Here is a 61,065-nt window from a genome sequence, read left to right on the forward strand (position 1 = left end):
CTCAGACAGTGTCTGACTATTCGATTACGTGAGTGGTGGGGGGGCAAGCAAGGGGGCATCGCAGAACCCGGTGTAGGGAAAATGTTGTGCAATGCCTTACGGATACCTTCTTTCATGACACATTAATTAAATTCCGAATTCAATTTCATCGTAATGCGAAATACCTGAAGGCGTGTAGCGCCCAACCGATTCCATTTTCGCAATCGCAGCTCGAAATGTTTCCACACTTGTGAATGTTACTGAAATAGCCGTGCCTAAACGATTCCTTCAGCCCTATTGAAGGGAATCGAAGGAAATGGTATTCGTAGGCAGTGAAGCATAAAGGCTTAAAGTCTTATGAGCAGATGGGTTCAACACGAAACTATTGCTAGTTTTAGTGCCATGAAATACAGCAGCTAGAAAAGCTTTAGAGCTGAGTGAAAATAAAGTGCAACAATAGACCATTCCTACTGTATTCTGGGAAAATACTTCCAGTGTCAAATATTCACACATTAAGCTATTCCATCAGCTTTTCTGCTTTGTGGCATGCAATCTGCGAGAGCCAGCATCGATCATTTTACAGATCATTAGTGGAAGAGCTGTTTTTATTAAATAAATTTAGCATGACCTATAAAACGTGCAGGCTGAACAGCCCACCCCGACCCGAACGTTTATAGTTCAAGGGGTGCAAGACCCGAACGGTAACCTCTCTGCGGGCGACGAGCGAACCATATCGATGGAAGCTCTTCTACCGGCGTGGCCTGTGCAGGCGAAGCGAAAAAGAAGGATAAAAATAATAAACCATCCAGAGAAACAAACAACCGTTACTAAAGCTCGGTAAGGGAACGCTTACGGAACAGGGTGAGACTCTGTTTGGTTTTCTTTTCATCCTGGGCAAGCAATTTCAAGCGGTTTTGCTCTCGAGCACATTCGACGACGTCGACAACAACAACAACAACAATATCGACAAGGGTGGCGATGCGAGCACTCGCGCTAGAAAAAAACCCTCCTCTTGCCCGTGCCGTACTGCGCCTAGGTGGCGAGGAAATTAATTAACGATTCAATTTTCTTCGAGCCCTGCAGGAAAAAAACCCGTGGCCCTCAGCCGTCGATGGTGTTTGGGTGTATATGGTAGATCTAGGCATGTTGCACGTGTACAGAGATAGTTATGCGCCATCCGTCCTTCGTGCGGTGCGGGTACGATCCCTCAACGACGACGACAGGTTGATCAGGGATTACTGCAGCAGTTGGGCGAAATTGGCAAAGCTCAGGCAAGGCAGGAATTTGCACATTTGTGCTACCATTTTTCACGTTTTAGCTAACTGACAGTTGTTGTATAGAGTTACTTATTTCAGGCGTTCTTTATGTGTGCTGTCGTTAATTTCCTAACAACATCAATCAAGCGATGTTTAATTTATTTTCGAAAAGGTCTAATCATTATTTTCACGAAACATGCGGTACGTTTTAATCATACTATCTTTCATAAAAATCTAATTCTAAAAAGGTATTTAATTTTTACATCGAATGTGTGGCTCATTCATGCAGTACTGTTATATGAAAGTATGTTTTTATTTGTGAATTCGTTTTTAAACAATTCTTTTAACGTCCTACACAAACAACATTATTTTTACGCTTTACGATACCTGTGAAAAAGTCCTCCTTGCTGACTCATTCACATCAATCGAATCGTTCGAAATTGGCAAGAAACTGCTGGTTTTAAATTGCAAATGAACTAATTGCTATCGAATGATGCTGAATTACTGGACCACCCTCAGCGTTCAGGTATCATTTTTCTCGTGGACTGTAATCGGGAATGAGTCAGTTTACATCAGCGAGACAAAGCACCGGGCGCACGTTTGGCGCAAACCACTTCGGAATACCGTTAGCTGCTGTACGGTGTGTGATGGTGGCACAAAATGGTTGGCCCCGCTGTAGGCTCAAATTACAGCTATTTTGCATTCTTTTTGCATACTTAATGTTTTTATTTCTGCACTGTTTATTCCCAACGGTTGAGCCAATTCAATTAAAAGATCAAATTTCTTCAAGGGAGGAATATTTAATTGGCTAGAAATCTTTCTGTTTAATTAACACAAGTCTCATTACTTTCGCACCGGTATGCAAGTGGGCTGGAACGCTCACGATCGTACGGTTTGAGTGAAATGAAAAGCGTGAGAAGAAATTGCACATTTTAATGTGCGCATAAAGCAATCTAGTTTTATAATTTTTAAATTAAATTAAACTTCGTTACAAAATGCACAACATTAAATTTTCGTAATAGGCACTTTTTTGAAGAAACTCCTTTAGTTTACAAACTGTTGTGCATTTTTAAAGGCCACGAATGAAACGTAAGGCTTGAAACAGTTGCACTGACGCTTTTTATTACGCAAGCGGGTTTACTTTTAACACACAGCGCTTATCCCATGCCTATAACGGTCAAACCGATCCGCTGCATGGAGCCGCCTGGTGATGGAGCCGCCCAGTACTTCACTTCAAACGGTCAGCGGATTGAACCATTTTTCCTTGTACAAAATTCATGAAGTCCATCCACGTCTAATGTGAAACGCCAGCTACGCCAAACGGTACAGAGCAGCTAGCCAGTATCATGCAGAGCACGGTAAGCAGTAAGCTACAAATCAGGTGCCGAGTTTCGCGAGCATCGCAAAGCCATTAATGGTGAAGTTTGTAGCTCGACCTCCGGCTCCACTCCGCGTAATGACCTTACCGGTTACTCTGTACGTCGTTTCATCCACAACTTCTGCCTTCCCGCACCATATCATTAGGGTGTACGGTTCAACGGAGCAAGCGCACCCGACCTACCGGTGCTACCGTTTGGAGAAACTCAATCTCGCAAATGCGTATGCTTTATGCTACTGGTTAATGGGCGGAATGTGTTTCTTATGTTTACATCCTCATTGCGTGGGCGCCAAACGGTCGAGGGAAGGAAATGGGAGGGTTATCTGCGAGACGCGTAACAAAATGCAATAAAAACGGTGAAAAATAAAGCTCGACACGAGCGAGAGCTTACCAATCCAGGGGGCTCCTTCTTAAGCCTGTGTACATGCGAAAGGCGTCGGCTAGCTACTTTCGCCACCCTTGGCGCACCCACACACACACACACTCAACTCAGATCCCAGGGCTCGAAGGTGAGGAGGGCTTATTTCATTCACATAGGAGGTTTTCCCTCGCTCGCGGTTGGGAGAATCACCTTTGCCGTCAGTTTTCAGCTGCCGTTTGTACAATATTCGTGTTATGCAGGATCAAAGCCCAACATTCGTGATGTGACAGTTGATCTATCCACACACTGATGTACGAAAGTAAGGCGGCACGAGGGAACACACTTTCTAGGCGAAACTTTTTCACACTTCACAAAGCCTAATGTGGTACCGATTGGCGTTTGTTTTGCACTGTTCATCCTTACTTATCACGACACCCTGTACGCCCGACATCGGTGGGCCCATCTATCTATGCCATCTTTTGCGATAAGCTTCACTCGTCACGATCACTCTTTTCTTTGGTTTGCGCACACTTTTGCACAAAAACACGCACTTCCTATGGTTTCACTGGCTGCCTTTGATGTCTTCATAGGACAGCATCGATCCGCCTGAAGGATGACAAATCTTTTTCACTTTCACTGTTTAGCCCTTTTGTTGTGCCATACTTGGTGGTGCCGTACTTGGCCGCTTGAATTTACCTGTGCCTGGGTTGGAAAATAAATAAAACAAAGCATCCAAAACCTTAAAGTTGGCGCACGATTCGCTAACTAAACTGTACAGCCTCACACACAGATGGATGCCATATGTCATGAAACCGCCGACATTCACACACACACACACACTTACACTGATAGTATCACCCGTCGTCACACACTGGCAACTGCGAAAGTAATTGCCATCAATGGAGGATTAAGCGTTCCATTTGATCCATCACAGAAGCCTAGAGCGATGAATGGCTTAGCTGTGTTTCTGTGTGTATTTGGACGAATGTGTTTATGCAGAATGTTGACTTAAGCCCATCAACAAATTCATCAGGCAATAGTAGCAGCAGCAGCATCACTCAGGATCAACCATTCCACTAAGCTTCATTTGCTCTTTCGGTGCGCTGTTAGTGCTGTGAGTATGTGCGTTTGGTTTTTTTTTTTTTTTTAACAAACATTCTAAGTCTACCATGTTACCAATCAGCTCCAAAGCCCGTCGGAACGGATGAAACAGAGATGTCGACTCGTCTACACACAGCACGACAATATTTTTTTGTTTGCAATTTTTTAGCTTTTTGCTCACTGCAAACCAGAGCTTTACCCGATCGGTGGGACACACCCAAAAACGTCACCGGCTGTCTGCGTCAGACTGACTCGTCAACGTGGATTAATTTTTCATTTCATCCATCACTGCAAGCCAACGCGAGCGCGTGCAATTTGGTTTAGCGCGCGTGCGACAATATTAACCGAACGTTCGTTTCGGATAAAAAAGCAAAGTCGCCAACAAATACGGCTCTGGCATAGTGATTTTTGTACACCCATATCAAATTGCGGGTCCCTTTTTTGCCGAGCCCGAGGGGGGTGTTGTTACTTGACACCTTCACGGCGCGAGGCACCCCGCCCTCCCCGAAAGAAAAACCCTTCACTAAACTGTTTATTTATGAGTGCGCTTAATCTTCTTCCCAAAGTTATGCGAATAATTGAGCAAACTTAATGCAGTGCGCACAGTTTAGGAAACAGCAGAAATGCATGGTAGGAGGATAATATCATTGCCAAGTTTCTTGGCCATTTTTTGTTTTGTTTTGTTGGACAACTTGAACGGTCCAAAACGGATTGAAAGGAAGAAAAAAAAAAAGATTCCCTCGGCTAACCTCATTGTTGCCAATTATGGGTAGGGTTTTTTCGCCTCTCCAGTGTTGGGTGTTATGTTTCATCCATTGTTTTCTTTTCTACGTGGCTGAATTGTTTCCCCAGACGCAGGGTTTTTTTTTCTCTTTTCACTCATTCTACTACTATCTGTAAGCCGGATTTCCCACGCATCGCACCATCGAGAGGGCTGAAGAAAATTTCGACAAGAATACAATTAAGTTTCACCACCGGCCAGGCTTCCCATGCCGGCCAGGTTGATCTGTTTTGGATGTAGTAGGAATTAATGGATTTCTTGCTTTGCGCAAGTTTTGTTGCTCTTCATTTTTTTCCCACTTTCTCAGGGGTATTTTTTTTTTGTATGTGTATGCGATTGCGCGCCGTCGGTGTATTTTGATCGCTAACGGGCACTTGATACCTTATCGTTTCACCCCGCAGGGCGAACGTGGTGCAAAGGAAGAGTGCCCTAGCCCAATTTCACGACCATGTCACAAACATGTCAAAGGCAAGGCCGTAATCTCTTGCCCATGTTTAGCACGAAGCAAAAGAAATCGCTGACTACGAACGATACAAAAAACCAAGAGACAAGTGCTTTCCCGTGGTGTCCTTTCTGTAGGGCACAAAAAAAAACCCTCCGGCCAGATGAACAGATGAATTGAGTCTCGAAGTTAAGGTGGCTTATGTTAAGCATGCCGGGAAAGCAAAAACCGAAGCAGAAAAACAAAGTTGACCATGGTGAGGTGATGATATCCTTTTTCGTAAAGGGAAGCGCCTAACACAACACAGGCCGAAGGGTTGTTTTGTTTTTCTCTTCTATTCGTTGTGTGTATGCTAGTTGTCCCGGGAATCGTTAGCGTTAACCCATCTAACACCTGCTTTTTTGTCGTACTCTCTGCCTCTTTGTATGGATTATAAAACAGCCATTGCGCCTCGAATCGATTATTCAATCAGCGAGTGTTTGGAAAAGAAAGATGAAAAAATAACATACGTGACATAACGTAATAACATAGGAAGAAAATAAAAAAATATATATAAAATCTTATTATGATCAGCTTCAATCACATTTTGTTTTTGACTTGGAATCCAAAGGGATAAAAAACCTGGTGATTGATAGACACAACAACAATTCTTAGTGGTTAGCATTCCCATTCCCTTATACCTTGATGGGTCATCGTCTATATAATTTTACACAAAAAACCCGTCGGCTCTTGTAAACATTGGTGGGCAAGAAAAACGAATTTCAATTTTACCTCCTGTGAAATGAACCTACGGGAAGTGTACAAGATTTAGCTAAGAAAACTGCTTATTTCACTTCTATATTTCAACTTGTATGTACAAAGAAACTTGGTTAGTAAAATTTGGCGCATCCCACTTACGCATCCCGCTCGCCTTTGTTATAAATGGAAAACAACGAAATCCTAACCTACGACCAAAAACAGCGCACTACCGGGCACGCAACGAACATAGCCAATGTGTCGTAGTGCATGTTTTTCTGTGTGTCCGTGTGTTCCCCCAAAGCTTCTTATGCTTGTCTGCGACATCTAGAATATGCCTTTGCCGCCGAAAGATGCTGACAAAATTTATTGTAATTTATTCAAAAGCATTTTCAACATAATTGAATCACTTTTCGGGATCGCAGTTGCTTTCCGGTGCGTCACAGTAGCGCCAGTTTTGCTGCGTTTGCTACGTTCGTCCGTAGCTAAAGATCAGTTTTGTGTTTTTGAGCTTTATGTTGTTTTTTTAAATCCTGCGTAGAGTTAAACATTTATTCAAGTGTGTTGGAAGCAGACAAAAAATATATTGGCGTGTAAAAATTTTCTATCAAATGAAATCTTGGAAAACTACGCGGAATAGAATGAATCCTACAAAAAAACCAGTTCAATTAATTTCCTTCATTCATAACTATGCTTCGTAAAGGCATCTGCGAAATCGCTCCAACACTCATCCGGGCAAAACGGCTTCGCTTGTCGCTTCTTTCTGCAACGCTTCACTCATCCGTTCATACGGGCCGAAAAGCCGAAGGCCACAGGGATCGAAGTCAATTCACATTTTGCTACGCGCGCATTCGTCCGACTGCACTCGGGCGGGCGTTCCAGCTGCATGCCCTGGCCACGCATAGGTGCGACGTGGGCATCCTTTTGCTTTTGGGTCAACTCTCCGCACAGCGGTCGCCGCTGCATGCATATCCTTTCGTTCTCGATCACCTTGCGCCGCTCTGTCTCGCTCGCACACTTGCACACAGGTTCGCACAGTTGCTCGGCCCGGACTCGTGCTCAAACTCTCACTAAGCCGCTCTCGAAGGGGGCAGAGCAGAAGCGCCAATCTCACCGTGACTTCTTTGAAATTACTAGAACACGACTCTTACATTTTGGATGCTTCAACTCGTCACCACTTCACCCACCGCGCACTGTTGTCACTGGTTCAGATGCCTTCCCCAGACCACCGGGGTTTTTCCACCCTTTACGCATGATACCATCTTTTCCATCCCGACAAGGGACGGGTGGAAAAGTACGGCTCCATTTCTTTCCGTCACACCTGCGAACGGGCGTTGGGCTGGAGCTACCTTCAGCCACACACCAGCTCGGCTGTACCCGGAGTGAATAGTTAATTATTCATTAGCATCGATTTTTCAACAACACTCACTCACAACACCCCTTGGTACGGGCTTTGCACGAGGACACACACATGTACGGTTTCGTTATTCATCGACACCTTTTGCAACTGCGCTCACCCAAGCCCGTCGGCAGGACTTGGAGAAGACTGGCGCCGGAAGAAGGTATTAAGGACATCCACGTGGGAGCACCGGAAGCCTTAGGCCTTACTTTCACCAATTCAATGAACCGTGTACCGTGTTGATTGAAAATAAACTAGTCCCCGGTGCTTTTCGAAGGCGACACTGGTGTATCCTTTGAAAGTGGGGATCTTCGCACCTTTTGACACAATGATACACCGCAGACACAGACTCGTGAAGTAATCTGCTGTGATTCAGCTAAAGAAGCTGCATAGTGGTCGAGGTCCTTTGCAGTTTGCTTTCCCATGTGTGTGTGTTGATCTATGTGTGTTGGTGTTTGTGCCCGTGTACGAGCGGTTTGTTGGTGTGAGTGTACTCCATTCTTCTCGAAAACGCTCAATCCAGCAAAACCATTTTCTGTGGACCACCGTAGTACAATCTCCTCATACACACATACACGCACTTTCACCTATCGAGTGGCATAAATATACACCGCAATTCACACGCCAAAAAAATAATTTTCCAACAGCGGCCACAAGCATCACACTATCGCGCACACCCATACACAGCATAATTACACAATTGGACGAGCTATCCTATCCCAAGAGGATTTTCATTGGGAGGCGCCCAGGTGTCTTCCCGTTTCCCCGGATAACACACACGGCATGTTCGATTTTTCCTTCCGTTTTGTTTTGCTCCTTTCGTTCCGTACGAAAAGAATTACCTTTTCACTAAGGAAGAGAGTGAGCGAGAGAGAGAGAGAGAGGGAAAGAACCAGAGCGCACAAGCAAGAACTCTCACTTCACATCGCCACCACACCGAAATTCCACTAACAACAGTGGCTAGTTCGTAGTTCTAAGCTACCGCGTTTGCGAATTTCCTTTTCTTGCGAAAACTTTATCTCCGAAAGCTGGTTAGAATATGCAAGAAAAACCTTCCTACATTTTGCTAAACTTTGGTTTGCCAAACTAAACTAAATTATAGATGAACTCCGTGCCGCAGTGCAGCAGTTTATGTGGGACCGTACGCCGTGGGCAGAGAGACGTGACACGGTGTAGCAGCGAGCCCAAAACGTCAAACGCTTACCCATAGCAGGCTGTGGAACCGGGCTACTACGTACGCACTGTACTAACGAACGCGACGGTTGTCAATTTCCAACTGATTCCCCAACCGATTGGACCGGTGAGCCAAACGGAAAATTCCGAACCCGAACCCGTGCGCCGGGAAATTGGGCCACAGTTTCGGCAACACCACTCAGCTGCCCATTTCCCGTTCGGTGTTCGGTTCGGTACGTATTCCAATGCACATGCGCATTTCCTGTCGAATCAACTGTCATTTTTGTCCAGCTGCTCTGAGAGTCTGCACGGCGGCACTCAACAACAGAGCGGTGATGATTGTTAGGTTTTGTTCGCAATCTTTGATTTCGTGCTGTTGGTGAGAGTGAAGTAAAACGGTGGATTTTTCGTACTTCGAAAGCAATAAAAGAAGAGTATATTCGCTTTGCATGTCCTGCGTTTGGGTAATGGATTTTTCCACCTTAGAACGATATATAAAGTCAACTTTTCTTTACAACTCTGGCAGAAGAATTGTACCTATCAAGCGATTCATTTCAACTCCCATAGCCAAAATAAACTCTTTAATGCTCTTCTTAACATGAAACCCCACCCTACGCTCAACAAACTATTAACCAGGATGCACAAAATCATCATCCAAGAAGTGTGGTTTGAACAAGTCCTGCTGGGTTCCCTGGGCGTCACTCACCGTCGATTGAGTGAAAGTCTCCACGGAGGAAAGTCTCTGGGCATACAGGAAAAGGTGACTAGGAGGCGGTTCATCTCCAACCAGCTGGAGCTGGAACTGACCACCGACCAACATGGTTGCATTAATCCTGGAACGTGCGTCTGGGAGAGTATGCTTTACGCTCCGGAACGCTCAATTCCTTCTACCGTTCTCACTGTTTCTCGAATGTGTGTGAAATTTTCCTGCCTGTTCCTCTGTTTTTCTCTCGTAATTCTCATTTCCCATTCAGTAGCTACCAACTTTACGGATTTGTTTGCAGCCGGTCTCTTACGTTACTTCTCTCTAAATCAGTTTCATATCGACCATACTAAAGCTAGCGGACAGCACCACCAGAAAACGGAACCTCCCGTGAGATACACATGGCATCTTGGAGAAAAGTCACTCACGCAACAACAGCAAGAAAAATTACCCCCCAAAAAACTTTGCGAGATTTTTCCCATTTTTGTGCCACATTTTTCCGGTGGGTGGGGTATGAAATTCCAAAACATGTACTCTCCGCTACCTCACGACGATGTTTCTAGCGGGAGCGACTGAGAAGAAGTAGAAAAAAAACACACACACATAGTGATCTGCTCTGTTTATCCGGCCGAGTCAACCGTCTGTGACGGCGATGTTACGACGGTGGCACGACACGCTCGGGATTTGTTTTGTACGTCCTTCGGAGTCTCGCGCTAACTGACAGATCTGGGATCCTCCCAGTGAGAAGAGCGCGGAGAGCACAAAAATCGATTGTTGGCTAGAGCACCAGCACCAGGAGCACCAGCCCATGCTTAGAACGTGGTGGCGTTTGTAGAGATTGGCAAACCGGACCGAGTGGAGAAAATGGACCCCCAGTTTTGGTGAATATTTTATGTCTAGGCTCACAGTGGCTGTCCGGTGGCACAGCATCGGCATTCTCCGTTCGTAGGTGGGCGATGACGCAAGCTGGCTGGTCGATTTACCGTGTTTGGATGTGTAACGTTAGCGTTATGAAATATAAATAAAAACAATGTGACAAAAGGAAAGATGCCAATCTGTAATCAATAAAACTTTTCTGTTCGCAATAAATGCCCATTCAGGAGAATTATTTTCCTAGGCGGCTTTTTTACATCATAAGAAACATTGTAAGGGTTATGAAATAGTTTTAAAAATTTTTGGAATTAGTTGCTGAACACAGCACATGATTATTCACTTATTTTTCTTATGACCGTTTGTGAATGCTTCATATGAATTTCAATTTTATGTCAGTTTTAATAATAAGACAGCTAAGGAGGCTGTCCGGTAATGGAGACGACAGTGGCGCCAGTCTTCACGCATCAAGACCGGAGTTCAAATCCCATTCGGACCGTTCCCCATGTAGTGAAGACTAACTGTCTACTTTGTAGCAGCAAGTCTGCCATAAGCCATTCTATGGTCGGCATCATGTGGTAGGTCGTTAAGATAGAAAGAAGATTAAAAAGAGAAGACATCTAAATGGGAAGAAAATCGTGTTCAATTTCGATTTATTTATATTTCAGCACGATGGCTCTCCACCGTATTGTCAAGTGGTCAATTTTGATATGCATTAAAGAGTTTATTTTAATTGCGAGAGCAACTTTGAACAGAACGTAGAACAATTTACGAGGTAAATGCATCCATTATTAAACATAATTTGTTATTTTAATTCCATCAAACAAATCAAGAAAGACAGGTGGAATGAAACTGTTCTTGAAATCAGTACATTACACAGACATTCAAAATTTTACGAAAATAGTTTGTTTTGTTTTTGCGGAACCGCTTAAAATAATTAATGTGCACAAAAATCTAGAATTTTGTGCCTTGGAACTGTCAACGTTGATAGAAAAGTTGACAATTCAATCGAAAGGTGTAAGGTTCTTGCTGTTAACCTCACAATATGCACAACATATCAACGCAACCAACATAACTTACGACATTAGCAGGCAAGTGGAGTTGCGTGTGTGCGTCTCCCTGCCAGCCACAAACACATCTGTTAGGCAAACAGTACAGTTTGTTGTTAAGTTCAAACCGGAAAGCGATCCGAAATGCTTTCTTTGAAAACTTTCCCAAAAAAGCATTCATTCCAGTCGGCATCTCTTCCCGGGCTAACGGACCACGGAACCAACATCGTAAAGCCGACGATAGCGGTGGTCTCAAAGCAACTAGGTGCGCGGAAAGGGAACTGAAAGGACACAAAAGCTTGACTTTTCGTCGCGTTTGTTCATTCGGGCCGTTTCTTTTTTTTGTGTGTTGCTCCTATTTTGCTCCCATCTCATCCTAAGTGGCTCTTGACTTGGTGAGCTGGATCACGACGACCGTCAACTGCAGGCCGAAGGTGGAGACGTGGTGTACTGCACCCACACCTTGGCAGGCCAAACTAAGTCCTAAATGCTTCTCGAATTGGATGGCGTTTAAAGTCTCGTTACCCTCGAGTTGCCAGATGAACTTTTAATGGAAAAGCGTCACCGGGAATTTTCCACTCGCTGTCGAAGTAAGCCTTTTGGGGGCGGGACGCCCGCCGTGCTCCGTATGGTGCCCTCCCCCATTTGGCAGCCACCGATCGCAGTTTCAGCGTCAGCGCTTTACTTCAGAAATCATAACTCCATCCGTAAAACCACCAAGATGTTGACTTAAAGCGAAATCCACTTCTTGAAGTATGGCCAAGTAAAAAGGAAACTTTTCACACTTTTACTGACGTTGTGCGTTTCTACACGTTCACTCGATCGATTGGATTGTTTGGCAAACCATTTTGATACAGCTAAAGGAGCGCTTCGAGGCCTACGTAGAGATGATTTTGATACTAAACATGGTTTATGCTGATAAAATACGGAAACGGAAATAAAATTAGCTCCAATGTGTTGGGTAACGTTAACCTACAAAAGAAAACCCATTTCACCATGGAAGCATCGCTAGCAAAAATGTGCTGTCTTCAATTGAAACGAGCATGAATGCGTTAGCCTGCACGAGGCTGGATTTACGATCCATTACACACGTGAAAAGCACGGGCAAATGTTTAGTATGCTGCTTGCGTCGCTACTTCAGGTTGCTTGGTAGGCTTGAAGGACGTTCATTTGGAAATATTTAAGTAACTAAATTAGGATGTACAGCTGATTGGAATTGGCTGTACATTAATGTAGTATCTGAATTGAATACGTTGCTAAAAGCATATGACTCCTGAACCAGAACCGTTGAGTACCTTCGATGGGGAAAAAAATCGTTTCCCACAAACTGAGGCAATGTATTAGATTCATTCTTTTCTAAAAAGAAGCTTGAGATTTCTTTCTAAAACAGGTTGGATATGATTATAACTGCTCCGTTACTAATTCAATGATTGAATAGCAAATTATTGAATGTTTGGTTTTATAGAATTAAGCTTCCTCAAAGTGGTAAATAACAGCCTTAAATTAGCTACTACCGTGTGAAAGATTTTACACAAAGCTCAGAAACGTTGAAAATCAGGTGGAAAACAAAAACAGTGTGATATTCAAGCTTAACACTCACCCAATTGGACTTCCCATCATGAAGAACAGATATAAGTGATCATTGTCTAGAATACATCTTACTATCCAGAAGGCCTTTAAGTCCGTCTAAACGAAACTAAAACTTTTCTCTGCTTTGGCTGATAGTGTGTTTGAATGATAAATACATTTTTGTTTGTTTAGTAATCATATGGTTCCTGAGCTTACGATCATGAACAAAGCCAAGAAAACCTGCAGCAAAAAACATTCAAAAGCATGAAAGCACTACTGTTGAATACTTTTGAAGGATTGAGGGTAAATGTTTATTATTTGGAATGCAACTACACACAGCGGGGCCGGTCTTTACATGGCAAGACTAGGCTTTAAATTCCACCCGGACAGTTTCTCCGTTCTGAGGATAGACTAAACAGCTACATGATATTATCAGAGTAAGCTTAGTAAACCATAACAGGCCGTTAAGCCATAAAGAAGTAGGATTTAGTTTATTTATTTATTTGTTTGTTTGTTTATTTATTTATTTATTTATTTACAATTGATTATGACGGTACAGTGTCGTATTGTCAACAACGCTTATGTTGAATAAATTCTATGAACTTATTGATACGGCATTTCCTCCTTATTCTTTGCCTTATCCCGAGCATACTCGGTTGTGGATGGGTGGTGCTGCAGATGCTGATGATGATGATGGTGATGATGATGATGTATTGGTGGATAATGTGTGTTCTCATGGTCTGGTACTATTGCTGTGGCTATTGTAATGATGGTGGTTGGTTGCATCCGAATTCCGGCTATTGTGGTGTTGTGGCCGTTCTATTGTTGTCCTTTGTGGTTTGGTCTGGACTGAAACAAGCAAATAAACATTGTTAAGACAGCACATTTACTTGTCTGCGTACCGTTTTCTCCAGTGCAGTCCAGCAATGATATGCCAAGCTCAATCTCGTCAGCGTCCAATCTAAGGATGATCGGCAAACTCCATCCCGCAGCAGCGAAAACGACTTCACTACACTCGAGACTGAACTCGTCAAATTTGGTTTGTCAAAGCTTGGCTGGCCTAGAGAACACTGTACTGTGGACAACGCCTGCCTCCCTTTTACGGCAGTGTTGGAATCGCCCTCGAATGCTGTTGTCTAGTCATCGGATCACCCGTGGCACTATCAAAAATACACTTAAGACATAGACAACACAACATTTAACAAAAAAGGAATGGTGGAACACGAATAAGGATTGGAAGGATATAAGGGATGTGGAATCATAGGACAAGACCGTTGTCTCTGGCGAATCGGAAGATTATCCTCATTTAAGGGAGGTCACTGGTAGCCAACACTTCTCTTATTTCTGAACCCGCTGCCGCTGCCCTGCCGATATTCTCGACTGCACTCAACAAGGAGGATCTTGCGGTTTCAAACTCCACGCAGGACCACAGAAGGTGATCCACATCGTGGAATCCGTCACCGCAGCCACACACTTTTGTCTGAGCCAGAGTTATACGCTGTAGATGAGCATTCAACGCAAAATGATTCGACATCAGTCGAGACATAGAGGTCTACAGAGAGCCCATCGAACCAAGGCCGCAGAGACACTTGCGGAGAGATCGAGTTAAGGAAATGCCCGAGTTCATCCGCCTCCCACATGTTCTGCCAGCAAGACAGCAAAAGTTGCTATGGGAAACGAAGGAACTCCTAGGCTAAGATCGGTCGGTCGTCAAAAGGGCCTTCTTGGACGCCTGTTTTGGCCAGTGAGTCTGCCTTTTCATTGCCGGTAATTCCACAATGAGAAGGTACCCAAATTAGCGAGATCCTATACGCTTTATCGAACATTGAGCCAAGCAGTTCAATGATTTTTATGGTGAGGAAATCCTGACTCTTAACAGCCTTCGGATATCTCAAAGCTTCAATAGCACTAAGGCTATCAGTGAAGATGAAGTACTGGTCCGAAGGTCTCGCTGCTATCATCAATAGTGCGTACAAGATTGCTGCTAGTTATGCGGTGTAAACACTACATGGCTGCCTCAATTTAAAAAATGCTTCCGTGGACTCGCTGAAAACACCGAAACTAGTGCCTTCCTTAAAGGATGATCCATCAGTGTAGTACTGGCTTATTTAAGAATTAAGTTTATTTTTATTTATTTATTAGTATGACGGCATGCTGCCGTATTGTCTATACCATGTGCGACTGAAAAAATGAACATTAATTATAAGGCATTTCCTCCTTCTTCTTTGCCTTATCCCGGCCATGCTCCCTTGTGGATTTTGTCCAAGTCTGTTGGCTATTTTGTCTCTCTTCAGACATTGTACTGTAACAAACAAAAACATTGTTATGACAGCACAAACAATTGTTTTCCTGCGCACAGTGTTCCCCGAACAGTCTAACAGTGAAAGTTCCAGTTCAACTTGCCCAGAATCGGATCCAAGAATGATTAGCTGGGGCGGCCCGGTGGTGAAGGGCGACAGCGGCACCACGGCAGGACCGGGGTTCAAATCCCATCCGGACCGTTCCCCCGTAGTGAGGTCTGACTAACCAACTACGTGGTATTGGCAGTCTAGAAAGCAATTTCGATGACCGGCATGACCTTAGAGGTCGTTACGCCAAGAAGAAGAATGATCAGCAGCAAGAGCGACCTCGCTATTCTCGAGGCTGAACCCGCCAAACACCCCTGATCCCAACTCCAACGCAGCCGAACTAGTTGTGTCAAGACTGGACCGATTTGGAGACACATTGGAACATTTATGACTCATACAACTCAACAAATAACGAAAAAGGAATTGTGTAAACAAATAAGGATTGGAAGGATACAGCGTTCTCAGGTCCCAGAACAAGCATCTCGAACAGAATATAGTTTAGATGTGTCAAATGTTTGTTACGTTATACATAAATAAGCACATTTCTAGATTGGTGAGAATTTGAAAAAGAAGAAAAATTAGTCTAAAATCGTCACAAATTTTAACTAGTCTCTTTTAAACGCGTTGATTGTAGCTTTAACTTAGTAATTCATTGTACCGACCTTACGTTTCTCATAGGCTTATTTTTTCCATTATATTTTTCTCGTTTTGGCATAGTTTTAATCTTGTCAAGCAAAAAAACTTAGTCAAAAATTAAATTTGAAATAATTAATATAATATAGGACGTCTAATTATTATATGAACATGTTCAATCAAAACTATCGCCTAGAACAGTTTATTACTCCAGCAAACTCTGAGCACTGTGCGACATTCTACAGTGTGCTAAAATTGTTCCCCAGGGCTCACAACAAACATGTAAAATCAATGCTCCAACCTCCGTGCTTTAAAACGAACAATCTCGTACATGGGCATTCATGCAAGTGGTTAGTGAAATGATTAAAACTAGCGATGGAAACCAGTTATTTTCCTTTCGTAATTCATTTCCAACCCCGTAACACATGGGAGACTACCCTAACCCGACCAATCCCCCCTCCCCGATGCCCCCCGGGTGGACATTGTGGACATTGTGTAAACCTGTGTTTTACGTGACCAAACATTTTACAGAGACTGCCAATTTCTCCGCCAAACTTCACCCTATCCGGACCCTATCCTCTACCCGGTTCAGTTTTGCATATGGCCACCGAGCCACTGCCAGTGCCTAGTCCCATCTCTGGGCATGGTTACCTTTGACCGGTCGATGCTTTCGTTTGCCATGACGGGAACCCTTCGCTTTGGCACACCATCGGAAGAAGAACACAAACCCACACACACACACGTACACCAAAAATACATCATAAGAAAAAAGCAACAAATCCTTCATCATGTTATGCTTTCCAGGAGTTGGGCGCCTCTGCCGGTTTCGGAAGCTAGCAGAGCTTTCAACGTCCAACGTTTCTTACGCCGGCCTTTGTTGACCAATCAGTGGTGGTGGCATGCAGGAACACTGGGCTGCGGTCGGTGCCTTTCGGAGCGGAACTGAACCGAACCACCGAAAGGAACTGGCTGCATGTGTCCGGTTGCTGCTTTCTGACCGACGGCAAGAAAATGTGTCCTGTTGAATATTCATGAGTCTCGCACTGGTTTTTATGTTTGAAGGTGGAGGAAAAATACCTAGTACCATGATTCACACACACACACACTCATAGCCACACAGCCACGCACATTGTCATCCTCGTCATCGTTGGGGTTGTGTAGTGAATTTCATGGTGCTTAGGTTTTCGGTTCTTCGGCCGTGGTCCGTCCGTCCAAGGTTGGTCCAAAGTTCTTACGTTCCACTTCGGCTTGTGTTCCCATTTTCTTGCCCGTTTCGAGGCCCACTTTTTCCGTCCCAGCCCAACGCAACAGGCACATAACACGACGGGCGTGTTGAGTGGCCACCACGAACTTCCTCTCCTCTCACCTCTCCCTCTCTCACCAACTACTCTAACTTCCTTGCACTTGACGGTGGTAGCTCGGGAAGCTCCATCCGGGTCGCGGTGGCGAGCGTATTCAACGACGACGCCCCCAGGGTGATGCAAACTGCGCCACTCTAATTAGATCGGTAAATGTTCACCAAAATAATTTTGTTCCCGTAAAATGCTTGTACCTGGAAAATCGTATCGGAATGGTGGTACGTCAGGCAGGGGTTTCAAAAGGTTGGGAACGGTCTTGGGAGTATGCGAAAGCGCCGAGGTCAGTAATTAAGATGAATCGAATGCTCTAAATGGTGCTCCATTTCAGAAGGCAATTTAGATAGATGCATATAATTTGCGTTTTGCGAACTGGTCTGTTGGAGCGGGTCAACTGAGGAAAAGCAGCACCAACACAGGGGGAGGGAAAGGCAGAAAGATGTGAGACAAAATGACATTCCTACCTGTATCCGAGCTCCAGCAGCTAACGGTGTCATCAATATTCATCAATAACACTCATCGGTCGCAAACGGAATGCAGTTATGGGTGCAATCTTGCAACGAGGGCGGTGCATTTCGATGATTTCGGTTCAATCGATTGGCCCCGGTCTCGCTTTTAAACGGTGAACGCTTGCCGAGGTATATTAATGGTAGTTGTTTGTCGATTATTTGGTCTCAAAATTGATGACCAGTACACTCGTTTTTTTTTTTTTTTGTTGTGCTCGGAACTGTGCTCGGATGAGGTGCAGTGTGCGCACCATTCGAATGCCATTCGTTTGCAGTCCTGTGGTTGAAGTTCTGGGAAGGTCAGCCAAACATTTGAAGTATGATGAAGTGTAATATGTTTAATAGTAAATGCCGAATCGATGGTTGAGTTTTTGCTGTAAATTACCGTGGCATTTATTGGCCAGTACAACATAAACCATTTGTGAAATTTATGGAAAAAAACAAGCATATGTTGAAACTGGAAAAAGAGACAGTTTTTAAAGAGTAATTTATTCATTAATTCAGGAATGAATTTACTACTTTTATCTGACTATTGTTGATAAATAGTTACTTAGTTCACTATTTCAATAAATTAATAAATGTGAGGCCGTTGATCGTGACGCTCTTTGATCTTGCGATCTTTGTTGCGTTAAACAGCTATTCATTAAGCTGGTAATTTGAGTCATCGATAGCGATTAATAGGATGCACTACACATTCGGTTTCTGGTTTGCTATTTAAACCGTGAACAAAAAATTTACGGATTAAAAATAAGCTAAGCAATGAGCGTTATCTACATTGAAAAATGATATGATCATCCCTCAAACTCATCGCTCTGATATGATCTACCCTCAAACAAGGATCATTGTCATCTTTGGGACGGCGGTCCGGTGGTGTAGACGACAACGATGCCGGTCTTCAAACGGTAGTCTTGCAAGCCATTCGATGGCCAGCGTGGCCTAGAAGAACTGTAAGCCAAGAAGAAAAAGAAGAAGAAGAAGAAGATCCTTCATTGGATTAATTAAAAATAGTGCCAATTCACTCACTCGCTCTCTCCCAGAGAGAACGGATGAACGTCTGAAACAGCATTCGATATTGTGTAGGTAATCAAACGCATGAAAGTGTATTGTACTCTAAACTGCCGAATCTCTGGAAGCCATTTAATACAGGTCTTATAAGAGATATTAAGTATTATTGATGGTTCAGAACGAAAATCACTATAAACTTATTGTAACTACTTAGTGTACCTAAAATCTCAACAAAAACTTTTTCTTGTAAAGTTTAACATGAAATGTAAAATGTTTAATAATTTTTTAATTATATTTTAGGATTACTACGGCATTGTAGTGAAGACTGGCTATCCAACTTAGTAGTATTGGCAAAGTTTAGTAAGCTATTCGATGGCCGGCGTGACCTTAGAAGGTCGTTAAGCCAAGAAATAATTATTACGGTTTACCGTCGTACTGTCAATGCTTTAGGATAATGTTGTTGGTTTTTTTACTTTTTGTAAAGGTTTTTTGTAACTGATAATTTCCCATAATTGAACAGAAAAAAATGGTGACTAATTATTAACGAGTTTAACTTTTATTATAATTATTTCTCATTAATCATTAATTAAAAGCGTTCTATAGAACATTCCGTCAAAAACCTGAAAAGGCACAACCGTTCCAAAGTCATATTAGCGTATTTACTTTTGACTGTTTTAGGACGATAAATTGATATTTTGGTTCCAGCTCTTTTGTTGCAGTGATGGTTTGTCTTGAATTCTGTTCCACATTACCGGTAGTTATTTTACAGTTCGCGTAATGACGTAATGATGATAATTAAACTAACATTCCAATGCTAATTAAAGTCTACTCATATGTTACGTTAATGAATTAATCTACGAAAATCTCGAAAATTATGCACCAGCCATTGCATCGAGGCAGATGTAGTTCATCCTGCCAGAAATGCTAATGTTGTTCATTCTTGTGATGTAGCAACTTTTATTGGATATTTCCCGAGTTGCTAGCTTTGGCAAAGTGAACAGTTTCTGTTAATGGATTTCTTTATTATTTGTTTTTTGGACATTTGCATTTATTTGACTATCGTTAGGCATATTTTACAAAGAAGAAACATCAAATAGTTTTCGTTGGTACCTAAAACTCTATCTAAATTTACAAAACACGTTGCTTTATTCGTCATTAAACTGATGCAAATTGCTCCCCTGCACCTTTCTGTCTCCAGTGACGCTCCACGCTTCAGCACGTACCGTCCTACCGTCCTATCTGAAGGATGTGTTTTCACTTTATCCGTCTGAGTCCCGGCGAAACTCTTCCGACGCTCCCTAATTGGCTCTGTTTGGCTAGCACATTTAATTTCCTCACATCGCCGCTCGCTCGCGGTTTCCAATCCAACTGCTCCAAGCAATGGTGCTCCATTTCGATGGCTTTCGGATTGGCTCCACCACAAAATGCATCGAGCCTAGATGAGCCACCGTTGCACCGTCCACCGAATGAGCCCAGAAATTGGTGCGCCCAAGTTTTCAAAATGGTTCCACGCCCTTCCTCGCCCACTCTCGGCGTATTGATCGCCCCTTTGATCCAGATTTAAAAACACAGGCACCAATTCTATCCCCAAAAAACATACCCAAAACCAGTGCACACACAGCCAAACGCTGGGCGTACGGAGCCAAGAGTCAGTGCGATAGTCGCTCGGCGGAATTAAATTATTCTTTGATTTCAAACCCCTGCGGTACGGGCATTACGGTTGGACCCACCAAAAGCAAAACAAAAAACTGCACCGAATAGACCGCTGATACAAGGATCGCGAAACAAGAAACTCGTGTACCCGAACATTCCCATCTCATTACATTTCCACAGCGTTGAACCATTTTCACCATTCACCGTGCCACAGACCGCGCCGGACCACTTCGGGGTAAAATTTCATGCTGTCGTCTCTCGTAAATCATGCCAGTTTGGAGCATTCGTGCACGGGGTGGATGAAAGGGCAGGGAAATGGAGTAGTCAAGGCCACTGCTGGCCGTCATCTGCCCGCTAGTTGTAGTTGTACAGTGGTTTAGCAAATGTATGCAAGGCTCGTAGCGTTTTGCGATCGGTTCGGGGGCGACCTAAGCTTTCGGTAGGCGTAAACGTGGAACGTACTAAGCTGTGGACGTCGATTTGAGCTCGGTCAACATTAACGTGGGGGACGAGATGACCGGCCGGGTGGAGAGACACACGGATAAATCGTTTCTCAAAATCATTCACCCTACGGTCGGTGTTCCCACGTTCGGCTTATGTTTGTCCGGTTACACCAAACGAGTGCTCTTGGCTATAAAGTTTGACCCGTTTGCATCGCATCCGAGCAGCGCTGTGCGTACTGCTGTTTGGACGAATTAGAATTTTAATGTAGGAAGCAACATACCTACACCATTATCACTGCCACTCGTCGGGATCTCTGTAGAGCGACTCTTGTAGCCGAAATATTGATCATAGGATTAGCTGTACATTATTTGATATTCGTCCTAATCATCGACGAGCTTATCAGATGCAGTACTTTAAGGCAGTTGGGTGCTATAATAGACTAAAAATAAAAGCCCTCGATGTTCACTCACAAGCACAGAAATAACGCTATTTACTTACTTCACCACCGATGAACAGGAAATACGTAGAAAGCTTAATTAAACTTGGCTAATTATTTGGTTGTAAAATATTATTTTTAACCACCCAAGACGCATTTTCATTTGACCAAAACTGCCGCATAATCAATCTATCCAGCACTGTTTCTTCCGCTTTACAGCTATCCTCCATCTCTACCACACCGATCGGTTGTTGCTAAAACTGAAATAATTGCAAAACTCGCTCAATGCTCGCTCTAGCTCTATTTGGTGCAAACTTTCATTTCAATCTCCATTGCTTCTTCTGGGTAAAAGTAAGTTGCTTACTGCCGGTGTTTTTTTTCCCCAGGAATCCTACCAACTACAACTAATCCAGTTGTGAAGCGAAACTGCAAGTAAATCATAACTTCCAGTATCGAACTTTTCCAATTAATTATTTCAAAATAATAATAATAATAAATACCCTTGTCTCTGCTCTGTCAGCCATCGTGGCGTCGGTTAAGGATGAGATTGTGCGCTTTTATTGCTACTGAAGATGGCAGGGAGGAAAGTTAAAGATACAGAACCAAATTTTGTATAAATCGTTGGGTTATTTTGGGACCAAATATTTTTATCAGCTACAAAAGATTTTCGAAAACAAATTTGCAAAATTATTTGCCACATCGATAGTAAAAAAATCTTAAAATTATTTTATGTTCTAATGTTATATATCTTTCCGTTTTATCTCTTCCTGTAGATGACACAATTTTCCTTATATTCCTGTTCCATAGATTTACATGCACATGTGGTGAACCCAAAAACCTAGCCGGAATGGACTTCAGCCGGTTCAGCGTACCTGTCGGAGAATAATTACTGCATAAGAGAAGTCAAACAAGTCGACGACAGTGCACAAACAGGCACACGACGTGATTATGGAAGCTCTTGCTCATCCGGCCTACACACAGTGCCGTTGACTTTGCCTCGTGTCCAACCGCGCACATCAATGATGGCTGAGGAATAATGCTCCCCAGGCGGAGACCAGCGAGAAGCTGTACGCGAACCGGCAGCTACCCCGTTCAAACGGAAAGGCGCAAAAAGCGGCGATGTTTTCCTCTGTAGAAAATCGTTCAGTACGCTTGAAGGCAACATGAGCTTCCGCTTTTCCGGATATTTTCCGGCATCGCTCCCGAGTTGCCATCGGGAGCACCGTGTAAGGGTAAGCTGCGTGTGTTGGAAGAGAACTTATGCACACAGACACGTACAGAAGGTTAAACTATGCTGGCTTACGGGTGGCCATTATGAACGACGCGCTTACGGGTGTTCCATAGACAAGCGAACCATTGAAGAACAGGGGGATTTTTTTTTTATTTCCTGAAGTGTGTTTGGTGCATATGATGAGAATCTTTGTGTGTATGTGTGTGTGTGTGTGAAGGGCTAGAGAAACGTAATGTAGCACATGGAAAAGAGAGAACGTTGAACTGCGTTTTTTTTTGCGTTCGTCAGAATATGAAATGCATTTTGCATTCTCTTTCCATTGCACTGAGAAGAACGGCGTATGACACAGACCGCCACACACCCACACACACACATGAACCCGTCCAAAACCTTCACCCGTCAATGCCGAGAAACGGTGGACAGTGTGCGTGGAAGGCAGAAAAACGGAAGAAACTTTGTACATTGTACGCAAGCGGACATTTACCGACACCGCCAGCACTACATGAAGTCATTAGAACTTTCATCGGACGACATCCAACTGCGATGACGACGAGGACGACTCTCGCAGGCAAAGGGAGAAGCCGAAACCGAAAAGTCGGCCACCGGTGCAGGCTCCCTTTAGGAAAACTATCAAAGAGTGCGAAGACAAATGAATGAGATGCAAACGAACGCGGAATTGCCACCGCGTTCCGACCTTTCGTGTCGGTCCGCCGCCGTGTGCCGTGCAACAGGGTAAAAAGGTTGCCCCGGAGTGCAACAGTTCACCAGTTTCCGGAAGGTGGTGCCGCACGTACATACACACATCTACACCGTACGGCACCGTGTACCGGACAGAGCCTTGAAACGACCATTTTCCTGACTCTTACCATGTATGTGAGAGAGTTTTTTTTTTTTTTTTGTTGTAGCTAACTTGCTTCTTCCATTTTCAAATGGCCCCCGGCTGGACTGCCGGATGTTTCGTCCAATGCATATACAAGGACTCCGCAGACGACCGTGGGAACGGAAAACGTCACAAAATTGTATCGCTTTGCCACGTCCGCTCTTCACTCGCAACGTTTCGGAAACATCAAGTGAGATTACAGGAAATGCGCACACTACAGGTTGAACAATAAAGGATGCAGCCTTGCTAATGCTGGCCAGTATTGTGCAGGGTAAATGTTGCGAATTGTTAAGTTGATCGGCCCGCATTTTTTTCCTTCTCCTGTCAAATAAATGATCATAAGCAGGAAACGTGGAAGGGATCGATTTAATTTATTTTATGGAAGAAAAACTCCGTGCCACCTTAATGATCAAGAGCAAAATTTAACAAGCAAGTGAACAACATGCGATGATTGCATCTGACTTGTAGGTCATGTTTATAACTTATCATAGAGTAAACTAATGTTTACTTAGTACCATGTACAGTGCAAACGTAACATAACGTCTTGGAAAATATTGGCAGAACGCTACTGCTTCGGGAAGTATGTGAACTTCTTCATAATATGGAGAGTTCTTCTCTGGAATTACATGAGCTTTACATCGTGCAATGTTATTTATACATTCATATGTACTTAAAAGCTCTCTTACTATCAAACAGGAAGTCAAATACTACTGATCGATGGGTGACATTGTACGCAAGAAAAGATAAAACAACAACTTTCGATATTTCGAGCCAAATAAAAAGAATAAAACTACATCATTGTATAAAATCATTTTAATAAATAGTTGAGAAGAGATATAAAGGAAAGCGATTAAAACTGTGATGAATTGAAGAATGGACGAGCAAAGATGGGTTAACCTACGGACGGAGCTGGCGGTCGCCAGGGGAGCCTCGCCGGCTAGAGAACCGCTTTCGTCTTAGATGGTCAAATCCCACCAAACTTAAACTCCCGCCAGAGCAGTACCAACCTCGTCTATGAAGATCTACTGGGGGTTCGGGTCAGTTTGTTAAAGGCACCCCTCCCACCCTCGCCAACAAGAAACCAAAAAATCGTGGAAGAAATGCTTTGAGAAATACATACACAATTAGTACAGAAAGTTTTGGAAATTCGGTGCCGAGACGTAACACTTCATCTTATTAGGTGATCAATTGTCGTCTAATATCATCGTCTTTACTTCGATTAATGTCATAAAAGAAAGAAAAAATTACACATTCCAAATTGAATTTATTATTTTTATTTATTGAGTTAAAAATTGAGTTGGAAAAACACTTTTTCGCGGCATAACTGGCGGGAAGTTAATGGATCGGGGCGAAGTATTGTACAAAAACCCACCGCACTCATGCCCAGACTAGCTTCATCGTCTCCCTTCTTCTCCCGTCCGTCGAAGACCCTTGCTTGCTATCCTCTATCAATTTTTATGTTCCTGTCCATCTTCTGCGCACTCGTCCTCTCCTAGCCGTCGCAACACGGCGCACAGCGGCAAGTGCGAATGATCCTCTACTGCATGCTTTTCGAGCCTTTAATTATTCCTCAGCCCTATTTGACTTTTCCCTCTCCCCAGCCTCTTTCCGTGCTCGTGCTTAAACCCCCCTTGACGTCTTTTCCCTTAACGTTTAACGTAGCGTAATTAAGTTAGTTTTTTTAAGAAACAAGTTTGTGTAGCCTTAGGCAGCCAAATTGTACAGTAAAATAAATAATTAAAATACAATTTATATACAAATAAAGAGATCCGCAGTCCAAAGATGCAGCCAACGGTATGTAGCACCCCCGATTCGAGCAAAAATCAGCGAGTTATCGCCGTTTTTCCACGGGAATGCTACTGTTGGAATTTTCCGAGAAATTTTGGGGTGCCCTCTTAGCCCTCAGAGACACATCCTTCGATATGATGCACGCCTTGATCGGTACAAAGATGAGCGAGTCAATGTCGATTTTCCGCAAAAATGTCAATGTCGATTTTCCGCCCTTTTTCGTGGAATCACTGGAATAACACGATCAAAAGACGCATTCAGTGACATGTGGAAGGCTCAGCTCGAACAGCAGCATCCCGTGGAAAATCAACGATAACTCGGTCATTTCTGGTCCAATAGTGGCGTTCCGTATACCGTTGGATGATTCTTTGGACCGCGCATCTTTTTGTGCAAATTTTCAACCAGATTCTTCCACCCACCCCCCACAATAATTAGTGAAAAAACTGCGAAAAAGGTTTTTAGTGTAAAAAACTCGGCGGGGTGGAGATTTGGGGTATTGGACAAAGAGATGCGTGGCCTAAAGGGGCATTCAACGGTTTGCAAAACGCTTCGGTTGGTTGGATGGCTTCATATGGGTAGCAAAATTCGGACACTTACCAAACTCAGATTCAATGTGATACAGGGAGCCCCAATTTCCACTCTGATTAAGGCATCCGAAAGGCTGAATCCGTCACTGATTCAACTGTTGTGTTTCACGCGTGGAATAATTATTCAGCGGTACATTAAAAAACCATGGCTGCTTGACTTTAAATATATTCGAAACATTTTATTCTTCTCCTTCTTGGCTTAATGACCATCTAGGTCTCGCCGGCCACTTAACGGCTTAAAGTAAGCCTAGTAAGCGGCTTGCTGATACTACATAGTCATAAGTTCTCACTGCCTAGGAACGGTCCGAATGGGATTTGAATTTCTGTCGGGCCGTGTGAATACCGGCGCCGTTGTCGCCATACCACCCGATCGCCTCATGTTCTTATTCTTTATGACTATGCTCTACTATTAATATAGCTAATAATACTTGTTAACCTAGTAAAATAAGTTATTCGAATGAATGACCCGCTACCATCTGGACCACGAGCATGGAAACACCATGCTTCCATGCATGCTCTCACACGTTAAGACCCTCGCTATGAACACGGCTTTGCTCACCCGGGATATGGTGCCCTTTATGTCTCCCAGCAAAGATGAAACGAGTATTTTACATTTAAGTTTATTGTAAGCAATACGCCCTCGCCGTCCTTTATGAATAAAAAAAAGTTATTCTTTCTTTGTGACCTACACAAAGAATAATATGTTACAATACTTATTTTTGTGGCATACAATCAGTCTCGTATACAAGAGCTAGTAACTGTCGACTCAAACTCATACAAATACAAGCTGGTACCAGATTGGAAACTCTCATAAATATTCTACTTTATAAAGCTCAATTAAACCTTACAGTCATTGACTTTTTTCCAGCTGAAGTGGCATTACCTTTCATTCCTCTTGGCTACAATCGAATTTTAAGTACAATGTTTTATTATTAACGATTAGTGTAACGAAAACTAGCTCAAATCATCGCTTCAATCCAAACAGATGATGAGTATCAATTCATCGAAAACCTGCTCCAACTGTACAAAAAATTGAAAAGTTATTGTAAAGTTTTTTTTGCTCTAATCAGTGATTTACAGAGCAACTTCGACATGTGCTCCAAACCACGTCCGGAAAGCTTTATTTTGGGGCATTTTTTCTCTCGAGAATCTCCTCCATCACCGTTTGGAACAATCTATTTGCTCACCTTTTTCACCTAATAAACTTTCCTGTATACGATTACGGTCTGGTGACAGGTTTTTCGCACAGTATACACTTCAAAAAAATGGGGGGCGACCAACACTGTCAGCAAGCAGTGCCACAATGTGCGGCATTGATGTGCAAACACGGAAAATAAAGCAAGAAAACTAAAGAAACAAAGACATCGCACCCATTCCGGCATGTCAATTCGGCTTTAACAACTATCGACAGCAGTAGTACACGGCGCTTCGGGCAGTTTCCACCCCATCCAGAAGCAAAACACAGAACTGTGCTCCTCCTTTGCGGGACAGCACAATGGAAAGGCACCATACCTGCGCTGCTGCTCATCATCAGGGTCATGGTGCCCTTCCATCTGGCTGCACCATCAGCCCAAGATGAAGCTGTTATCCTGCAAACTGACTGGTTTCTTGCTGGTAGGATTTTCTTTTTGTCCATAATTTCTGCCTGCTCATCGTCCCCCTTCCGGTACAGCCAGCCGGTACCGGTCCCGCACAAACGTGAACCGGTTCTAATGATTAAAATGCAGCAATGTCTTTTCCGCAATGGCGGTAAACTCAAAGCGGTCAGACGGACGAATACGGTGGGGCGCGGAAAAAAAAAAACAAAGCGCCAAAAGGAAAACATCCTTCATCCGCCCAGCGTTCCCACCAGCGTACTTCCATTCCAAACAGTGCCATTGGGACAAGTAATTTATTTCTTATTTATTCCACGCTCCCGAAGTAGCAATCTTTCCATTCGACCGTTCGGCGATCGTTTTTCGTGCCGTATTTCTTGTTCCCATCCACTGCAGCCATCCCACCCTAATCGTCCTAAGCACGGCAAGTGGAAGCCGCCAGTGTGCCACCAAAGCCCTGTCTCGCTATAATTCTTTCCCAGGAATTCTCCCTTTTCCTTGGCAGCGCCCGGCTAAGGAACGGTTTCGCCAAATATCTTCGCAAACTGGCCGAAAAATGTTAACACGCGCTTAGGTTCGGTGAGTCAGCCTGCTTCAAACGAAGGAAAAATATTACTTCTTTGTGGGGTGGAAACGATGGTGGATAATGCTTTTGACTGGAGCGCCTTGCTCTTGGCTTCCCATTTAAGGACAATTTTTCACGACAAACGGCATCGTGGTTTTGTGCGGAGAACGACACTTCTGGACTGCGCTAATTTATCACGCAGGGACACAGTTAAAGTTCTTATTATCATGTTAATTAAATTGTCCGCCTCGCGTGATCGAACCGCGGTGTGGTCGGTACATCCGTACAGCCGAAATGAATCATTCCGCAGCAAATGGTTCACCCCGGCAACTCCCGTCGGCACACCATGCTCTGTGAGCGATTAAAGATAAAGAGTTTTGGCTTGAGCACACTGTCCAATTAGTGTGGTGCAGAGAGAGAGAGAGAGAGAGAAAGCGCGCGAGTGTGGGAAACACTTAAAAATGGAATCGACCGTTCAGTGCGTGTATTGCATTCTGGGCACGCTCGGGTAAATGGGCGGTTTCCAGTTTGAAGATGTTCCGGCTCGGGAACGCCACCTCAACACTCGTACTTCATCTCACCGTTTTTCACTCAAACAAAAACACTTGAGGCACGCTCAGACAACCGAAAGCACTACTTCGGTTGGCACTGGTGGAACAACTTTTCATGATAACTCCACCAGACAGGAGCAGCAAGATGGCGTAGCACAAGCATTCCATCATGCCCAACCGCTGCCATACCGCTTCTGTAGCCTTCATTTTGCTTGCGGGATTTAGTATTATTCTTTCAGACGTTTTTACGTGTATTTTTCTGGGTAATCCTTGCCCAGCTTTGTTGTGCTGCAATCAAACAAAAACGAAAGAAAATAAAATAGGGAAAAACAAAAAACCCAAAATAGATCATCCTTCGCACGTGACCAACGGTCGAAACGGGGTACGCCATCGTACGAACCTCACCAGGTGTGATGGAGGGATTTATGTGTACGTGTATTGCACCGGCAGTTGGGAGCTGCTCCGAAACTCCCCTAACCAGAATGTCTCCAGTCTTGTTTCGCTTCGCAGTCGGCGTGTGATCATGTTCTTTGGAGGATAAACCGTGTTTTGGAAGATAGCTTTCTTTCCCAATACACAATCGCATGATCGATCGTACGATAGAAAGGAAGGAACAAAAACGTTGAAAACCCGAACATATTGGAGTTCAATTTAAGGATACTCTGGACGAAGCGTACAATCCTCACCGAAACATTGTGACGATGGTGCAGTAGAAGGGTTTGCACTAAAACAAAATGCACAAGTTTGAGCAATACTTGGCGAATGCACTTTGGCAGTATATAGTTTCATATTTCAACACGTGTTCAGTGGAACGTTTCTTTCCATTAATCCATCCTTCCATTCCGGTTCGTTCAAATACACACATGGAAACATGTTTTGAAAACAAAAATCGTCCAAAGTTTTGTTTTTCCTTCGCTTGTTTAACGATTTCGAACATGGGGCATGACAATCTTGTCGAAGATAATTGACGAGCACGCGTACATATTAGGCTTCTTACTGGTTTGATTTCACATGAACCTGAGTGAGAAAATTGATAAAACGAATTATCAAAATAAAATAAAATTGATGCATAAAATGGTGCAAAATAGGATATCTCACCAATTTTGGACACTTTTCTATGGTTTTTTGCCTCATGCCCAAATATTTTTTTCTCGTTTTAAGGATTTGAGGGCGGCTTGCCGTATATTTTTGTTTAAATTCCGTAATTATTTGACACGTCCCGATTTATTTTTCGATATATTTTAATTCATGAATTTCTACATTATTTAACTAAAGGTGCATTACGCTTCTCGGGTTGGAAAACAACCAAATCATACGCATGTTATATAGTTATGCCCCGACTGTTGCGGCTCTGCGGTTGCAACCGACACCGAACTCGGTCCCGTGTTTTCCAACGGTGGTCCCGGAGCATTGGCACGTAATGTAGAAGTTATAAACGCATATATCATAACTATATATTTTGTAGGTGTGAATTATGAGTAAAGGCAACTGAGTATTTCAACCTTTTAGAGCCTTTAAGAAGAGCAAGTCCTGCGAAGGTTTTAGTTTCTTGGAAGAAAGATTGACCAGACTGTGCCCGATTCGTCGCTGAATATTGTATGTAGTCACGAGATTAAAGTTATATTGAGATGTAAGTACGTCTCCAACTCTTTCCAACCATTTGTATGTCCAACTCTTTTGGACATGCAAATAAATTAAGTACATAAACATGCAATAATCTAACACCGTTCGGAGGTTGGTTCACGTGCCAAGATAAAGATATTCCCGGCGGCTTCTCCAAATTTAATATGCTAGACAATTTCAACTAAAATTAGTTCGCAGAAGGAGAAAAGTCTCCCGGCTTATGTGGATAGCATTTCCCTTATTTTACAAGGTCAGCGCCAACGTCCTCTCGCATCGACAAAAAAATCAACAAAACTAATCAAAATTAGACCATTACTGGAATTCCCACATCCAGATTAACTGTTGCATTTGCTACCATCCGCTTTAATTCTGCCATGCTAACCCTGTGCTGTCGCGTTGAGTACATTGTAGCACGATTTATCTTCCGGCAATCGATGCTCTGTTCTCGTCGACCATTCGTTATGCCGCAGCCTCTATGTCGGTAAGATCAAACGCTGGCCTCGATTCGTACACACGTGTTCCGAGAACTACCGAGAAACAACGCCAAAAGGGCAAACTTTAACACACAAACACCGTAGTCTGAACCTGATATCCACCTTCTTCTGTCAGAGCCAGCCACTGTAAGCCAATCCTGGCCTAAAGGTAAGACTAATTGCATGAAAATCAAAGTTTCTGCTTCGTTCTGCGAAATGATTAAACTAAGGTGTTATTAAATCAAATCAAAAGATCATCGTTTATTTATTTGCCTATGCAAAATGTACTAAAAATTACATCAAGTATCTCTTCCGTTTCGATCGCACCGGTAATCTTTCCAATGCAACGTACCGCATTACGCAAATGGTGCGTAACGATAGCTAGATCGCGATCCGTTCCGGTTGTTTCCTTGAAATAGTCTAGAAAACGCTCAAGATGCGATAAACACTGCTTCAGATGGAAACGATGCCGTTCCTGGCTTATAGTAGGACTTTCCACGGAGGGATTACCGCACAGCTGCTCCAGACGAACTTTTACACGTTCCATAAGCTCTGCTAAACCTGTCTCACTCACACAGGACAAGCAACTCAAGGTGGTATTGTTTTTCAGCCGTTCAAGCGTAACATTGTCCAACAAATCACATTTGTTAAGGACTATCAGTATACGGGACATCAAATGCTTTTCAATCCCGAGCGCTTGTATGTATTCTCCTATAAAAGCATCCATCCTATCGATCGGTCCGATACGAGAAGCATCCACTACCAACAATAGCAGATCGGCACATTCAACGTACGTTCGAGCACGTGCAATACCTTCACATTCAACCACATCATCAGTGTCCGCCCGTAATCCGGCAGTGTCAGCAAGAATGACTGGATATCCTGCAATGTCATAATGCGACTCTACGATATCCCTTGTTGTTCCGGCAATACTCGTAACGATCGAAACGTTGCGCTGGCTGAGCAGATTGATTAAGCTACTTTTTCCTACATTTGGCGCTCCAACGATTGCTGTTCGAACACCGTTTCGAAGCCGTTCGCCACGTCGATTGTCATTAAGGTGCACCTTCAGTTCGTCGATGACTTCTTCAATCTTCAGCACGGCACCGCTTAGTACACTATCATCGACAACTTGGTCTTCGGAAAAATCAATGTAAGCTTCAATACTAGCAATAGCATTGACTAGCCGAGTGCGCAAAGTGTTGTAAAAACACGAAAGCTGACCGTTCGCTTGTCGCAATGCTTGCTTCCGTTGCGCTTCTGTTTCGGCGTGTATTAAATCCGCTAAACCTTCCACTTCCGTTAGATCCATTTTGCCGGCGTACAATGCGCGTTTAGTAAATTCGCCCGGCTCGGCTATCCTTGTGTCGGGGAACGAAGCTAAGCTATCGTACATGGCGGAAACTATTGCTGTGCCTCCGTGTACTTGAAATTCAACCGTATCCTCCCCGGTGAAGCTGTTTGGACCTGCGGAAGGAGGGAAAGGTATCGAATTATTGAGTCGTGTGAAGAGAACCTTTAAAAATCCGTATATAATTACCAGGAAACCACAGCAACAGTCCCCGATCTATCATTTCATTTGTTTTGCCATGGAAAATTTTCGTCAGCAAAGCTCGCCGAGGTTCTGGAAACGGTTTTAAGCGTGTCTTTTTCTGGACGATAGATCGTGACGCTGATCCGGAAACACGTATTACTGCTACTCCACATTTTCCGAAACCTAGAAAGGCAGATGGGTTAAAAGCATTTAGTCTAAACATCAAAATTTAGTTCAAGAAAATACAAACTTCGCTTTTCATTATTCGAGGCGGAAATGATAAGCGCAAAAAAAAATTTGTTTAAATATTTTGAATGTCTTGAACTAAATTTGTAAGATGATGTTTGATTTTGCTTTTCCATACATGAATACAATTAAATTTTATAAGAATTAACGTGTTACTTTCACAACGAGTGAAGCATTTTAAATTTAAGTTTGACATAAAAGCTATATTCGACAAAAATGGTACTTGGGAAGCAGCTGATCGAAACGTAAACAAACCAATAAACATAATACCGGCAAGCATCGAAGCACTGAAAATCTAAGTTTTGCTGATAATTTGCACAATCTATTAAGATTTCTTTAGCAAAATCAAAATTTTATCCTCACCAATCGCTTACCTGACGATAATCCAAAGATTGTGGAGTTGTATCTCAATGATGGATTCACCACCAAATCGTTCACTTGTTTGCTAAACAAAGCACGATACGAACGAGCGACCAACATAATAGGTTATTACTCGAATGAAATCACAACAACAAACTATAGTTATAACTTTTCTGTGAAAATAGGCATTGCTTCACTCTAATTTAGGCACTAATTAATGCAAACGTTCGTAAACAAAACACAAAACGTCCCTGGCATGTTTTGGAACATTTCCACATTTGACAGCACGGAACGTATAGCTATTGTGATAGAGCAATGCTCATCGAACGAATGCTTATTTGGGATGTTTTCTTACATTTGTTGAAGAAAAACGAGAAACAATCAAAATTATTGTGGTTTCATTTAAGTTGATAAAATTTTATTCAAGACAATGGATAAAATGTTCGATTCTGTCGGAAGTGCACAAGAGCAACATTACCACAGCTTATCTTCCGACAATTCTTACTTATGAGTATGACGTATAGGTGGCGCTAGCATTGCACATTTGAACGAACACGTTTCGTCGTTTTTTATTGTGTAAAGCTATTTTAACGGAGTTTTCGCAACGATTTGTAAATAATAAAACAAAAAATACTTGTGGGTCTTAATAAAGAGTATTTCATTAGCTTTGTGTTCTGTTTGTAGTGCAATGTTATATTCACCTTATTCGATTGAATTTTAAAGTCGTTAATTTGTGTTGCACCAGTGATATGTCTACAAATTTAAATGTTATTGTGATAGCTTAGATCATAGTTTTTCATTCATAATTTGTAAAAAAAAAACTTTAATAATATGCATCTGAGGAGAACCTCTATGTTATTGCATTTTGTAGATCTGCATCAATTTTTCATTTGCTTGGCAGCTGTCCGAATTCAACAATTTTATTGAGCTGTTATCGTTGAGATGATAGATTTCGTTTTAATTTTCATCTCAAAGCTTTACTTCACCGCCTCTCCTGAGCACACTCTATACCCTCCATCTGCCAAAATTATCCGCTTCAGCTAACCTCGTCACCATGTCGTCGCTCGTTCCACTATTAATGGGCACTTTCATCCAATCAAAAAACTGCTAATTTCCACACATTTACAGACGAGTGCACGAATGGTTGGTACGCGACACATTTCGTCTTTTTCCCCGCGAGCCTCGAGCTGGTCAATGTCTTTGGCACACTTTCGTCGAATATGGCCCAGTAGTGGTTGCTCTGCGATCTGGAACCACCGAAAGCCAAAATGCGTTTGCTATCGATGCTGTGCTTCTGCCTGCCGTTCTTAGTGGCCAGCGTATCGTCTGATCGTTCGAATCAACCCGCGAACAACAACAGTTCGTTGCAAGCACACTCCAGACAGGAGCGAAAGGTTCTGCTATTTCCTATCACAACTACGTTACAGGTAGGTACCGTTTTTTTTTTTACACTGTTGGATAGAAGATCTCCAGTTGTTGCTGACGAACTATTCCACCAGCTCAGCATGTGTACCGCCACCGATGGACGACTGTATGCACCGAAGACAAAGTATCCTGCACGAAAGTTGGGCATTAATCTTGGATTCCAGCAAAACTTTAACCTACCGTTCCGGCTGCTAGAGTTCTACAAACCACCAACCTGGGCACGTGCGATCGCTGGTATCATACGGGGAGAATTTCCATCCACCTCGGTAGTAACGGCTCGAGGCTGGAAACGATCAGCCGATCACCAAACGTTGGCACTCACTGCTGGGCAGTTGTACACGTACGTGGAAGATTTTCTGCATGTGTTTGGTTATGAAAGGGACTGTCTGCTGAAAAGTGTTTGTGAGCTTGCACACAGCCCATTCGATCGTTCCGAGGATCAGCAGGACTTTATGACCGAGGTGGTACACTTGCTGTTGAGGTAAGAATATTCTGTAGGTGATCCTATTTGGTGGATAGATATACTGATCACTTCGTGTCCTCACCTTACAGCCCATCGGTACACGAATCATTTGCCGAGGATGAAATGGAACTGAAACGGGCGTACGAGATGGCCGAACGACTCGGTGCCAGTGGCGCAAACTGTGATCTAATCTACGATCGATGCAATCGATCGGTGTTGAGTGACTTTTCCAACTTGCTCGACGTATCTGAAAGCTGATCGTGAGCATACGGCTGGCACAGAGCTTAGCATTACGTTTAATACTAAATTATTTGTTGAGCACGAAGCGTCGGAGTATATTTGTAAACAAATATTTATTAACTGCTTGTCACTTGAAAAACAAAACACCTGAAATTCGACTCACTGTTCCACTTATTGCTAGAATCAAGACATCCGGAAGCATTGTTTGGTTTTGGTGATGTTAAAGGAAAACGTAAATATTGTCCAAACTGTGAAGTTTTTTTTCGGCGACAACTCCCACATCGTCTCGTTATTCTGTCCAAGACGTTCCTTCTGGTAAGAATTATCGATTGATCAGCCTACCATGCAACTCAACAGTCGAGACTACGTAGCCCAGTCCACCGTTTGTGCGCTGTTCGCTTGTTTACTGGTCGCGCTTGTTAGTGGTTCCGTTCGGGCGTCCCAGTGCACAAACCCTGCCAACGAAACTGCCCCATTTGAGGTGCATCACAACCGCGATCGACGGTACGTGCTCAGCTTTCCGGTTAACGGTGGTGTGGCGAAAGTGATTTTCGGTTTCGTCGCACCCGTCCGCTTTCACCACATGCTCAAGCGCAGTCTGAACCTGGGCATTAACCTGCAGGCCAACTATCGCATCCTGTCGAACATTATCTTCCCGCACCCGGACTCGGTGTGGCAGAATCGCTACAGCGAAGAAACGTACATCGATACGGGGCGTCGGCAGCTGTACGAGCTGCTGGAGAAGTTTCTCGGCAGAACGGACGCGAGCCGGAGCAGCAGCCAAAGTGCAAGGGCACGTGCCTGTCTGTTGCGTACGATATGCGAGGTGGCCGACTCACCGCTGACCCACAATGGGATGGTCGGCGAAATATTGGACGTTATTTTCACGTAAGCACCGGTTCGGTCCCGGTTCGGTGGTGCGAGGTCGTGTTAACCGTCGAAACCAACATGGTCTTACCGATTTCCAACGCCATTCTCTTTTGTCTCTTTCAAGGCCTGGCGATACAGATGACCTGCCCGACGAGTATAAAATGGCCCGGAAGTATGGCGCTAACGGGGTAAACTGTTCCCGGCTGTATGAGGCGTGTCCATTCGGGCATGGTATTTTGGACACAATTACGGCGATGCATTGGTGATTGTATGATGTTGTGCTGATGGGTATTTTGTCATAGTGTGTAGAAGTGAACGAAATAGAATAAAATTATCACGCTTCTTTGTCAAAAACATCCAACAATACGTATATATGAGTTAGAAGGCAATATTGTCAGATAATAGAGTACTTGGCTCTTGATGATCCTTGCGATTTTACAAAAAATTCTAGGCTCTTGTTTTGTCAACGATAGTTAAAAATAAATAATTTAATTATATTCCTCGCCACTTGTTTATTCGCTGCTGCCATAGAGCTTTTCTAACCGCATACACGGGTGTTATTGCTGCAACTACTAACATGACATTTTTATCCCTAACGACCCGAAGTAATTTCTTCCAATACTGCTGCCTCTTCTGACGGAGTTGGTGCGCTGCGAGGAGCGCAGATCTCGACATTACTGCGCGCGATCTCATAACGCTCTGGTAAGTGCCCGCCTTAACGCTGTTGTTTACAATTGCTTTACAAAAGTTGTACAATTGTTACAATTGTTGATATCCTTCCATCCATCGTGGCATTCTGGTTCGTCTTGCTTGTGAAGAAGACTGTGAACCACATAAGCCAGACGCGGGCATTGTAGGAATTATGTTCTGCTTCGAAGCCAGACCTTCACGACGACGCCGTTTCTGTTGCGCTTGATGTCGTTGGAGTCGTATCGCTATTCCAGGATGAACTTCACTGTGGATCAACCACCTCTGGAATTCGACGACACCAGGACAATGAATACAATTCGGAGACGAGGTGAACTTTATATGTCCTAGGTAATCGTAGAAGAGTCCTTGTCCTGACAGCACCAGCGCCAAGTGGAAGTTCATCTCTTCATACTTCCGCTTGACCCACTCCGCAATGCCTGGAATCATCCGATGAACCTATCGATCTTATCCAGGTTTTCCACGTCCTTATCCCAGTTCTACTGCAATCGCCTGATAACAATTTCTGCTCTGCAGAGCAGCACGCTGATACACTCTTGCGCCAAATATATCCGTTTTGCTCGGTTAGCGTGTATGAAACCTAAACCAAGTAAAGTGAATGGAAACTATGGAGAGCTTAAGTAGTGTTTGGAGGAAGTTTTAGGGAATTTTGCAATAAGATCTACAAATTGTTAAAAAATCTGATATTGTTAAAAAGTCTGTTTCACTTTCTGATTGAAAATGCCATCTATAAACCTAATAAATAAGTTTAAAACCAGCATAACTATTTTGCAACCTCTGAGACGCCATTGATGCCTTCAAATCCGTTTATATCCTGCATTTCCTTCACGAAAAGAATGTTCCCGAAGGAAAAAAAAAAACAACAAGAATACAACACTTTCCGCAAACTTACAACCAGAACCGTTTCTGGACTCAATTTCTATCACGATCGGTCACATCATCGGTCCGTTGACACACATTTTCTAACGCGTTAATCACGCAACCAAACAAATGGACGTAAGCGAAAGCTAGAACAGTGTCTGGAGCTGTAAAGCACCAGCGCACGCTGTGGAAGGGAAGTGGATCGAGGTCGATCTAACATCTTCACTAGTTTGGAGGAAAAGTTTGCGCGTGATCAAATATGCCCCGGTAGACATTGCGATCGGGTGGATCGCGTTTATTGAGCAGTAGTAATAGAATACTGAGAACAGTAAGAATGGATTCTTTACGGTGCTTTTCCATGATGACACTGGTGACGCTAGTGATGTTTGGTGTATTTATTCAATGTGATAACAGTCTCTACACAAACTCTACCCAAACACTTGCTCGACGGAAAAGGAATCTTATTTTTCATCCCATTTCCAGAGGATTCGTAAGTATTTGTGTATACTGTGACTGTGTGGTACAATCTTGCAATATCCAATACAAGTTTATGTTGTTTCGTAGTTTCGAGTGAACATAAAGGATGGTGTAGCGGATAACTCCACGATCTGGGCACACGGTATCGGTTTTCGTATGAACATAGAATTCTACAATCCTCCGGGGCTAAAGATTACGCGTCGAGATGTGCATCAATCGCTAGAGAGCATGATAATGGCGTAAGATAGTCGGCGAAGGAGTAGATTTGAGTTTGGGTCTAACTTCTCACGACAATTTTTGTGAATTCTTATTTCAGTCATGGATTCGATGGCCGTGCCTGTATTCTGCGCACCTTTTGCGAAGTGTCGAAAGTGATGACGCCAAAGAGCGGTATATTGTTTAAACTGTTCAAGCTTATCTTCCGGTAAGTGATGAGTCAAGGCGGAACCAGTGCACCATACATCCCATACAGTCTTACATGCCCTTTCCCACCGTCTCGCTTGTTTTTCCTTCCGCTGCCGTAAACAGATCGAATGCGTCCGGCTCTGATGACAGTTCCATCGGTTCTTCAAACAGTTTACCGGAGGGTGACGATGAGTACTTCCCGTACCTGACAGCGAACGATTGCAAGGAGCTGGATCGACACTGTCCCATTTCGCAGCTCGATATGGATAAGATGGCCCCACCTGCTGTATCGGAGGAGGTTACCGCTGAAAGTCGTGCTGGTTACTACTGAAAAGGCGGGTCTTGAATCCGAAGGACGTCATTCGAGGAATGGAGATCGAATACCAGAATGGTGGATTAAACTTAAACAAAATCGAACTAAAACATAAGCTATATTAAAACTGGTAAAGAATACCATAATAGTATTTAACTTTGTGATGAACAAGATTGAGGAACACTCAACACAATTCTGAAAAATCGATGAAACTTTTTTTATTGGTATTTGATAAACCAGTATGTTAGCTAATGACCGTCACCTTAAAAACCATAGCTTCACCTATTTTTATACAGCCAACACTTTGTTCGGTTGCAATTTAGATAAGAAACCCATGAACTGTGCATTAATATTTCAAAAATCCTCATTTGGTTCACTCACTTGCTGTTATCCAGGTTTAAGATAAAAGTTGAGAACGAACTATCAAATTTGAAATTTTATAGACCATTTCTAGGGCCATCCGATGGTAGAGGCTGTAGCGGCGCCGTACCTCTTTGGATACTAGTAGTATACATGCTTTGCCCCTCAGCTACGGTTTAATCATAAGAATCGACGGTTTTGTCCGAAACATTGTAAAGAAATGAGTAAAAATCGTGTGATGGTTTCCGGAATCTATACTAAACCAGCGCTTTGCTCTTGTTTTGAAAACTTGTATCGAAAAAAAAGTTATAAAAGACTATCACTAATGGTTTCTTTGTAAGTCAAGTCACTCCCAGTTTTATGGGCTCATGGTCGTGTTTAATAATTTAAATTATGTGGTCGCAGGGGTTACACAATTTATTTTTATTAACTTAGGAAATCAAACTTAGGATTCAAACGCGTCTAACTATCGCGGCATCACATCACTTTGCGCCAACGCAAAAAATTTCGAGCTGCTCATGTACGAGCCTCTTCTTGCTGCTGCCTCAAACACACCGCGCAGCACGGGTTTGTCCCCAAGCGTTTGACTTCCACCAATTTGGTTGAGTATATCAGCACCTACCACAAGACCATCGATGCAGGCCTACAAATTGATGCGATTTATACGGACATCAAGGCAGCATTTGACTGTGTTCCGCATTCGTTGCAGCTCGCCAACCTTCAGGTTCTTGGTCTTCCGGGACAAATGCTGAACTGGATGCGGTCCTATCTCACCAACCGTTCGTATCGTGTGAAGATGGGGGACCAAACCTCTCGAAGCATCTACGGGTCTTCAGGAGTACCACAAGGGAGCAACCTTCTCTTCGCAATCCGCTTCTCTTCGTAATATTCCGGCACGACGTCACACATGTGCTTCCTCCTGACAGCCACCTGCTTTACGCGGATGACGCTAAATTGTACCTACCGATACGCAACCAGGAAGATCAGCTGCATCTCCAGTTACAGTTGTGGTTACGTTTGCCAGAAAGCGTAATCCCTTAATCTGCACCACCAACAACGACACTGCCCTTAACTGTAAAAGCACTGCCCTTATCTGTAGAGATCTAGGAGTGCTCCTTGACGATAATTTGAGCTTCCATGACCAGCTAGAGCACATCGTTGCTAAGGGCAATCAACTAGTTGGCTTTTCTGAAGAAGCTTGCGCGCGATCTTACCGACTCGATTGCTGTACTGCACCTTAGTTCGGTCTGTGATGGAATATTCATCCGTGATGTGGTGGCCCATGTGGACTACAATGGACGTTACGCGCTACTTGACAATCGCATCGACTCGCCGTCGCTGCTCTCTGCAATCAACATTTACGCCCCGGCTAGATCGCTCCGTGATAGATCACTTCTTGACGTCGTACTCGTTTTGGTGCCTCTGATCCGTTCCTCGTCATGTGCCGCGAATTCAACGCCGTGTGTGATCGTTTTGGACCAGACCTGTCGCGCTCTGCGTTCCTTAACTGTATACGTACAGTGCGGCCTATTACTTGTTGAATGCAAAGCAGTAAATGTAAACTATAAATATAAATGTGAAAAAAGTCGTTTCAAGGGGGCCACATATGGTCCGTTGAATTCAACAAATAAAATAATAAGTAACAAATAACAAATAACAAAAAAGTAGGAAGTTAAAAAGTAAAAAGTTAAAGTGGTTGAAGGGGCGAGGACTCGTGTAGAAGAGAACAAAAGCGAGACACAGGGACATTGTAGTCGAACAGGTGATTCGAGCTGTTGAAGCCCGCAGAGCGCTCTGATCGATCGGATTTGTAAAGGAGGTTTGGATGATAGAAGGAAAGGAACATCCTGTACATGGGAAAGAAGGCTTGCTATGAAGCAGGAACGGAAATGGGAATAGCGAGTTTCTATGGTGTCTAACCCAAGAAGCCGACAACGAACAGGGTATGATGGGAGTAGCTTTCCGCATCATTCTTCACACAGCAGAACCGGAGTTCAAATCCTATCAGGACCGTTCCCCCGTAGTGAGGATTGACTATCCAACTACTGTTCTTTTTATCGACTGTTCTTTCTATGAACGAATGTAAAGGACCAATTGGGATGTAATTGATGTTCAAAACGAAGAAAAATCACGGGTGCTTAAAAGGCCGTTACGGATAATACTGTAAGAAGTGATTAATTTTTTAAATAACATGCTACCATAAACGAGTAATTTACGTACAACGATAGTATTTTTCAAAAAAGACCATGCCATCTTCCCGCATGGAACAACAACCTCACGTACCTTACTAATTTGCAATTTTATTTATTTACAGTGCGATAGGGTGACGATGTGTGACAAAACGTTGTTACTTAATCTTATTGTAAGAGAGCACTATAGTATAGAACGGATGAAACGATTCTGGTGATGATTTTTATCGTTGCTTCTATACGGTGCTCCCACCGCTGTACTTACGCTAAGGTCATTTTATTTTGCCTTACATCAAGCCATTCTTCCGATCTTCAACTTTTCATTTAGTTCGTATTGGGCTTCCTTTGCCCAATGTTTTGCTATCTGTGACATGATTTTTTGTTCTCTAACTCGTCCCTTCATTGCATCCCAACAAATACATAAAATAATGTTTTAAACTTCCATAATAGCTGCCTGACTGCTGAACGTTTACAGAATTTTGACGCAGTATAGAGCAAACACTTTACGATCAATTACGGCGATTTAGTCCATTCTGTAACCGGTGCTCAATTGAAAAGAGATTTTAATATTTTCGAGCACTATCGATCATCCCACCGATCCACTTAGCGACCGATTGGCGTAACGAATCATTTGAACACTTAAACATTTAACCATCCCGGGCGTTAGAACACAAAATTCGACGACCAAAAGCTATCCTCACAGTATGAATAGGTTTCCGAGCAGTTTCCAGCATGGGCGTGTGCTTCATCGTAGATACGGTGCTTGTGATGGGTTGGTGTTTCGTGCGTGGACGGCAGACTGGTTACGAGAGCAAAGAGTGCAATATTTGGAAAGGAATGTATACAAAAGTGAGTTATTAATTAGTGAATAGCGAGCAATTGAACTCATGTTTGGTTTGGCTTTCAGCTACCTGAATATGGCTCGAAGAATTTCCTTCAAAAAGGTGTCTGGTTCAGTGTCATTGCTCCGCTGACCACTTTCACACAGCGCTCGCAACACACAATGATGTCCATGTTTTCCTTTGCTGTGAATTAATTGAACATATTATTAAACAAACGAATACCTCAATAATGTTTCAATAATTGTAGCCTTAATATGTATACTTTACTAATTATTTAAAAATATATGCTTCGTTTTAGACTACAATTAAACGATAACTCATTCAACGATAACCTGCTATAACTTACGCTGTTAGAAACTTTTCTATTCGCTCGTACAGCGCGTGGCGCGTTACACGGTGCTGATTGAGGAAGTGCCGATCGAGTGGTGAAGTGTCTTCGCGGATGCTGCGCTTACCAAACACTGGGTAAAAGCGCTTTTTGCCTATCGGATAGTTCGGTGGGTGACGACGTATCCATCCTTGAAGATATCTGTAAATCATCCACGAGATGAGAGTTAGACGAAGCATGAATTCTTTTGAAACTTTAAACCAAGATCACGATTAAAAGAATCTCATTATTTGTTTAATGGCAAAAAGCATAGAATAATCAAATGATACGAAGAATAAGCCCCACCGTACGTGCATGCTTTCATTTATTTGACCCATTCAAACAGTCTCGGTCACGGTTTGAAAGTGAATAATTAAAATCGGAAGCTCATAGGGTGGGTGGGTTTCGGCAAGCACTATTCACTAGCATTCCACAAACATCAAAACATGTCCGCAGGGCATAACCACAATTTTATCATGTATTGTACGATGCGCGATTAATTCGATCCATGTTGCCGCTTTTGTGCGCTGCTTTATTTATTGTGGTTACCTTCGCGGGATTAATGCAACCGGTGGTGACGGACACACATCACAACACACCCAGCCACACTCACCTGTTAACGATGCTGCCGAAATCATTGCGTGTCGGATCAGCGTACGGTGGTTGCGGAAACCGATTCGATCCGATGTACTGATTCCACTGGGGAAGACGTTGACCGTATCGATCAAAGTTATCGTAACGTCGATCGGGTGCGGTGTAGTAATTGATGCGGCTCATCGGACCTCCAACACCTCCCGATTGTCCTGCCTGCTGTGGTGTTTGGTAGTAGTAGCTAAAAATGTTTTTCCTTGCTGGTGTGACGGAGCTTTTACTATCGACCAGGACAGTGTTGTTGGCGTTTTGATCCACCTTGGGTAAGATGTTACCGTCGGCTGCGTTTTCCTCTAGCATCTGTTCGATTTGGTTGAAGGTGATGCTGGGTAATTCGTAGGCGAGTGCCACCGTAATACCAATCGTGAAAAGTCGCTCGACACCGATCATGGGAATGGTTTGATCGTAAACTGGATGAAAGAAGAATTAAGAAAAAATGTGTTAAATAAAACTCTTTTCAACAACCCTATTTTATGCTTGGATTACATGCATATTTGAAGACACAAATTTACCACATAACATGCAAATCAAGATTATTTAAATAGCTGTGACAATCAGAATTATATATTAGTTTTTAAAGGTTTTCAGGCCTTCCTTTTCTCCATGCTAGATGCCTGTACTGCAGGGACTCGATAGTTGAAAGCTTCTTTTAACACTAGAATTACCGCGATTTTGGCGCGTTTAACTCTACCGCGACCAATCAAAATGACTGGTGACTCTGATGATCTGACTAACATTCTCATATTTCTTTAAGTTCGTATACTTATGTTGATACACATTTGATTGGTTTTTTCTTACACCAGCATAGAAAAATCATCCAACAGAGCAAGTCAATAGTTTATCCTGTTGCATTACAACCTCGAAGATTCAAATCGTTGGTCAAAACATCATTTTGCTACTGAGTCTTCTCTCTCACTCACTCCTGTTGGCCTGCTCTTTAAAAGAGCACGTCGTCGTGACATGGCCCGGTCAATAATAGATCTCCAGGAAACTCGATCCCTGGCTGCAGCTTCCCATCCATGTAGGCACCCGATCCCCGACAGCCAGTCAACGAACTCGCTGTGCTCCCCGACGCCTCGTGCCGAACTGAGGGTCGCTGACGAAGATGGTCCGGAGGATGTGACGCTCAAACACGCCAAGAGTGTTTGCATCCTCCGCTCGGATGGTCCAAGACTCGTGGCCATATAGGACCACCGGGCGAATCAAGGTGCGATTTATCTCACGTTTTGTGCGGTCTCGAAGTCTTCTGGATTTCAGCAGACGGTGAAGGCACGATTCCCCTGAACAATGCGTCTCCGGATTTCGCTGCTGACATCGTTATCCGAAGTTACGAAAGTCCCAAGATAGCAGAACTCCGTCGCTACTACCTCGAGGTTGTCGCCGTCTACTAACACGCTGCTTCCCACTCGGGCTCTATCGCGATCTGAGCCTCCGGCAAGCAGGTATTTCGTCTTCGTCGCATTGATCATCAATCCAATTCTTGCTGCTTCACGTTTCAGTCGGGTGTACGCCTCACACACCTTCGCTGTCGTCTTGCCCACGATGTCAGTGTCATCGGTGAAGCTAAGAAATTCAAGAGACCGGTAGAGAATTGTGCCACGGATTTCGTTGTCTAGCCCCGCGCTTCGTATGACACCTTCCAAGGCTATATTGAACAGTAGACAGGAGACCCCTGTGAGATTCGAACGATTCCGACAGCATGTTGGATACTCTCACTTTGCACTGCACCCCATTCATGGTGACCTTTAACAGCCGGATCAGTTTTCCAGGAAAGTGGTGCCGCTGCATTATGTTCCTTAGCTCATTTCGATCTATGGTATCGTAGACTGCCTTGAAATCGATAAACAGGGTGTGCGTAGGGATCTGGCGCTCTCGGCACTTCTGGAGGATCTGCCGAAGAGTGAAGATTTGGTCGGTAGAGGATTTGCCTCCAACAAACCCCGCTTGGTAGCTGCCGACGAATTCTGTAGCTAGGGGGACAAGTCTGCGGTACAAGATCTGGGACAGGGTCTCATAGGCGGCATTAAGAACTGAAATGGCACGATAGTTCGAGCATTCTAGTCTGTCGCGCTTTCTGTAGACTGGGTGAATGACGCCCAGTTTCCACTCCTCCGGTAATTCTTCCTGTTCCCAAATTCTCGTGATCAGCTTGTGCATTTCGACGGTAAGCCTCTCTCCAGTCCCATCTTGAAGAGCTCGGCCGCCAGTCGATCACTACCAGCAGCCTTGTTGCTTTTAAAATGCTTGATGGCGCTGGCAACCTCATCCAGAGATGGCGGAGGCACTTCGTCCTCAGCACTGTTGCTGTCATTGATGTTGCTGCTGCTATTGGCTTGTTCTGCTACTTGCACCAACCTCTCCTGTATCTGCTCCGTTCAGGTCCCGGCACATCGCGGTTTTAGGAGCAAATCCACTCCGTGCCTCTTTCAACCTCCTGTAAAACGTGCGGGCTTCCCCCGACTGAGAGAGCTGCTTCAGCAGCAACAATGATCGGTAGTTCAAAAATTTCAAGAAATTCGGTTTGATTTTCTTGGGTTAACCCTCCTTCCTCTTCCTTGCAGTACAATTCTTTCCTACACAACACTTAACTGATGTCAAAAGAGTAAAATTTATGTCTTTACTAGTTATAGTACTGGAACATAAGAAAATGCAATACGGTCAAGTCGTTATTCAACAATTAAAAAACAGCATCGGAAGACTGGATTGGCGAATTCAAAAATGTACCACTTCGTTTCCTTGTTTTGGAGCTTCTGCTTGATCCATCTATTCTAGCGTTACCCAACTTAATTTGACCATTTATTGCATCACTAATAAACGAAAATAAACGACTAAAAACATCACATGCAATAACTTTACTATAAATGAGGTTCAATTTGTAACTGCAAACTTTATTCTTAAATTATTTTTCAACAACATTTACAAGAGTTCTAACGCTTTCCTTCTCTTTTAAAGGAATAGCACTCTCACATCTCGCATTACATACATTTTGAACACAATTTTGAAAACTGTTGTGCCATCACCAATTCATCACATCCAACTGCTTACACTATCAGCATAACAATTCACGACACACAACACTTACCCACTTGAAAGGAACTTCCCTCCGGAAACGTCAGGAACCGTCTCTTTCTCGACAGAATCCTTTGCGGCGTGGAAGTCTCTCCGCTTGTATGCTGTCGCTGTTGCACTAAAGCATCCTCGGCGTAAACATGGGACGATTTAAAACACAGCAAAGCACACAACCACCAGAGCAGATACAGTGCGGGTTGGTTTGTACGCTGCCAGCAGTAGCATTTTTTAGAACCCGTTGTGAGTAGCATTTTGTTATTGCGTGGTGTAAAGGTGAAGGTTGTGCTTAATATTGGTTCCCTTTTCTAGTCACACTGGTCTTTGCTTGCTGCTCGTCGTTCGGAACTCGGCTCATAATCACATCATCCCCCGGGGATGGGAATAACGTGACGTGGGACTAAACTTTAACGGCCGCTTTGATGTGTGTGTGTGTGTGTGTCTCGGTGAGAAAATGGTTGGCAAATGCTTCCGGTGCATATAATTGTATGCGATACACGTGTAACACTACCGATACCTAGAATGCAGCATTCAGTCGGAAAACGCGCCACTATGTGAGGTTAACACGCACAGAAATTAAACGTCAACGTTTGCACTACGACGCGCTGTTGGGCAGCATCCTACGGGAAACGTTTCGCACCATCTAACGCGTTCAACATTCTGGGACGGTCGGCGAACCGTACGCTTTGTCTGGGTGGTGTACGCTCGTTCATCATCTTCCCGCGGTGTTGTTTGTACTTCTGGGATTTCCTAGCAACCAGCAACAGACGGCAACTTTCGAACGGATCATAAACTCGCCCTAGAACCACAAAACCCCCCCCCCCCCCCCCCCCCCCCCGGAACGAACGGAACGGTGTGTGTGTGTGTGCGCGCAAAAGAAGGTCGCATTCATTAGTAATGGTATGTTACTTTTGGAAGAAAACCCACCCAAATAGTTTCCATATGGAGCGGCTCCCCAGTTGTCGTCACAAATGCAAGAAGCTGGACGAAGTGAAACAAATCTGGAGCTGGCCTAGTGGCCTCGATTTTTCGTCACATTAGTGCACGGGACACGATGTCCCTGGTCGATTGCATTATTTACGACGCAAGCTGCTGCGGTGGTAGCAAAATTCATAAATTTCTTCCCAATCACCCGGGCGAGATTCAAGACACCGACACCGTTCGCCGCATCGTCCAGCAATTCCCAGCGCACCGCAAAACAATCCCCGAACGGAGGGAGCCGCCGCCACGCAATCTTTTGGCTACGATGTTCTGGGTTGTCACTTCTTTTTCGCCAACTTAACTCAATTAGGACATGCCCCAACTTTGGGGACTTTGCGTTTCTCGGCTCGGGATAAAAGTTTGCCGTTTTCGTTGTTGCTGTGCTGCTACTTTTCTTATGCTTCCAAGCAGGTTTTTTCGTTTCCATTTTTTTTCTTCTTCCACTTTTCCCGTGCTGTTAGGGTTCCCCGAAACAACCCACACTTAGGCCGACGGACGGGAGGGGCGAAAGAGAGAGAGGGAGAGAGCTTTCGCTTTGTGTATGCATTGTGGCTTTGATGTGGGAATCAGATGAACGAAACGATTTTTGGTGGTGAATGATTCTGAGTAGCGGCAGCAGTTCTCTAGGGGCAAGCTTTTCATGTTTTTCTTCTCCTTTTGTTCCTGCTGCTGTCACACGCACACAATCCATGGCCACAGAGGTTGGTAAATTGGACGGACATGGAGAAAGCCAGCATGTTTTTTTACCTACGCACGAAACGCAAAACCGTTGCGTGCCCAAGTTGTGGTGGTTTCGTTTTTCGTCGATGTTCGGAGGAGTAATTTTGACAAAAGCTAAGAAAGATTTAACCTCTCGTGCTACTTCAGATTCCTTCAGGCAAACCAAAAATCCCCAAAATTGATTCGCTCTGAACAGGTACCGACACACAGCGCATAAGCCTATTGCAAAACAAAACTCATCGTCAAATCGTTCGATTCCGAATTTGCCTACTGCGAGCAGGGAGTTGTGTATCAAACGCACCGCAAAACCACCCAAGCGACCGACAAATGGTAAATGGTGCGGTAGACTTTTGTCAATGCATCAGGAAGATTAAAAGGAAAAAAGTATAGCAAACAATCGGAACACACCGAGAAAGTCCCTTTTTCAATGCATAATTGATTGAAAAACGTAGCGAAAGTCTGTCTTCTGTTTGATGAGTTGTGTGTGTGTGTGTGTGTGTGTGTGTTTTTTTTTTGTTCGCCATTTGGACTTCTCACTTTGCACGATAAAGTGTACACGGGACGGAAATGTTAATTGGATCCATCCCCGAGCGTGTGTGTGGAGGGTAACCGTGTTGCAGTCACTTCCACCGGCAGCTGTTAAAATAAATCGACATTTTACCTAATGGAAAATGGAAATAATCCAATGATGTTCCCACTGGCCACGCTACCCGTCACAGCATGTGTTTGATTCGCTTGATTCACACCGATTGGTGGCGAAAGGTGTTGGTTTTGCTAATGAAATTGACATATTTCTAATGCGCCGGACAGCAGAACCTTAATTGATGGCAGTTGCTGACTGGCAGCTACAGTATGTGCGCTGGTTGTGATTGAGGACGAAGATTCGAGGGAAGGCAATAAATTGAAAATACGTTTAAACTCAGCGAGAAATGAAATAACGAGCCAAAGCTGTTTTCCTGAGGACAGAATTCAATATATAGCAATTTAGCCAGACGAAACAGTGTCTTATTTATTTGCTCAACTGCATAGTTCATGCAGAATAAAACGTAACGATCTATATGATATTCTGCACTGTCTCTTTAAGATCGTTGCTGTTATTTCTTACCTCCTAGACTCCACTGCATAAAGTCATTTAAGATCCACGATGGAGTAAATTTTGAAACAGCACCGCTTTTTGTAATCTTTCAAACGTATCTTCCGTTTTCCCTGGTTCATCTCCAAATTCTATTTTCTGAAACAAGCTCTTATTCTCTTTCTCGCCCAGGCCTAATTGTATGTATGTCTCAATTCTGAAATATGTATTTCTTGTAACACATTCATTCTGGATTGGTTTGTCGTAGATAAAGCAGAGAGATAGAGAGAGTTACCCGATGGGTAGGCTGAAATTGTATGCTTAAACCCCCGGTGCACGAAGCGTAAACTGAAAAAATAATACAAGCAAAGCAATACAAAAACAATCACTGTGAAACTGGAAAATAAAAATGTTTATTAAAAAAATATAATCATTACTTTGATTCCCCTGTAATTAAAGTGTAAAGTTTTTAACAATTTATTTGGGCCAAATATTGAGTTTCCTTTAAAATTTACTCTCGTGTACCGGAGGTTTCAACGATTATTCGGAGCTCGGGAAAAAGCAAAACAAACATATTCCTCAACCAACTGGCAAACAATACAAACGCCTTTTTCGGTTTTGCAATCTTTGTATTTCTCAGACGTTTTCATCCAATGAAGGTGATTAAATCCCGTTGCACACAATTCCCTCCACTTATCCACTTATTACCTTTGCTTATTCCTTCCTCAAGTGTTCCGTCTATTTTATCTATTTTAGGTAACATACACACTGATATCTATTTTCCAGCCTTTGATTAACTATTGCGACCGACTTATAGTAGATTTTATGGAACATAATTTTTTTTTTCGATTTGGAAGGATCCTCTAAGCTTAGAAAACGCTTAGTATGATCCTATCAGGTGTATCTAATGTCCCGAAGTGAAGTTTTTTTTTACTCGTAGTTAGGGTCACGATTGGACCGGGGTTCAAATCCCATCAGGACCAATTATAGTGAGAATAGATTATCCAACTACATGGCATTGGTAAGTCTAGTAAGCCATTCGATGGAAAGCGTGACCTTAGAGGTCGTTAAGACAAGAAGAAGAAGAAGAAGACAAAGACATAGAGTGTTTGTCTCAAGAAATCGGCTATAGATCATTGTACGTCATTTCCAGCCAAGAAACTCTTCATAACACTGTTACTGTTATTCTCTCACACTTCACCATCGATCAGCAAATTCCTGCATCGGTGGCACACTTCTAACACCCAAAACATCAAATTAAGAACAGACTTTAAAGGCACATTAACAACAAACTTTATGGACCATTTCGCCTCGCACCCACTTAGCACCTGTTTGTTAATATGCCTCTGCGCACGACAACCGACCAATGTACGGGACAGGCCTGAACCGTCGCAATCCAACGAGTGATCGTATTTGAAGGTGCAAGATTGAGATTGGGTCACTCATCAGCTGCTCGGTACCTAGTGACGTCCAATTGTTTGTTCCGTACTGCTGTGGCAATGGAATGGAAAACAGTTTTTCTTTCACTAACCCTTATCGGTGGTGTGCTTTCTAACGCCTACAACCAATCCGAAGATTCTGAGCTTAAACGACTCTCACGACGGAAACGATTTTTGCTCTTTCCACCAGGCGCAAACATTTTGGTATGTGGGAACAATGGTGTTGTGTCTTAATTATTTCCTAATCGTACTTTTATTGTGTCGTATTGAACATTTATCTTCTCACCAGATAACGTCCTCTTTCGGTAAAGGATTGGTGTTCCGGGGTCCTGCCGGGTATGTCGCAATCGGAGAGCTCGATCTTTACTACCCACTGCCCGACTACAAGTACCATGCGAGTGCACTGAAGCTCGGTAAGATAGCCATGTATCCACCGGAACCGAAAAAGCCAAAACCTCCGCCACCACCACCACCACCTAAGGCTCCCGAGAAAGATGATCACCATCATCATGATGGAGGTGAATTGACCCCGGAAGAAGTGAAACAATATCTCAAGGAGCATCCGGACACGTACGTGCCGCCGGGTTGGGGTAAGGATCGAGCAGATTGGAACACAAACAACCTACAGTACCAGTCGGGATATTGGGCCCAAGAGCGTATTCAAAATCCGTACCAATATCCATCAAACACCTTGAATCGTTACTTGGGCGGCTATGAGAACCATTCACCTGGTTACTACGGATGGACCGAACGACCTTACGATCGCTATCGGAGATCACTTCTCAAGCAGACGTTTGATGATGAAGATGCGGAAGAACACGAACGCAGCAAGTGGCTTAGTGGAGAACAGTTCAATATAAGCCATCACAGTAGCTGGGAACACTTCCATCACTATCGGGATCGGCGGGCTCTTTTCAGTCATCTGGAGGAAAGCATCGGTGCATTGTATGTATGCAGTCTTTAAAACAGTTACTCAAAGGGTACTTAAAATTTGTTCCCTTTTATCTTCTTGGTTCTCTAATAACAGTACGGGCTTTCACATGAAGGAGTGCATCCTGAGAAGCATTTGCGAAGCAAAGAACATGCTGCCTCCTCCGGGACGTTCGATGGCGATGGACATCTTTCGTGTGTTGTTTAGCGTGCCGCTCAACGAAGCTTTAACCGATGACTACAGCAAGGCGATGCGTGACGAAAGCCTCGACTGTCGGGCACGGTACGGCAATGGATGTCCGATGAGTCTTCTTGACTTAATTTTGTTCGGAAAGTTTGAGACATAAGTTCACGTGTACTTTTATAGGAAATAAATTCACTTTATTCAAGATGGATCGAAACAGCATCCAAAACCTTATCACATAAACCCGTACGGTGTTGAGTATTTGCCAAGCGCTAGCTCCAGTAACGAGAACTGACAGCTACCGTACAGCGATTGGCACGGTGCCATGTTTTTACCCTTTCGATGGGCCTCATCGTACAGCTTATGGTCAGCATGCTCGAACGAGAGCACTTTCTGCTTCGGATAGCTAAACAATGTCCGTAGCATTTCCGCCACCATGTTGCGCCCCTTGCCACCAAAGTATTGAGAGCTTTCGCAGAGCGCCCTTAGTATACAGTCCCGTCCAGTGTACCCCATGCTGTCCATGATCACCTCCAACTTTTGGTAGAGATCACGCCGAAAGCGTCGCTGTACCATCGGTTTGGGTTCGGTCATTTCCTTCTGAAAACTGACTGTTTGATTTGGCAGATTGTACGCAATGCCCCAGTTGAGCGCCCAGCTGACGAACTGATAGTTGGGATTGCCGTACAAACCGATCGTCATGCAAACAGCCACCTGTGGAATGTGATTTCCGTAACGAATTAGGGTCGGCTAGCGGACAGTGTTTAATGTAATACCTACCGAAAAACTGGATCCCTCCGGAAACACGATAAATCGCTTCCTTCTCGAAAGCACCTTCCCATGCTCTGTGTCCTTCCACCGGTTGGCCGGTTGTTGTGCTGTTTCCTGTGGTTGTTGATCTAACGCGCTGATTCTATTAAAGTCATTCGATGTGATGAGTGTCGTCCGACCGACGGTCACCATCATAAAAATGCCAACCAACTGCTCCAACCGCATCTGTTACATCAAAAGTAAACGCACAACAATCCCGGTGTAGTCGGTATTCGTAAGACACAAGCCGTCCGAGACCCTGGCCCAAGTCGAGTGGGACAAATGGGGCACATTTACCATGCAAATATTATTACCCTCTTCGCACTGATCGGCCACGGGATAGTTGTGTGCCCGTGTGTACGATGATGTAATTCACACGACCGCAAACAACCGAAAGCGCCTACCGCAACACAAGCCACGAGAAATCAACCAAGACGAACCGTGCTTCTCGAAGCGTAACTTTGATCCTGTGCGCGCGCGAACGTCCTTACACGTCCCTGCACCGGAACGACGATGACGACGACGACGACGGACCGGGGCCACTTAGTGGGCTAATAAAATATTCAACAAAGACCCTGTCCGTTCTGGCAACGTCCAGCAGCGAGCGTGGAATATGCTTTGCCGTGCCCGACTGCCCGTACAGCAGAACCACCCGGCCACAACTAGCACGGTAAACGGATAGGCTAATCTAAAACAATTTTCCGGTTTTCTTGGCTTTTTTCTGCCGCTTCTTGAGCGTGCGAGCTCGTTAGAATGAGTCGGCCGGGTCAACGGCAATGGTAACGCTTAAAGGTGCTAATTGTGGTTTATTTGTACAACTTCGATTGTTACGCTCTCGTCCCGCTGTAATCCTTCGTCACACAACCATCGACCAGCAGTGAAGTGAAAAGTGACAAACGGGCGCTATTCTATAACGGGGTTTCCTGCCCTACCAACGTTTGGGGTTCTTTCTGGAGCAATTAACAAGTCCGCGTGTGATGCAGAGCAATATTGGAGCATCAACAACAACCCCACAGCACAAAAAAAGCTTTTCATGCATCCAATTTCTCTCGAGCATGTTTTTTGCGTTGTTTTGTAATCGTTGCCAGTTTTTTTTCCTTTTTTATAAATGGGGTGAGCAGTTTCCTGTAACTATTACACCTAATAGGAAGTTGATTGGGTGATTGGAGGGTGGATGAAAAATGTTAACGTTTTGCACCTGAACGAGGGGTAATACAATTGGAGCAAACACGGTGCCTAACCGGCAGTGATGTGCGTAATGGCGTTAATTTGAATGATGGTCATATTTCCGTTGATAAAATCTAATTTTATGCAATCAAAAACAACTCAAATATGGATGAAAGCGTGATAAAATGGTGCGGAAATTTATTAGGAAATGTAACTAAAAAAATTTATCAAAACCCACAGTTTACAGCACAGTCGGATGGTATAGGTTTGGATGGTTGGATTCCTTGTGTTTTTTTGTTGTTGCTGATTTTCATTCACATGTTACAAAATAGCAAACTTGCAAGAAACGGTTATTGCTGCTGCTGTGTCCTGCAGCCGTCTTTTTTTCGATCACTTTTAAGAACCGTTTTTTTAGCGAACCATTCGAACCAAATTCTATCACATTTATACAAACAAGTTAATAGTCTTTTTTAAGTTTGTACTTTTTTTTACTATGCATACTTTACTTGCTTCGGGCTTTGAGCTGTACATAATTGTCCTTATAGTACCCAGCGGCGACAGCCACTTGAACCGTTCTTAACATCTACTGTGTGTGCCTTTATAAGTCGCTGCTCGATCATCAAGGTCCGATCGACAAATTATCGTGTTTTTGTGTAATTGAGTGTTTCAAATTAATTTCAGCATCATGATCAAATTTTGATCCATATCCGTTCCTGATGCTTTTATCAACATCATAACACGGTTGAAAATGATGGCATATTGCGCAACGGAATAACCGAGTTCACCCGAGATATGGTGCCCTTTCACAGCTCGGAGAAGGAATTGTCTACCAGCAAAATAGAAAGGAGTATCTTACTTTTAGGTTTATTGTAAGCAATACCGCCATTGTATGGCCAGGCCGCCATCCTTTATGAATAAAAAAAAATAGCATGGTTGAAACCATATAAAGTTTACCTTCCTATTAAGAAGCAATGGTTTTAAATGGAAGCTCAAAACTGAAGAAACTAGTCTGCCCAATACACCTGACTTGACGAACAAAACTGAGACTTTATAGTTCCAAAACTCACATACCCCTCTGAGACATGGACTGTGTTCGAAACCGTCGAAACATACTTAAAAGAAAAATGTTCATAAATAGTTATAACCTTGCATATGTGGAAGGACAATAGAGGAGCTGATGCAGTGATACCACTCTAAAGAGCTGTTGACTGATTTTACAATTATGCTACGGGCAAGACTCGCCAAGATCCGCTGAGCTGGTCTTGTCATGAGGATAACACCAGACCACCCAGCCTGTAAGGACTGTTTAAATGCTCCAAATGAATGGAGGAGCCATGGTAGACCTAATTTGAGCTTTTATTTCCTTTTATTTCAATATATTTCCATTGTTGATTCCAACACTGCCGTAAAAAGGAGGCAGGCGCTATTTACAGTGCAGTGTTCTAGGGTCCAGTCCAGCTTTGACAAAACGAGTTTGACAACGTTGCCGTTGGGTTCAGGGTGTTTGACAGGTCGAGACTGATCGACAGTAGTGAAGTCGCTTTCGCTGCTGCGGTATAAAGCTTGCCGATCATCCTTTGATTGGACGCTGACTAGATTGAACTTGGAAAGTCATCGCACTGGACTGCACTGGAGAACACTACACGGAGGCAGATAACTACTTACCCATCCACAACCGAGTATGCCCGGGATGAGGCAAAGAGTAAGGAGGAAATGCCTTACCAATAAGATCATAAAATTTATTCAACACAAGCGGTGTTGACAATACGGCACTGGACCGTCATAATTAATTGTAAATAAGTAAATATTATTCCATTGTTTACCGCATGAATTTACAGTGCACTTAGTGCTAAAACTAACCTAAGCTAATAAGGCAGCTCTATCTGAGATAGGAGCCAAGAAAGAGGATATTAGGTGGGAATGAAAGGATGATGAGGAGAGGTTATGATCAAACAGGGGAGATGTGAAGTGAAGCGTACGCATTGCAACAATAAGCGGAGGGTGTAGATACATCGAAAGGAATCGATGAAAAAGAACACTGTGGAGAAGCGACTTCAAGTAGAGCAGCGGACACCTGTTCACGTACCATAGAATATCAGAGCATCTGGGCTTGTAAGGATCTTGTAAAGGATCTCTGCAACTCTCTCGATGAGTTCAATGTGTATCCTAGCCGACGGCAAGTAAATCTCCAAGCTTTACTCCAACAGTGTCCTGACCACTGAACAGAAAAGCGCATTGCGGCATAAAAGATCAGTGAAATCGAGGGCAAAACGCTTCAATAATCCAAGCGTTTTCCAATCTTTGCAAACTAGGAGGTCGATATGGTTGGTCGATAGGTGAGACCAACATCGCTCCAAACACAGAGGTCCTTGACTACTAAATCTCGGTTAACAGCGATCTGGTCGATGGTAGACGAACTGAGAATTAGAAAATGGAGGTTGATTGATGACGTTGATGTGTCCCTCAGAATATGACACTCATTGCTCATATGTAGGTAAGAAAACGGGGTGTTAGGAATCACTTCGAAATGATCTCCTGACTACCACCGACACCAATCACTACTTACCCGATATCAAAAAAGCTATTCCACAAGTCAAACACAGTTTTTATGTGTGAAAAGCCCATCCCACAGAAAACACGAAACACTGGCAGCGTATATTTTTTTATAATTTATTAATAACGCGTAACATTTATTTATATATGTATATATTAATAAATTTCTATAATATACAATCTAATACCTTCTTATCATGTGTTGTTGTTTTTTTACTTCTTTTTCTGGTTTTTGCTTCTTTTCGTAAGACTGCTTCTCATTGCGATTAATTCTTTCCCACATTCCCTTTGCGCTTCCAACCTTCATAATTTTACATCCTACACCAGCCTGCATTTGCCTCTCTTCTCGCTTTAACCATACCGGGGCCGTTTGATGCCAGAGGTGCTTTAGTGGGCCTGGTGGTTTATGTTACCACATTTTTTACTAGTGTCTGTTCTATTACTCATTCTTCAATGATCGATCCTGTCCGATCGCGCTCACACACTCAAACAAGCACACAAACACACACACACACACACGCGCGCGCCCGTACGTAGCTCATGAATATCGGCCTAGGGCGAAAGTTTTGTAATAATTGTGAGTGTTTACCCCTTTACCAGGGGTTGTTGGTTGTTGGCCTCCTGTTGTGAATGTTGAATAGTAGAAGCAACCCACCTGATTGAGCCTATCCTTTGCTCCCCCTTTGGTAGGTGATGTTGCAGAAGGATTATCATACCCCGTTCCCCTCTTCTATCCACATCGCTCTTACTAGTCACGCAAATGAGTCCACATGTAGTACAGTAATTTATTTTCGCGCATTTATTGGCCACCGTTGCTCTATCATTTATGTATTCCCATACACTGTAATTGTATGCGATTATGTTTATGCTGTTTGTGAGTGTATGTGTGTATGTTTGTGTGTGGTCGTGCGTATATGAGTAACAACAATCATTTCGATCGCGACTTCTGACGAGCTTTCCCACACCTCCATGCACCACGAGTACTACAACGCGTCGAGCTCATCGTCGAGCAAATTCACATTTTCTGCCGACCGTATCATGTTCACACCTGTACCTGGTAGCTTTGTGTTGCCCAGCCTGGTGTTTTTTGTGTCACTCAGTGTGATTAGACGATGCATCTACCATCCACCACCCTGACAGTAACATTAAGTATGAGTATTTTGATCACAACGTATTTTCCATTCAATGTGTCGCGTGTAAGAAAACATTTTCCCCCACCAACGGAGACGCCGAGGCTCGTCAGTGTGCGAACCGCTCGTGTTGGGTGTCATCGCCCGGTGCACTTAAACTTAGCAATTGCAATATGTGAGATTATTTCGCACCCGCCCGGAGTTGTTGGCATGTTAGCAAATCCTAGCGTTTCCTTCATCTCAGCAAAGGGGCTGTGACTGCAACACCCTTGGGCCGATCCGATCCGGCTTGTGTTTGATTACATGTCCATACATTCCCTATCATTGTTTGGTATTTTATTCTTCGCAAATTCCCTTTTTGGCAGCACGTTGAGAACACATCCAAAGACGTTTTTTTGTTCATGTGGTTTGAATGCGGAATTCTTTTCCAATTCTCTTGTCAACTTTGTTCTTCTTTCTCTTTCTTCCTTTCTTTCTTTTTTTCTTTCTCTCTTGAGTAGACTGTGGCAGAAACAGTTTGCAGTATGTGTGTGTTTTGCTTACTTAAGTACTAAAATCAATTCACCAATTCTGGGGTAGCGTAATTTCGTATTACGTTTTCTTTTTTTTTTTGTTTCGTTACGAGTTTGCCATGTCATGCGTAGTTATAAATTAGTGGCATGTTTTTTTTGTTCTTTAATATTATCTGTTGTTTAGTTTGCTTTGTTTGTTTGTTTTTTTTGTTCTTCTATTTTTCTCTCTTACTTTCTCTCGCTCGTTCGTTCTGGTTTCTACTCATCCATTATCAGCATCACTTTCATCCCAGTTTCATTTTAGTAAAAAGTGTGTATGTTTTTTTTCTTTCTTATTTTTTGTTGCTTACAGTTAAATATATCTATATATATCTATATGTGTATATATGCTAGTTTTTTTTTCTCCTCTTCTTTTCTTCTTCTCCTGTTTGCTTGCTGTTACTGCCATTAGTTTATTTTGTCTATAAATAATTAACTTTTTTTGCCTCCCTGCCTATACACGTGCGCCACAGCTCTGCATTCGAATCGTCGCACTTCCGCTTCTCATAACTGCTTCATCTTTACTGCTAATTTACTCGTTAGTGTTAGTCATTGTGTATATGGGTGTGGGGTGCTGTGTTTGCTTTTTCTTAATGTGTGCATCCACCTCGCATCAAATTATCCTGCGCACTAGCGTGTGTACGCGTAACACACATTCGCTGGCGCCATTTTGTTTTACGACAGAGTGTTCTGTGTTACTTATCGCTAGTTAGGTTGGGGCCTTACCACACTATAAATAATGTTGTTATGTGTGTCTGTGTGTGTTCGGAAACAATTATAAAAATTTATTTACGTGTTTGCGTATGCATGTTTTTTTTTTCGTTAAAAAATATATTTACATGTACTCTCTATGTTCAAGAATCCAATGAGATGTGTTCGTGAACCCGTCGCACACACCGACCACCCATTCCACGCCCAGCGCAAACACACCACTGGTGAACACTACGATTCGCTTTTGCTTTTTTTTTTTTTTTTTTTGGATGTATTTTCTATTAATTGTAGCAAAACCGTTTCTCCCCGTCTTGGATGGCGAAGAAATGGCGTACACAGCATGCCCCTAGTGGTGTGTGAGCGGTGGGCGTTTCTGGAGGGCAAGGGCGCTTGGGTGGTTTTCTTCAAAACCATTAACATCCTCGATTAAGATTCACAGCTCTGGTTTATGTTTTGTTTCCATTTTCAATTAATTTCGTTTGATCAATTTAATTGAAAAGTACGAAATACGTTTTTCACAAAACAAAATCATTACAATAGAACGAAAAGTTTATTATTATTATTATTATTAATATTATAATTATTTTATTTGTTTGTCTTACACATTAGTACGGTGATGGGACGATGCTGGGGAAGGTGGAAGAGCGGAATGGGGTGAGCTTATCGGAGAGGAAGTAGAACTCCACGGCCGGTTCCGATGCAGTGCCAGCAATGATTGTAAGGGTACAATGTTAACGTGGTTTGTTATGTTTAGTTGATCGCGCGTGAACGATGATCCGCCATGTGTAAATTTACATTCAATGTTTAATGGACACTAGTCGCAATGCTTAGAGCGGGAAGGGGACCATGCTTTTTGTGATTGAATGTTTTTTTTTTGGTTGAATTTTTAAATATACCTTTATAACTACATTTCGAGTATCACTAAGGTTAGGGTTTGTAGTTGTAGTTTTTTTTTCCTTCTTCGTTCTTCCATTTTTGCATTCTTCTAGCGTAGTTGGAGAAATAGATTTTACGCCGATCGCTATCGCTAGGCTGCTGTCTTGCCGTTTTGTTTGTTAAGTTTTTCGTTTTTGTTTCGTTTTGGTTTGCGTGTGGTGGTTAGGGTTGGTTGGTTTCCTTTTTCTACAACTGTATCGCTTTAGCCGAACGGGATATTTTCATCCTATTTTCCATTAAGTTATTCGCACGTGCTTATTAGTTGTATATTTTTTGGTAGTTTTACTTAGCTTTTTATACTTTTCTTACAAAAACTGATTACCTATACGTATATAAAAAACCGGTCTTTTTTTTTAGTAGAGCATAGAGTATCGCTCCGTTTTTGCTGTTGCTGTGGTATTCTCCCACTGTAAGACCGTGTGGGGCTCTTCTTTGTGGGGCGAAGTAGAATTGGACTAGTTCTAGCAGTGTGCAACTCGCCGCCCTTTTTTTATTATTGTGGCACACATAGAGAATTCCATTAAATTAAGGTTACATTACTTTATCATTTCACAATTCGGCTCACCGGTAAGATGTTTGAGTTGTTATCAACACTAGCGCGCGAACGCTACCGTACAAAAGTAGATAATCGTAACTATAGGCGCTGGCATGAGTTTACTGGATGTATTTTTTTTTTTTTTCGTAATAAAAGTAGCATTTCTGCTGCAACGATGATGACGGTGACAGAGAACGCGTACCGGTACACTTTCTCGCCTCGCAATGCTCAGGAATTACGGACTCTTTTAGTTTGCTTTTTTTTTTTTTGTTTATGTTTGCATTATCAGTTTGTTCAATGTTTCACTGTCACGTTGAACAATTCTTCATACAATTTGTACAACGTTTCGTCGCAGTTTTGCTACGTATTCATTTTCGTTTTTGTGCGATTTCGGAATGAATGTTCGATGCTTGCGTGTGTGTGGTGTTGCAAACAGGAAACAAAAAAAAAAAAAAAGTGTCGTTTTTGGTGTGTGGATGTTGTGTAAGTTGGGCTTGTACTTGCTTTCTCTGCAGTGACCACATATTTCCAACCCCCATCCGGAAAACATCCCCTGGATGCAGGTTTATTTTCTAAGCGATTGTCTAATCAACAGGCAGGCCAAGAAATGTGAGTTTGAGTTTGCGGTGCGAAGCGTTAGGTGACGTAAACCGTAAATCAATCCCCAAACCGGCTGTCCCAACCCCGGGGGGCCGAGCCACACGTACGAGGGTGTGGTGAAAGTAAGATGCATTCTAGATGATTATTTGTCATGAGTTGATTGTTGATGCAGTAAACGCGATTTGATTTCTGGTTTTCTCTCTCTCTCTCTCTCTTCTTGGCCACACTTCAACACCGGCTAGAGATATCAAATATGTACAAGTGTTTATAGGTGTGTTTGTGATGATTTTTCTTCATCTTGAAAATCGCACCGGGAAAATTTACACATTTCACAAATTCACCCATGCGCAGATACCCTTCTGGATGCTGCGCACCTTTTGCCTGCCAAAGTCATGCTCGTACGTCTTACTTAACTGTAGCCTTTTTAGCTGCTTGTGTTTTTACAGTACTAGATGAAACAACCTTCGAATTTCAGATTTATTATTTGCTTTTGTTTCGTTAATTTTAATGTTTACGCCTGCAGTTCACCCGCGGATTAGTAGTTATTAACTTATAGCGGAATGGATCCTCGATGTTAGCTGAATAGTATGATTTTACATTTACGGTTTCGGTTCTCTCATAAACGCATAGAGAAGGAGTAGGTTTTTTGCTTTTTATTTTGTGATAGCGGTTGATTGAGTCGAACTCATCAGCTAAATGGGTTCTCTTTTAGTTTGTGTGCTCTGCCGGCTGCAAGTGGTTTGATAGTAATGCCTCTTCAACAGTCACAAGGGCATGCAAATTGAAGGGTCGTTTGGTACACAACGCAGAACATGAAATATGTTTTCATATTTCTAGAAAAAAAAAAATCTTTCCATTTGTGCAAAAAATGTGCAACGAATTTAATAATTTAATTAATTC

General features: G+C 43.2%; 7 protein-coding genes across 7 annotated transcripts; 4 read left to right on the plus strand and 3 right to left on the minus strand.

The window, feature by feature from the left end:
• Window positions 1–30,734: 30,734 nt before the first annotated feature.
• Window positions 30,735–32,729, minus strand: LOC126557855 (tRNA modification GTPase GTPBP3, mitochondrial). Its single transcript, XM_050213764.1, has 3 exons — window positions 32,624–32,729; window positions 32,010–32,186; window positions 30,735–31,936 (listed from the first exon to the last, which is right to left on the minus strand). Exons 1-3 carry the CDS (start codon window positions 32,727–32,729, stop codon window positions 30,735–30,737), a joined length of 1,485 nt encoding a protein of 494 aa, XP_050069721.1.
• Window positions 32,730–33,862: 1,133 nt separating this feature from the next.
• On the plus strand, window positions 33,863–34,757 carry LOC126559575 (uncharacterized). Its single transcript, XM_050215746.1, has 3 exons — window positions 33,863–34,036; window positions 34,109–34,515; window positions 34,587–34,757. The coding sequence occupies exons 1-3, from the start codon at window positions 33,878–33,880 to the stop codon at window positions 34,753–34,755; spliced, it is 735 nt and encodes a 244-aa protein (XP_050071703.1). The 5' UTR covers window positions 33,863–33,877; the 3' UTR covers window positions 34,756–34,757.
• A 323-nt stretch (window positions 34,758–35,080) lies between these two features.
• LOC126559010 (uncharacterized) lies at window positions 35,081–35,873 on the plus strand. Its single transcript, XM_050215106.1, has 2 exons — window positions 35,081–35,625; window positions 35,732–35,873. Exons 1-2 carry the CDS (start codon window positions 35,081–35,083, stop codon window positions 35,871–35,873), a joined length of 687 nt encoding a protein of 228 aa, XP_050071063.1.
• Window positions 35,874–37,510: 1,637 nt separating this feature from the next.
• Window positions 37,511–38,389, plus strand: LOC126559143 (uncharacterized). Its single transcript, XM_050215258.1, has 4 exons — window positions 37,511–37,666; window positions 37,741–37,892; window positions 37,970–38,077; window positions 38,182–38,389. Exons 1-4 carry the CDS (start codon window positions 37,511–37,513, stop codon window positions 38,387–38,389), a joined length of 624 nt encoding a protein of 207 aa, XP_050071215.1.
• A 3,194-nt stretch (window positions 38,390–41,583) lies between these two features.
• Window positions 41,584–46,562, minus strand: LOC126567091 (uncharacterized). The gene is made up of 6 exons (XM_050223324.1): window positions 46,530–46,562; window positions 45,863–46,154; window positions 42,743–43,190; window positions 42,109–42,291; window positions 41,832–41,945; window positions 41,584–41,719 (listed from the first exon to the last, which is right to left on the minus strand). Exons 1-6 carry the CDS (start codon window positions 46,560–46,562, stop codon window positions 41,584–41,586), a joined length of 1,206 nt encoding a protein of 401 aa, XP_050079281.1.
• Window positions 46,563–50,118: 3,556 nt separating this feature from the next.
• LOC126558477 (uncharacterized) lies at window positions 50,119–51,335 on the plus strand. Its single transcript, XM_050214499.1, has 3 exons — window positions 50,119–50,262; window positions 50,348–51,003; window positions 51,086–51,335. The coding sequence occupies exons 1-3, from the start codon at window positions 50,119–50,121 to the stop codon at window positions 51,333–51,335; spliced, it is 1,050 nt and encodes a 349-aa protein (XP_050070456.1).
• A 71-nt stretch (window positions 51,336–51,406) lies between these two features.
• LOC126558997 (uncharacterized) lies at window positions 51,407–52,630 on the minus strand. Its single transcript, XM_050215089.1, has 3 exons — window positions 52,297–52,630; window positions 51,953–52,168; window positions 51,407–51,886 (listed from the first exon to the last, which is right to left on the minus strand). Exons 2-3 carry the CDS (start codon window positions 52,166–52,168, stop codon window positions 51,407–51,409), a joined length of 696 nt encoding a protein of 231 aa, XP_050071046.1. The 5' UTR covers window positions 52,297–52,630.
• Window positions 52,631–61,065: the final 8,435 nt, after the last annotated feature.

The sequence above is a fragment of the Anopheles maculipalpis genome, chromosome 2RL (genome assembly GCF_943734695.1).
Source record: "Anopheles maculipalpis chromosome 2RL, idAnoMacuDA_375_x, whole genome shotgun sequence".
Taxonomy (NCBI): domain Eukaryota; kingdom Metazoa; phylum Arthropoda; class Insecta; order Diptera; family Culicidae; genus Anopheles; species Anopheles maculipalpis.

Coding starts and splice junctions, on each gene's coding strand:
- LOC126557855 (XM_050213764.1), bottom strand. CDS start 32,729: ATGTTGGTCGCTCGTTCGTATCGTGCTTTGTTTAGCAAACAAGTGAAC. Junction 32,187..32,623: donor AATCTTTGGATTATCGTCAG/GTAAGCGATTGG, acceptor CTGCCTTTCTAG/GTTTCGGAAAATGTGGAGTA. Junction 31,937..32,009: donor ACTGTTGCTGTGGTTTCCTG/GTAATTATATAC, acceptor CTCCTTCCGCAG/GTCCAAACAGCTTCACCGGG.
- LOC126559575 (XM_050215746.1), top strand. CDS start 33,878: ATGCGTTTGCTATCGATGCTGTGCTTCTGCCTGCCGTTCTTAGTGGCC. Junction 34,037..34,108: donor CTATCACAACTACGTTACAG/GTAGGTACCGTT, acceptor CTATTCCACCAG/CTCAGCATGTGTACCGCCAC. Junction 34,516..34,586: donor GTGGTACACTTGCTGTTGAG/GTAAGAATATTC, acceptor CTCACCTTACAG/CCCATCGGTACACGAATCAT.
- LOC126559010 (XM_050215106.1), top strand. CDS start 35,081: ATGCAACTCAACAGTCGAGACTACGTAGCCCAGTCCACCGTTTGTGCG. Junction 35,626..35,731: donor ATATTGGACGTTATTTTCAC/GTAAGCACCGGT, acceptor GTCTCTTTCAAG/GCCTGGCGATACAGATGACC.
- LOC126559143 (XM_050215258.1), top strand. CDS start 37,511: ATGGATTCTTTACGGTGCTTTTCCATGATGACACTGGTGACGCTAGTG. Junction 37,667..37,740: donor ATCCCATTTCCAGAGGATTC/GTAAGTATTTGT, acceptor GTTGTTTCGTAG/TTTCGAGTGAACATAAAGGA. Junction 38,078..38,181: donor CTGTTCAAGCTTATCTTCCG/GTAAGTGATGAG, acceptor TGCCGTAAACAG/ATCGAATGCGTCCGGCTCTG.
- LOC126567091 (XM_050223324.1), bottom strand. CDS start 46,562: ATGATGAACGAGCGTACACCACCCAGACAAAGC. Junction 43,191..45,862: donor GGGAAGTTCCTTTCAAGTGG/GTAAGTGTTGTG, acceptor TCTTTCATCCAG/TTTACGATCAAACCATTCCC. Junction 41,720..41,831: donor ATTCTTCGAGCCATATTCAG/GTAGCTGAAAGC, acceptor TCTCGTAACCAG/TCTGCCGTCCACGCACGAAA.
- LOC126558477 (XM_050214499.1), top strand. CDS start 50,119: ATGGAATGGAAAACAGTTTTTCTTTCACTAACCCTTATCGGTGGTGTG. Junction 50,263..50,347: donor CACCAGGCGCAAACATTTTG/GTATGTGGGAAC, acceptor TCTTCTCACCAG/ATAACGTCCTCTTTCGGTAA. Junction 51,004..51,085: donor GAGGAAAGCATCGGTGCATT/GTATGTATGCAG, acceptor CTCTAATAACAG/TACGGGCTTTCACATGAAGG.
- LOC126558997 (XM_050215089.1), bottom strand. CDS start 52,168: ATGCGGTTGGAGCAGTTGGTTGGCATTTTTATGATGGTGACCGTCGGT. Junction 51,887..51,952: donor CGGAGGGATCCAGTTTTTCG/GTAGGTATTACA, acceptor CACATTCCACAG/GTGGCTGTTTGCATGACGAT.